Raw genomic sequence first — 72,089 nt, forward strand, 5'->3', positions numbered from 1 at the left:
TCAACGCATGCACTAAATAACAATGATTTAAGTTCATAACTAATCCTGATGGTAACTGAAGTGAGACTGTGCCGACGGCGATTGCATCAACCTTGGAACCATTTCCCACGCGCATCGTCACTTCATCTTTCGCCAGCCTTCGTCTATTCCGGAGTTCCTGTTTCGAGTTGCAAATATGAGCAACAGAACCGGTATCGAATACCCAGGCACTACTACGAGAGCCGGTTAAGTACACATCAAAAACATGTATATCAAATATACCTGATTTTTCTTTGGCCGCCTTCTTATCAGCCAGATACTTGGGGCAATTGCGCTTCCAGTGACCCATACCCTTGCAATAGTAACACTCTGTTTCAGGCTTAGGTCCATCTTTGGGTTTCTTCGTCGGATTGGCAACAGGCTTGCCGCTCTTCTTCGAATTACCCTTCTTGCCTTTGCCATTTCTCTTGAAACTAGTGGTCTTATTCACCATCAACACTTGATGGTCTTTACGGAGTTCAGACTCTGCGACTTTCAGCATCGCAAACAACTCGCCGGGAGACTTGTTCATCCCTTGCATGTTGTAGTTCAACACAAAGCCTTTATAGCTTGGCGGCAGTGATTGAAGGATTCTGTCAGTGATAGCTTCTTGCGGGAGTTCAATCCCCAGCTCAGCTAGACGGTTTGAGTACCCAGACATTTTGAGCACATGTTCACTGACAGACGAGTTCTCCTCCATCTTGCAAGCATAGAATTTATCGGAGGTCTCATACCTCTCGGTCCGGGCATTCTTCTGAAAGATAAACTTCAACTCCTGGAACATCTCAAATGCTCCATGACGCTCAAAGCGACGTTGAAGTCCCGGTTCTAAACCATACAAGACTGCACATTGAACTATTGAGTAGTCCTCCTTACGTGCTAACCAAGCGTTCTTAACATCCTGATCAGCCGTAGCGGGTGGTTCATCTCCTAGCGCAGCATTAAGGACATAATCCTTCTTCCCAGCTTGTAAGATTAGCTTAAGATTATGAGCCCAGTCTACAAAGTTGCTTCCATCATCTTTCAACTTAGCTTTCTCTAGGAACGTATTAAAATTCAGGATGACTGTCGCGTGAGCCATGATCTACAACACAAATATATTCAAAGTGGACTTAGACTATGTTCAAGATAATTAGAGTTTAACTTAATCAAATTATTCGCTAAACTCCCACTCAAAAAGTACATCTCTCTAGTCATTTGAGTGGTTCATGATCCACTTACACTAGCTCAAGTCCGATCATCACGTGAGTTGAGTATAGTTTCAGTGGTAACCATCCCTATGCTAATCATATCATCTATATGATTCATGATCGACCTTTCGGTCTCATGTGTTCCGAGGCCATGTCTGCACATGCTAGGCTCGTCAAGCTTAACCCGAGTGTTCCGCGTGCGCAACTGTTTTGCACCCGTTGTATGTGAACGTTGAGTCTATCACACCCGATCATCACGTGGTGTCTCGAAACGACGAACTGTAGCAACGGTGCACAGTCGGGGAGAACACAATTTCGTCTTGAAAGTTTAGTGAGAGATCACCTCATAATGCTACCGTCGTTCTAAGCAAAATAAGGTGCATAAAAGGATTAACATCACATGCAATTCATAAGTGACATGATATGGCCATCATCACATGCTTGTTGATCTCCATCACCAAAGCACCGGCACGATCTTCTTGTCACCGGCGCCACACCATGATATCGATCAACGTGTCGCCATCGGGGTTGTCGTGCTACTCATGCTATTACTACTAAAGCTACATCCTAGCAAAATAGTAAACGCATCTGCAAGCACAAACATTAGTTATAAAGACAACCCTATGGCTCCTGCCGGTTGCCGTACCATCGACGTGCAAGTCGATATTATCTATTACAACATGATCATCTCATACATCCAATATATCACATCACGTCATTTGGCCATATCACATCACAAGCATACCCTGCAAAAACAAGTTTAGACGTCCTCTAATTTTGTTGTTGCATGTTTAACGTGGTGACCATGGGTATCTAGTAGGATCGCATCTTACTTACGCAAACACCACAACGGAGATATATGAGTTGCTATTTAACCTCATCCAAGGACCTCCTCGGTCAAATCCGATTCAACTAAAGTTGGAGAAACTGACACCCGCCAGTCATCTTTGAGCAACGGAGTTACTCGTAGCGATGAAACCAGTCTCTCGTAAGCGTACGAGTAATGTCGGTCCGAGCCGCTTCGATCCAACAATACCGTGGAATCAAGAAAAGACTAAGGAGGGCAGCAAAATGCACATCACCGCCCACAAAAACTTTTGTGTTCTACTCGAGAAGACATCTACGCATGAACCTAGCTCATGATGCCACTTTAGGGAAAGTCGCATGGGAAACAAAAATTTTCCTACGCGCACGAAGACCTATCATGGTGATGTCCATCTACGAGAGGGGATGTGTGATCTACGTACCCTTGTAGCCGTACAACAGAAGCGTTAGTGAACGCGGTTGATGTAGTGGAACGTCCTCACGTCCCTCGCTCCGCCCCGCGAACTATCCCGCGATCAGTCCCACGATCTAGTGCCGAACGGACGGCACCTCCGCGTTCAGCACACGTACAGCTCGACGATGATCTCGGCCTTCTTGATCCAGCAAGAGAGACGGAGAGGTAGAAGAGTTCTCCGGCAGCGTGATGGCGCTCTGGAGGTTGGTGATGATCTCGTCTCAGCAGGGCTCCGCCCGAGCTCCGCAGAAACGCGATCTAGAGGTAAAACCGTGGAGATATGTGGTCGGGCTGCCGTGGCAAAGTTGTGTCAAATCAGCCCTAAAACCCCACTATATATAGGAGAGAGAGGGGGGAGCCTTGCCTTGGGGTCCAAGAACCCCCAAGGGGTCGGCCGAGCCAAGGGGGGAAGGATTCCCCTCCCAAACCGAGTCCTACTTGGTTTGGAAGGTGGAGTCCTTCTTCCCTTTCCCACCTCCTCCTTTTTTTCCTTTTCTCTTTGATTTTCTTCCCAATGCGCATAGGCCTCTTTTGGGCTGTCCCACCAGCCCACTAAGGGCTGGTGCGGCACCCCCAACACCTATGGGCTTCCCCGGGGTGGGTGCCCCCCCCGGTGAACTCCCGGAACCCATTCGTCATTCCCGGTACATTCCCGGTAACTCCGAAAACCTTCCGGTAATCAAATGAGGTCATCCTATATATCAATCTTCGTTTCCGGACCATTCCGGAAACCCTCGTGACGTCCGTGATCTCATCCGGGACTCCGAACAACATTCGGTAACCAACCATATAACTCAAATATGCATAAAACAACGTCGAACCTTAAGTGTGCAGACCCTGCGGGTTCGAGAACTATGCAGACATGACCCGAGAGACTCATCGGTCAATATCCAATAGCGGGACCTGGATGCCCATATTGGATCCTACATATTCTACGAAGATCTTATCGTTTGAATCTCAGTGCCAAGGATTCATATAATCCCGTATGTCATTCCCTTTGTCCTTCGGTATGTTACTTGCCCGAGATTTGATCGTCAGTATCCGTATACCTATTTCAATCTCGTTTACCGGCAAGTCTCTTTACTCGTTCCGTAATACAAGATCCCGCAACTTACACTAAGTCACATTGCTTGCAAGGCTTGTGTGTGATGTTGTATTACCGAGTGGGCCCCGAGATACCTCTCCGTCACACGGAATGACAAATCCCAGTCTTCATCCATACTAACTTAACGAACACCTTCGGTGATACCTGTAGAGAATCTTTATAGTCACCCAGTTACGTTGCGACGTCTGATACACACAAAGTATTCCTCCGGTGTTAGTAAGTTATATGATCTCATGGTCATAGGAATAAATACTTGACACGCAGAAAACAGTAGCAATAAAATGACACGATTAACATGCTACGTCTATTAGTTTGGGTCTAGTCCATCACGTGATTTTCCTAATGACGTGATCCAGTTATCAAGCAACAACACCTTGTTCATAATCAGAAGACACTGACTATCGTTTGATCAACTGGCTAGCCAACTAGAGGCTTGCTAGGGACAGTGTTTTGTCTATGTATCCACACATGTAAATGAGTCTTCATTCAATACAATTATAGCATGGATAATAAACGATTATCTTGATACAGGAATTATAATAATAACTATATTTATTATTGACTCTAGGGCATAATTCCAACAGGCACTTCCACCATCCATATTTTGCTAGCCTCTTCGGTACCGTGCATTTCCCTTTCTCACATAGAGAGTTGGTGCAAACTCCGCCGGTGCGTCCAAACCCATGACATGATACGATCTGTCATACATAAGCCTCATTATATCTTTCGTCAAAACAGCCACCATACCTACCTATTAAGGCATTTCCATAGCCTTTCCAAGATACATTGCCATGCAACATCCACCATCTCATGAGTTGATCTTCATGTCATACATGCTTTTGCTTGATCATAGAGTCGCATGATAGTTGGGCCTTGCCCAAATTATTTCTACATGACGCGCTAGTATAATTGCATATCCTGCTACACTAGCAGAGGCATACATTTGCATACATCATGATAGTTTTCACTTGTCTTTATGTTGAGTACTTCTTATAAAGTGTGATGATCTTTTTTATTCATGTAAAACATAGGGTGTTGCCCGTAAGTGAGGAAAAGATCCCAAAGAGGACAAACAAAAGATCCCAAAGAGGACAAATGAGAGATAAATACAAAGAGCCAAAGAGGCCACAAAAAATAAAATAAAAATAGGAAAAATAAAAAATAAAAATAGAAAGAGAGAAGGGGGCAACACTACTATTCCATTTGAAAGATCCACACTCTTACTCCATTGCTATATTGGTACTACATAGAGATTATCATTCATGCATAACTATGTGGGGACATTTACACTATAGAATTTGGTTTGCATATTCCAATGATGAGCCTCCTCAAATGAGCTCTAGGTCTTCATGAGCAAACAAGTTTGATGCACCCCCACTAGTTCCATTGGAGAGCTTACCTTAGCTCATATGTGCATCCGTTACATGGCAATCCCTACTCCTCACATCATATCTATCATTTAGCTTTCTCTCGCCTATGGTTGTCCTCGTTGATGTGAGCCTTTCACAAATTTTTGTCTTCCTTCCCCATCATTATTCTATTTGCCATCCTAAGAGCCAACATATCTTGCTTACGCTCATCCATTGCATGAGTGCTCAAAGTCGAAAGGGAGAGGATTATTTTGACTTGTGCCTTACTAGTGGTCTGGGGATGAGTCAAAATAAGATTCCAAAGGAGACCAAGTGTGAAATTTTAGTAGATTGAGTTCTCAATTAAATTTTTTTATGATCTCAACCCATGTCCCACTTCTTGCACACAAACACCATTTGGAGACAGTCGAGTCACGGACAGCGAGAGCTCTTGTACCTTTATGTTCTTACTTTGCTAATTTCAATACTAGATATAAACTCTTGCTTGTTATTGTCTTGACTTGAATTGCATATCTTACTTGCTTTACTTTGAAGTTCTTATATGTGTGTTAGCATGTCTCCACAAAAATTATAGTGTTATCATTTCTCTACTCGAGGATGAGCAGAAATTAAGCTTGGGGATGTTGATACGTCCCAAACGTATCTATAATTATTGCTTGTTACATGATCTTTTGGGTGACATTGTCATATGTTTTGCTACACTTTTATATCATTTTACACATATTTGGACTAACCAACTAACTCAGTGCACCTAGTGCCAGTTTCTAACTGCTAATGTCTATTTTGCAGGGGCTTTTACCCAATTTTCTGAAGCCCGAAAAATTCCACGAACAATATATACAAAATGAGCATAATGGAAGCTTCCAGATCACCGAAGATTGGCTGAATAGTAGATTGTAACTCACAAAGGGAGCGTTATGCATGATTGTGGGTTCATGCCCCTCGATGTCTAGCTTGAGTGACAAAAACATGAGACTAGGGGATGTGATGTTGCCACCAGGGATAAAACAACGGTGCTTGTGACCACGATTGCAAAGATTGTTTACCTTACGCATAGTTCGTTAATGCAGTTGTCTGTTGCTTTGAGTTTACACTTTGGGTGGGGCTCGCAACTTAATCCCAGAGAGATGTTCTGGATAGATATCTCAAGGTGGATGATTAGTAAGTAGATGCTGATGAATAAACGTTCTACTTGTCTTGGCGTACTGCCCATTACTATTGAACCTCTAACTATCAAGTAGCATAATTAGCCTTGCGATGCGTTCATAATTCTATCAATTGCCCAACTATGATTTGTTTACCCAAGCATAGTTGTTTATCATCTTTTGGGAGATCACTAGTGAACATCATGTGACTCCGGTCCATATCACCATCATTATTTACACCTCCATCATTTAACGCTTTCATTTACTTTTCCGTTGCAATCACTATCACGTTCCCGCTTGTGTTTTGATCCTTTGCAAACTACAAGGCCGGAGAGATTGACAACCTATCTGTACTCGTTGGGAGCAAAGTTATTTGTTGTTGTGTGCAGGTCCACGTCTTCTGCTGACCAGGACATGAGACACCTACTTGTTGATCCTAGGAGTCCTATTGATTCGATAAACCTTACAGTCTTCGTGTGAGGGAAAACTTGCTGCTGACTAGATCTCAACCTTCCACTTGGGGTAACCAATGGGGAGAAATAAGTATATACATCATCTCGTCTTCACGGCATTATCCATAAGTTCAACTCCCAGCTGAGTCAAGCGGTTGCGCAACCCAGACATTCTGAGTATGTGCTCACTGACAGAACCATTCTCCTCCGTCTTACAGGTAAAGAACTTGTCGGAGACTTCATATCTCTCAACCCAGGCATAAGCTTGAAAAACAAGTTTCAGCTCCTCCAACATCTCATATGCTCCGTGATGCTCAAAACGCCTTTGGAGCCCCGGTTCTAAACTGTAAAGCATGCCACACTGAACCATAGAGTAGTCATCACTCAGCGAGTGCCAGCCGTTCCTAACGTCCTGGGTTGCTACGGGAACGGGAGGATCACCTAGCGGTGCATTAAGGACATATGCTTCTTGGAAGCAGTGAGGATGGGCTTTAAGTTATGAGCCCAATCCACATAGTTGCTCCCATCGTCTTTCAGCTTGGTTTTCTCTAGGAACGCGTTGAAGTTGAATGAGACATTTGCGTTGGCTATTGGATCTACAATATTTGTGAAGACAATTTTAGACTAAGTTCATGATAATTAAGTTTATCTAATCAAATTACTAATGAACTCCCACCTAGATCATCATCCCTCTAGTCATCCAAGTGTTAAATGATCCACGTCGACTAGCCCGTGTCCGATCATCACGTGAGACGGACTAGTCATCAATGGTGAGCATCTTCATGCTGATCGTATCAACTATACGACTCATGTTCGACCTTTTGGTCTCCCGTATTCGAGGCCATGTCTTTACATGCTAGGCTCGTCGAGTAAACCTAAGTTTTTTGCGTGTGTAAATGGCTTACACCCGTTGTATGCGAACGTTAGAATCTATCACACCTGATCATCACATGGTGCTTCGAGACAACGATCCTTCGCAACGGTGCACACTTAGGGGAATACATATCTCGAAATTTTAATGAGGGATCATCTTATCTTTGCTACGGTCGTTCTAAGCAATAAGATGAAAAACATGATAAACATCATATGCAATCATATAGTGACATGATATGGCCAATATCATCTTGCTCCTTTGATCTCCATCTTCGAGGCACCATGATCATGATTGTCACCCGCATGACACCATGATCTCCATCATTGTGTCTCCCTGAAGTCGTCACGCCAACTTATTACTTCTACTACTATAGCTAACGTTTAGCAATAAAGTAAAGTGATCACATGGCATTGCATCTCATACAATAAATTAAGACAACTCCTATGTCTCCTTCCGGTTGTCATACTCATCGACATGCAAGTCGTGAATCCTATTACAAGAACATGATCAATCTCATACATCACATATGTAACATCACATCCTTTTGGCCATATCACATCACATAGCATACCCTGCAAAAACAAGTTAGACGTCCTCTAATTGTTGTTACAAGTTTTACGTGGCTGATTAGGGCTTCTAGCAAGAACGCTTCTTACCTATGTGACATCCACAACGTTGATATGCCAATGCTATTTACCCTTCATAAGGACCCTCTTCATTGAATCCGATCCGACTAAAGTGGGAGAGACAGACACCCGCTGGCCACCTTATGCAACAAGTGCATGTCGGTCGATGGAACACGTCTCACGTAATAGTACGTGTAAAGTCGGTCCGGGCCGCTTCATCCCATGATGCCGCCGAATCAAGATAATACTAGTAACAACAAGCAATTGACAAAATCAGCGACCACCACTTTTGTGTTCTACTCGTGCATAGAATCTACACATAGAACCTTGGCTCGGATGCCAGTGTTGGGGAACGTAGTAATTTCAAAAAAAATCCTACGCCACACAAGGATCTATATATGGAGAAACCAGCAACGAGCAAAGGAGTAGAGCATCTTCATACCTTTGAAGATCGCTAAGCGGAAGTGTTGCTAGAACGCGGTTGATGGAGTCGTACTCACAGCGATTCAGATCGTGGTGCATTCCGATATATGCACTGAACGACGGTGCCTCCGCGTTCAACACACGTGCAGCCCGGTGACGTCTCCAACGCCTTTATCCAGCAAGGAGGGAGGAGAGGTTGAGGGAGAGCTCCGGCAGCACAACAGCATGGTGACGGTGGAGCTAGGTGGCACTCCGACAGGGCTTCGCCAAGCACTACGGAGGATGAGGAGGAGAAGGAGTAGGGCTGCGCTGAGAGAGAGAGAATTGTTGTCTTAAATCAGCCCCAAAACCCTCACTATATATAGGAGGAGAGGGAGGAGGGTGCCCACCCTAAGGGTGCGGCAACCATAGATGGCCCTTGGGGCGGCGGCCAAGGTGGAGGCGCCCTAGGGTGGGCCTTGAGGCCCAAGGTGGACTCCCCATGCCTAGGGTTTGGCCCCTCCAACCCTTGCTCCGCCTTGCGCTGCTTGTGGTGGACATCCCTATTTGACGCCCTCTGCATCATCGTGTCGAGGCTTCACACAGGGGCACCCAAATAGCGTTTGGGAATGGGCCGACCCATTTAAATGCCAACACCTCCGGTTTTGGGAACCTTCTAGAGGTTTCCAACCGGTTTTATCCGGTTTTGGGAACTTTCTAGAAGATTCCCTGAACCGTTTTTTCTTTTTTTTTGTTTCCTTTTTTTTATTCTTTTCAATTTCCGTTTTAAAAATATTCTGGATTTTCAAAAGAAATCCGAAATTTGAAAAAATGTTTCAGAATTTGAAAAATGTTCTGAAGTTTGAAAAATGTTCAGGAATTTTAAAAAATGTTCCATAATTCGAAAAAATGTTTCAGAATTTTTAAAAATGTTCTGAAATTTGAAAAAAAGTTTTGGAATTTTAAAAAATGTTTTGATATTTTAATTAAAATGTTTAGAATTTTTCAAAAGAAATGTTCCGAAATTTGAAAAAAGGTTCCAAATTTTGAAAAATGTTCCGAAATTTGAAAAAAATGTTCCAGAATTTGAAAAAATGTTTCGGAATTTGAAAAATGTTTAGAAATTTGAAAAATGTTCCATAGTTTGAAAAATGTTCGAGAATTTTAAAAATGTTCAGGAATTTTAAAAAATGTTCTAGAATTCGAAAAAATGTTCCGGAATTTAAAAAATGTTCCGGAATTTAAAAAAATGTTCTGATATTTTTATTGAAATGTTTCGGATTTTTCAACTGCTGGTCGCTAACTTTTTTTGTGGTCTCCAGATTCGCTACTCGTCGCTAACTTGGGCCGGCTTAGTCGGAGCGACCCCGTGTGCGTTCGATCGGCAGTTGCCGCAACGGGCGATGCATAGGAGGTCCCGCTTGTGGTGGTGCAACAACCCACATATGGGTTGGTTCCCATCCACCTTTAGGCCCATGTAGCAGTTTGGGTTGGCGACCCTTCGCGGTGAACCCCGGAACCCTTCCGGTGGTCCCGGTACATTACAGGTGTCGCCCGAAACACTTCCGGTGACCAATTCCTCATTTCCTATATATGAATCTTTACCTCCGGACCATTCCGAAACTCCTCGTGACGTCCGGGATCTCATCCGGGACTCCAAACAACCTTCGATAACCACGTACACTATTCCCATATAACACTACTGTCATCGAACCTTATGTGTGTAGATCCTACGGGTTCGGGAAGCATGCAGACACGACCGATACACCTCTATGGTCAATAACCAACAATGGGGGTCTGGATATCCATGTTGGTTTCCACATGTTCCACGATGATCTCATCGGATGAACCACGATGTCGGGGATTCGATCAATCCCGTATGCAATTCCCTTTGTCTACCGGTATGATACTTGCCCAAGATTCGATCGTCGGTATCCCTATACCTTGTTCAATCTCGTTACCGGCAAGTCTCTTTACTCGTTCCATAACACATCATACCGTGGCTAACTCCTTAGTCTAACTGAGCTCAATATGATGATGAATTATCAAGTGGGCCCAGAGATACCTCTCCGTCACACAGAGTGACAAATCCCAGTCTCGATTCGTACAACCCAACAGACACTTTCAGAGATACCTGTAGTGCACCTTTATAATCACCCAGTTACGTTGTGACATTTGATAGACCCAAAGCACTCATACGGTATCCGGGAGTTGCAGAATCTCATGGTCTAAGGAAATGATACTTGATATTAGAAAAGCTTTAGCAGACAAACAATACGATCTAGTGTTATGCTTAGGATTGGGTCTTGTCCATCACATCATTCCCCAATGATGTGGTCCCTTTATCAATTACATCCAATGTCCATGATCAGGAAACCATGATCGTCTATTGATCAACGAGTTAGCCAACTAGAGGCTCACTAGGGACACATTGTGATCTATATATTCACACATGTATTACGGTTTCTGGTTAATACAATTATAACATGAATAATATAAAATTATCATGAACTTGGAAATATTATAATAACCACTTTATTATTGCCTATAGGGCATATTTCCAACATGATTCAGGTTCCATCTCGGACATAGGCTGCGAGTCCTGGACAAACGATGGAGGAAACTGGTTGTCTGACAGAACAAGGGCTTGACTAAGATCTTGCATCTGTATGGTCATGTCGTACAATCGTAGCATGCATTGAAAGCAAGCATAACACAAAATATACCGGACAATCCATGAAATCACCAAACACGCCCCATCATACCAAGCACATGCTTCATCACTATCATAGTAAGCACATGGTTCATCGCTCTCATACTAAGTGATGTCTGCTAGAACTACGTCGGTATTTCCCCAAAGAGGAAGGGATGATGCAGTATAGCGACGGTAGGTATTTCCCTCAGTGATGAGACCAAGGTTATCGAACCAATAGGATAACCTCCTCACACCATGTAAACAACACCTGCACACAAATAACAAATACTCGCAACTTGACGTGTTAAAGGGGTTGTCAATCCCTTTCGGGTACGGCGTCTCAAGATAGGCAAATAACGTGAGGTAAAAGTGGTAGATAGGATAAATAGACCATGGAACAAATAAATTGCAGAAAGGTATTTTTGTATTTTTGGTTTAATAGATATGAGAATAAAAGCAAAGGAAAATAGATCGGAAAGGCAAATATGATGAAAAGAGACCCCGGGGTCGTAGGTTTCACTAGTGGATTCTCTGGAGAAAAATAGCAAACGGTGGGAAGACAATTACTGTTGGGCAATTGATAGAACTTCAAATAATCATGACGATATCCAGGCAATGATCATTATATAATCATCACATCCAAGATTAGTAGACCAACTCCTGCCTGCATCTACTACTATTACTACACATATCGACCGCTATCCAGCATGCATCTAGTGTATTAAGTTCATGGAAAAACGGAGTAATGCAATAAGAACGATAAGATGATGTAGACAAGATCTATTTATATAGAAATAGACCCCATCTTGTTATCCTTAATAGCAACGATACATACGTGTCGTTTCCCGTTCTGTCACTCGGATTAAGCACCGTAAGATCAAACCCATCACAAAGCACCTTATCCCATTGCAAGATAAATAGATCAAGTTGGCCAAACAAAACCCAAATATCGGAGAACAAATACAAGGCTATAATCAATCACACATATAAGAGATTAAAGAAGACTCAAATAACTTTCATGGATAAAAACATAGATCTGCTCATAAACTCAAAGTTCATCGGATCCCAACAAACACACCGCAAAAAGACTTACATCATATGGATCTCCAAGAGACCATTGTATTGATAATCAAGAGAGAGAGAGAGAGAGGAAGCCATCTAGCTACTAACTACGGACCCGTAGATCTACAAAGAACTACTCACGCATCATCGGAGAGGCACCAATGGACATGATGAACCCCTCCATTATGGTGTCTAAGACAGCAAGGTAAACCCATTGTTTCTCTCCCTGAAATCTAGTGTAGGTAGATGACAATAGCCATGTTATGATGCAGTGCTCGAGGCACTCTCCACTATCAGTGATACAAACTATCAAAATTCACTTCTAAATTTGTTCGGTTTCCTTAGTCTCCACTCCAATTGGAAATATGTTTATGTGTGATCATAATAGTGGCTGAAACAATGAGGGGAGGCGTGGAGGTTTCAGGTGCGCACATTCTCATGTAACAAGAAGTGATCGATGAATTCAGTGTTAGTATAGCAAAGAAACATGCGCAGATGCTTATGGGTATCATTTGTGTTAAGATTACATATTTTTAAGTTATGTTGATTTATTTGCACTCGCATTTACCTTTGATTGCCCCTTAGATGTAGTTTATGCAAAGTCCTATGTTTATGGTTATTTCTCATGCTATATTGCTTCACGCTATTAGTGACCCACCTTTTTGGGCTGAAAGCACCACAAGCTGCAAACGGCCAAAATATGCTATGAAATTAACAAGGCAAAAATCAGCTAGGGCCCTTTATGGACCGGATCAACCACTGTCCTTAAATGGGCCTATAGCGTTGTTGGGCCATTAGCAGGCCCAAGCGTAAGGTAGGCCATATTAAAAATGGTATGTTACAAGGCCAAAATAAACCACGGGCCATATAAGGCTCAAATAAACAATGATCCATTAACAAGATGAAACTCAACCTAGTCCTTAACTGGGCCTGAAGATATAAAGGACCTTTAAGAGACCAAAAGGCGGATTGGGTCGGAACAGTGTCAAGCAGTCCACGGGCTATTGGCACCCCGAAATATATCTTAGTTCATGTTTAGCCCAATTACATGTTGGGCCATTAACATGCCTAAAATCAATCAGGCCAAAGTGGGTCGATGTTCTACACGAGCCTTTAAGGCCGAAAGTCAGCTCGGGCTAAAATTGTGCCATAGAGAACACTGGTTGTTAATAGGCCGAAAGTCACATTAGACCTAAATGGCCCATGTGTGGTCCCGACAGTTAATAGGCAAAAAGTCACATCGGGATGGAAATGGGCTCAATTCTACATTGGGGTGCTAAGAGGAAGAAAGACACACCTTGCCGAAAACGGCTCAATTCTACAACTAGCTGCTATTATACCAAATCATTGAGACCCAAATAGACTGAAGCGTACCATGGGCCATAGTAGAAAAAGTGTACCATTGGCATTTAATGGTCTAGAAAATAAAATCGGTCGTAATTAGGCCCAAAGACACAATGGGTTGTTAACGACGTGGAACTTGCAATGGCCACAATGATGTTGAATGCCAACGGGCCAATGACGGGACAAATTGGCAACACTCTTATCGGTCGTGGTTGTAACTGGGCCACCTGCAAGAAGTCCATTAGTGGACCGACCCACATACTTTTGCATAAATCTTGTGGGCCTCTGACTAGGCCAGCCTTAAACTAAACGGATCCTTGTTGGGACGTGCCACGCGTCATCGTTTCATAGGTGCTTATCATCCATTGGGTGGGCGACGCCTGTCTCAAGGTAGAACTAACGTGTGGCTCCATTGGCGAATGAGTGTGCGATATGTGGAAAATCATCATTGGTTTGGGTTGTTAATGAGTATCGGATCCGGAATCCGCACCCAATAACCTAATGATGACTCGTACAATTGCTGTCACATCTAGTTTATCCTTGATGGAAACGCTTCCATGACACACAATTTATAATCATGGAAATGGACACTTCCATGATTATAAATGGATCATTGTCATGCAACACATCCCTAGTAGCACAGGTACAACTATCTTCATAAAATGTCACAAATGTATATGGGTGACAAAATATATGGCCTACCGCGACAAAGACGTATCATCACGGATGTGTCCTTTTATGACAATGTAGGCCGTGTACACATTTTTTGTACGGACTTGACAACAATAAAATGTTGATAGAGTGAACAAACGAAGATAATGGTTCCCTTGACTAATGTTTTAACGAGGTTGTGTCAGCTTTTTCTGCCGAGATGGGTATGCTAATGAACAAGAACATCCAACCAAAAATGAAACATAATAAAATAAGCAAGAACAACCATTTTATTTAGTTTTGATTAGTAATGAACAATTCATTTGTTAATTATCAACCACTGCAGCCTTCACGCCTCCCATAATAAAACAAATAACTATCCTTTAATCCAAGAGGAATGTCACCAACCCTCTAGCAGTCAGGCCTGTTCATGAAAGGTTGCATGGTACTTGGAATGGGATCATGAGCACTAGCATTTGAGTCGAATATCTTCATGTTCTTAAAGTATGCTGCTTTTCTTTCACCTTCCTCGGGAAAATGCCCGCTGCCTATTGCTGGCCCTCTTCCGTTCTTCGGGTAACTCACAAATCCAGCAAATAATACTTGGGGTGCAACACCATTCAACTCCGGGCATAGATCTTTTGGAAAATGTCCTAGGAATGAAGGTCTCCTTAGGTCGTCCCGATATAATACCCAATTTCCTGTATTAGGATCCTAAAAAAAGATTAGAAAATCAGTTAGCATTAAATGACTTAAAGTATATACATGCATGTGTCAATCTGTGTTCAAATTAAATGTAACGACGGGAAATTACTCATGGCATCAAAGTTATGTACACATTCTGAAATAATTTTGATACAAAGATATGAGTCAATAAAGTAATGACGAAGACGATAGAGACCGCCCTCGAATAAATACATACATACTAAAATTGCCCCTTACTAAGGAGAGCGGTGTTTTGGCTCTTGGGAGCATATGCTCCCGGGTGAACAGTAACGTAAAAAATATATACTAAATAATTTTAAAAATTCTGATTTTTTATGGATAATTGTATTAGTGTCGTAAACATGCATGACAATTTTTGTATGATAAGGAGCAATAGTGTTTCGTCGGTACAAAAAAGCAAATTTGAGGTAACTTTTGGTGTTCATATTTTTTTGCACAAGCCAAAATGTTTAACTTTTCGCCTCAAAATTTTCAGGTAGCATTTGGATGTGACTAAATACATAATAAATTTTGTCTTGATTTGTTTTTCATTTTTTTCATTTTTTTTGCCCCGAGAGCATATGCTCTTGGGAGCCGAATTGACTTTTATCTTACTAAGCCCAAATACCATTTGTCATGTACTTTCTTGCATGGCTGCTTCAGTGAAAATTAAAAGCAAGGAGCACCCTTTCCACCTGTTGCAAATTAACCACCTGTTGCATATTAACCGAAGATCCAAAATATGGACCATAAAGAATTTTTTTGTGGGGGGTAAAGATATATTCTTTTAAGAGAAGATGGGTCTTGAAGGACGCGAAAATAATTAAACATATGGTTGGATGGTTAGGAGGACAGAGGTATCCCCTATCCATAAGAGTTCATGTCCTAGACTTGATATTGGTGCTCGGTGATGTGCGTACAATGGGAGGAGGCATTCCCGTTTACAATAAAAACGTTTGTGATGACTTTGCCAATCTCAAGATGACGTGCCTTTTCAGCCTCTCGAATGTGCTCATGAGGATATAGAGTGCGTGTGTGTGTTCATAGGAGGGCTTCGATTATACTGTTCTAAAGAAATAGTTTATTAAAAAATATTGCAAGGACCCTTAAAGAATGATATGACTCAATATAAGGACTTCACAAAAAGCACGCCAATCACGAGCAATAAACCATAATTTGGTCCTCTTTCTTGGCTTTGATCTCGAACAAAGAACCTCACCACTAAGAAGATACCACTTGGGTGAAGACATCGTCGTTGCTTCACCAGCAACAAAAGTTGAAGAAAGAAAACACGATTGCCCTACCCCCTTTTTTTTTGAGGGAACACGATTGCCCTACCTAAGCCTGACTACCTTCCATACAACATGACGGGATGTATTTTTTTCTTTTATTCATCGCTCGCTTCTGTTGCCACTTGCCACACATCCAGGTTCTACTTAAGCTGGACCCCATAAAAAACACCGTGCACTAGAAATATATCTCCCAACCGTTCATTTGCCTTAGGCATGCTGAGATATCTAAAAAAAACCTATATATCCAGACCATTTTTACGCATTTTTGCCATCTAATAGAGACCCTTATATATCCATTGATCAGTTTGCATGTCCATTTTTCGGTATCCTAATGAAAATATGTGAGCTATGAGGGAGTCCGGATATTCATTGGCCAATGAAAAACAGCCACATGTCCTTCCTTTTCCCTCTCCTCTCTCTTTTCCCAACCACAGTACACACATATTCAACTGACATTTGCAGTGTCTCTTTTGGGCGTTTGCATTGGAGATGCCATTATCCTCTACGGCTCTACCACAACCACGTGTTTCCCGTGTTGTCATCTCCATCAAGCATCATCCGCCAGGAATGGTCCTCTCAAGTTTCTTCCCCCGCGTCCGCTCGTGCCGCTGACCGTCTCCTGGTTGGGTGTTGCGACCACCTTGTCGGATGCTGAAACCAATGGCCCTGTTTGGATACTCTAACTTGGCTAGAGGTTAGAGTTACTTTCTAACTTTAGTCTAATCATGAACTAACTCTAACCTTTGGTGGTGTTTGGATGTAAAGGTTAGTTTGACAATAAATGCACTTTTTTCAATCATGTGTATCTTTAAACCAGAATTTGTTGTGGCCAGCTTTTGTGTAGGCCTGGTGCGGCCGGCGGGGCGAGCAGGGCGAGCGCGGCCGGCGGGGGCGAGCAGGCCGAGCGGGGGCGAGCGCGGCCGGCGAGGCGAGCAGGCCGCGCGGGGCTAGCGCGGCCGGCGGGACGAGCACGGCCGGCGGGGCGAGCGGGGCGAGCAAGGCCGACGGGGCGAGCGCGGCCGGGCGAGGCGAGCAAGGCCGGCGGGGCGAGCGCGGCCGGGCAGGGCGAGGGAGGCCGAGCGGGGCGCGCGCGGCGGGCGGGGCTAGCGCGGCCGGGCGGGGCGAGGGCGAGCGCGGCCGAGCGGGGCTAGCGCGGCCGGGCGGGGCGAGGGCGAGCGCGGCAGGGCGGGGCGAGCGCGGCGGGCAGGGCAAGCGCGGCGGGCGGGGCGAGCGCGGCCGAGCGACGTGGGACGATGGAGAGGAAAGGATCTAATGCGGTCAAAATATTATTATTTTTACCCGTCCATCCCCAACTAGCTTCAATTAGCACCTCTTCTCAGGGCTAGTTTTTTTTATGGGTTAGTTTGCATCTAATCCAAACTAGCCCATGTGTTTGGATACTTTGGGAGCTAGTTCAGCTCAAACTAGCTCAAACTAGCTCTAGCAGTGGGATCCAAACAGGGCCAATGTTGTCGGTCGGCTGGCTAGTCGAGATAGATGTGACAACGGGGACACTGACCGTCGTTGTAGAGGCCGCAAATGTCATGGGTCGGGGTAGGAGTGCTACAACCGGCGGAAAAAGATGGGACTAGCCACATAAAAGGCTTCAAAGTGAGGGTATGAGTCTCCACACCCATCGTTCCCTCAAATTGTGTTTATTCTTCTTAATGCGTTCATTCCCTTTCAAGAAATCAAATCATCATATTTAGCTATCTTGGACTAGATTTTTTGTAGTAGTCTTTGGATTCAAATTATATATAATTTTGGAGTTCCGCTTCGGTACACCCCCTCACAAATAGTATAAAGGTCAGTATAGACCTTTGACTAGCTGTATTCAGGGAAATAAATGTCAGGAAAAACAAAGTGTTTTTAAGGGGAGTCAAACTCCTGACCTCTCGATAGTTTGCGGAGTTTCTCACCAGTTGAGCTAACAATCATTGGTGGCCAAATCCAATTTACATTCTCAAAATACTAAGTAAATCGAAAGATACATTTTTGACTAAAAGCTTTGACATTTGCTGAAAAATATATTCACACATTTTAAGAAAGACTGCGAATAATCTTTAAAAATCATGAACAAGGTATGAAATTGAAAAAGCCTTTTAGAACATGAACATTTTTTGTAAAGTGAAAAAAAATGAAAAAAATGTACACAGTTTTGAAATTCTTAAATTTTCATATACGATGAATATTTCTTAATGTACAATAAGATTTCCGTAATATACATTAAACAGTATTTAAATGTACATTGAACATTTCTGTAATATATGCGGAGCAATATTTAAATATACATTGAACATTGTTTCCATATACGTTGAACAATACTTAAATACACATTGAACTCTTTTGTGACAAACGCTACGCTGAACATTTTTAACTATGCATGAACACTTAAAATATATTATACTTAATATGCGGTGATTTTTTTAGATTGTATGATAAATATTTTATTAAAACACGCGTAAACTCTTTGTATAAATAAACAATAAGATAATAAAAAACACAAAAAATAAAGAAAATGGAATGAGAAGCCATAGGAAGAACCTTTTGAAAGGGGTTGTACCAGCCAGCCGAGCTAGCAGGTAAGATTAACTTATACGCAGCGCTAAATTTTAATTACTATCTAAACAAGTAACTTACATCCATTCTTTCACTTGTTCAATATTTTTTGAAATAAATATGAAAAATATATTTTTAAATCAGAATTTAAAAAAAATTGTGAACCAATTTCAAAATTTAAACAATTTTATCAAAAAACGAATTAAAATACATACTGAAAATTTTCATAGTATACGGTGACCTGAATTTAAATACACACTAAAAAATTTCTAAAATATATGGTGACCTTTTTTCAAATACATGCTGAAAAACAATTCTACACACGATGAACATTTTCCATAAACAGTGATTTTTTTCAGTAATGCGGAACAAAATGTCAAATAAATGTACACCGAACGAATTTCTTCAACGCGGTGATTTTATTAACACATGAATAACTTTTCGAAAACGAACAAAAATGGAATTTATAACTTCTATTTGAAAACGAACAAAAATTTAAACATTATTTAAAGGCAAGATTATTTTATGGTATTCAAAAGAATATTTCAAAATTTTGAGCATGTGCCTATTAGATCTACCCAAGCGTTCACGGATTTTGAAAATGTTCATCTTTTAGTTCGTAAAATTTTGTACAAATTAATCTACCTAGTAGTCAACTTTTTCTCAAATTTGCGAATCATTTTGGAACAAAATTTCTACATGTTTAAAAAATCGCAAATGTTGTAAACAAATTGGAAAAAATAGCGAATTTTAAAAAATTCTAAAACAATTGCAAAAAAATTCAATTACCTGAAAAAATTCAAAAAATTTAGAGAAAGATCATAGCACAAAATACGACAAAAATCTAATTTTATTACTCTTTGCGACAAAGTGTGGCTCATTAGCACAGAGGCGAGCAACCTAACAAACAAGATGCGCCTGCCCAATTATGAGATAAATGCATATGCTGCAGTATCCGGTTTGTCATGGATCTGTTTTCACTGGTTTTTGTTTCTTATTTCAAAAATGTTTGTGTTTTAATTATTTTTCGAGAATTTAAAAATATTCATATTTTCCAAAACTGATAAATAAAATAAAAATGTTCATTTTAATAAAAGTTAGATACAGTATCCGTTAGTTTTAAACATTTGTTCATCTTTTTGAAAAATGTTTGCGTTTTTTTAAATTTTCAAAAAATATTTCATGTTCTATATAATTTTTAGCTACATTACCTCATATTCTTGATTTTTTTTTGTTTTTCAAAGAATGTTCTTGTTCAATAAATGTTCAAAATTCTAAAAGAAGTTTGAAATTTCTAAAATTCACAACTATTGCAAAATATTCACTTCTTCAGAAATAATGATTCACTTTTGTTTTCAGGATCTGGCACTGCTAGGAGCCTCTCTAATATGTTATGCTGCGTAATTAGTAAATAATCACAAGTGGTTGTTAGGCCTAGTGGCTATCAACTCTCTCCTCTAGTAGAAGGTCTTGTGTTCAAATCCTTTCCTAGCAATATTTTAATCTTTTGATACTAGCCAATCATGTCATACATGCATCCTTCAGTGGGCCGGCCCATTGTGTCGTACATTGACTGCGTGTAGGCTAATTCTTAATAATGTCGAAAACTATTTGAAAGTAAATTAAAGACACCTTGTGTAGGCTAATTGTGATGTAGTGGCCTTCTTCACCATATGTTGAGGGAGGACCAACTGCTTGGCCTGTCACGAGTGAGGCTCCTTCTGCAGGCCCGAATCCGCTGCATTGTAGGTTGTAGCAGCCTGTTGATCTGGATCCACCCCTCTAAGTGATGATACAAATATAAACAGATTATTATGAGTTCGAGTGTCATTATTTTTCCTATGACTTGCAATGATGAAAATAAAGTTAATGTTATGAGTTCCAATGTCATTATTTTTTGTATGACTTGCAGTACGAAAGTAGAGTTGTGCACTTACAGTTCAAAACATATAGAAGCCAACATCACCGTTATTATACAGATAAGGAAAAACCTGTGTAGAAAAACAGAATTAGATAACTCATTATTTGTTAGTAGCAAGTACATTTATCTGGTTAATTGGTTTTAGCTTTACATGAAACCCAGCTTCCAGTTGGCTGAACATGGATCCCAATTTTGCGTTGCAGACAGATATGGATGCTCCGGACTCCTGATAATGTTCTTGATTCGGGTGAGCCCACAGACCTATTTTAGCTCCAAGACCATAGTATTTTCATGGTTGCGTCCTCCAAATAGCAAACTGATGACAAAGCAAAGTTTAAATATTGCAGTAGAGTAGTTGTTAACTCAAAACGTTGAAAGTCTATCCCCTCTACGTAACTGAATGTATGTTTTATTGCCCCCTAGCTGACTGGAATTGCATAAATAGAAAAACAAGCTACTCCTTCCATAAATTTTGGGGACTTACTCGGCCAACAAGGTTATCCTTGAATTCTCCAGGTTGAAATTTATCCCTCCTAACCAAATGAAAATTGGGTGGTCTCACAAGAGTTGCATTGAACGGCCACGAAGCCGGCAGACGGGCGCGCGCGATCAGCTGGTTGAATGTAATATTTTCCCTAACATTATATATATACATATATGTAATTTACGCTACCCCTTCCCCTGTGCAAATTGTGCATGCGTCGTTCAGTCGCAGCCACTTCTGAATACACTCACGGTGATAGTAATGCTCGCACCCAAGGAGCGTTAGCGTCTCGCCCTCGATTAATGGTCTTCCCATCCTCCAGGTCCAGTGCTGAGTATTTCATGGTCTTGAGTGCGCTGATCTTATCTTCATCGGCACCCCTCTTCGCTGGTGGGTGATCGATCTGCTCCTGCGCGCGGCTTGCTGCCTCACGTCGCCATACGTAGAAGAAGAAGATGAGGGCGAGGACGATTGCTAAAACTATCCGCCTCACTACCCAAAGAATGTCACCCGTTGACGCTCCTCCCGTCGACGGGGCAGAGGGACCAAGGACGACGTTGATATCATTCGCCATGATGCCTATAAAAAAGAATTTTCCAACAAATAAATGTCTATTGCTGCCACTGAAATTCCCGGCCTCCATTCCTTGCCGCCAGCGCCTCCATGACCTGCCTCCGCACACCGGGACCACTGGCGGAGCTATGTCTATTGCTGTAGGGGCCATGCCCCCCCCCCAGCCCATCATTTTTTTTGAAGTGGTTGTTAGGCCTAGTGGCTATCAACTCTCTCCTATAGTAGAAGGTCTTGTGTTCAAATCCTTTCCTAGCAATATTTTAATCTTTTGATACTAGCCAATCATGTCATACATGCATCCTTCAGTGGGCCGGCCCATTGTGTCGTACATTGACTGCGTGTAGGCTAATTCTTAATAATGTCAAAAACTATTTGAAAGTAAATTAAAGACACCTTGTGTAGGCTAATTGTGATGTAGTGACCTTCTTCACCATATGTTGAGGGAGGACCAACTGCCTGGCCTGCCACGAGTGAGGCTCCTTCTGCAGGCACGAATCCGTTGCATTGTAGGTTGTAGCAGCCTGTTGATGTAGATCCACCCCTCTATGTGATGATACAAATATAAACAGATTATTATGAGTTTCAGTGTCATTATTTTTGCTATGACTTGCAATGATGAAAATAAAGTTAATGTTATGAGTTCCAATGTCATTATTTTTTGTATGACTTGCAGTACGAAAGTAGAGTTGTGCACTTACAGTTCAAAACATATAGAAGCCAACATCACCGTTATTATACAGATAAGGAAAAACCTGTGTAGAAAAACAGAATTAGATAACTCATTATTTGTTAGTAGCAAGTACATTTATCTGGTTAATTGGTTTTAGCTTTACATGAAACCCAGCTTCCAGTTGGCTGAACATGGATCCCAATTTTGCGTTGCAGACAGATATGGATGCTCCGGACTCCTGATAATGTTCTTGATTCGGGTGAGCCCACAGACCTATTTTAGCTCCAAGACCATAGTATTTTCGTGGTTGCGTCCTCCAAATAGCAAACTGGTGACAAAGCAAAGTTTAAATATTGCAGTAGAGTAGTTGTTAACTCAAAACGTTGAAAGTCTATCCCCTCTACGTAACTGAATGTATGTTTTATTGCCCCCTATCTGACTGGAATTGCATAAACAGAAAAACAAGCTACTCCTTCCATAAATTCTGGGGACTTACTCGGCCAACAAGGTTATCCTTGAATTCTCCAGGTTGAAATTTATCCCTCCTAACCAAATGAAAATTGGGTGGTCTCACGAGAGTTGCATCGAACGGCCACGAAGCCGGCAGACGGGCGCGCGCGATCAGCTGGTTGAATGTAATATTTTCCCTAACATTATATATATACATATATGTAATTTACGCTACCCCTTCCCCTATGCAAATTGTGCATGCGTCGTTCAGTCGCAGCCACTTCTGAATACACTCACGGTGATAGTAATGCTCGCACCCAAGGAGCGTTAGCGTCTCGCCCTCGATTAATGGTCTTCCCATCCTCCAGGTCCAGTGCTGAGTATTTCATGGTCTTGAGTGCGCTGATCTTATCTTCATCGGCACCCCTCTTCGCTGGTGGGTGATCGATCTGCTCCTGCGCGCGGCTTGCTGCCTCACGTCGCCATACGTAGAAGAAGAAGATGAGGGCGAGGACGATTGCTAAAACTATCCCCCCCACTACCCAAAGAATGTCACCCGTTGACGCTCCTCCCGTCGACAGGGCAGAGGGACCAAGGACGACGTTGATATCATTCGCCATGATGCCTATAAAAAAGAATTTTCCAACAAATAAATGTCTATTGCTGCCACTGAAATTCCCGGCCTCCATTCCTTGCCGCCAGCGCCTCCATGACCTGCCTCCGCACACCGGGACCACTGGCGGAGCTATGTCTATTGCTGTAGGGGCCATGCCCCCCCCCCCCCCCAGCCCATCATTTTTTTTGAAGTGGTTGTTAGGCCTAGTGGCTATCAACTCTCTCCTATAGTAGAAGGTCTTGTGTTCAAATCCTTTCCTAGCAATATTTTAATCTTTTGATACTAGCCAATCATGTCATACATGCATCCTTTAGTGGGCCGGCCCATTGTGTCGTACATTGACTGCGTGTAGGCTAATTCTTAATAATGTCAAAAACTATTTGAAAGTAAATTAAAGACACCTTGTGTAGGCTAATTGTGATGTAGTGACCTTCTTCACCATATGTTGAGGGAGGACCAACTGCCTGGCCTGCCACGAGTGAGGCTCCTTCTGCAGGCACGAATCCGTTGCATTGTAGGTTGTAGCAGCCTGTTGATCTAGATCCACCCCTCTATGTGATGATACAAATATAAACAGATTATTATGAGTTCCAGTGTCATTATTTTTCCTATGACTTGCAATGATGAAAATAAAGTTAATGTTATGAGTTCCAATGTCATTATTTTTTGTATGACTTGCAGTACGAAAGTAGAGTTGTGCACTTACAGTTCAAAACATATAAAAGCCAACATCACCGTTATTATACAGATAAGGAAAAACCTGTGTAGAAAAACATAATTAGATAACTCATTATTTGTTAGTAGCAAGTACATTTATCTGGTTAATTGGTTTTAGCTTTACATGAAACCCAGCTTCGAGTTGGCTGAACATGGATCCCAATTTTGCGTTGCAGACAGATATGGATGCTCCGGACTCCTGATAATGTTCTTGATTCGGGTGAGCCCACAGACCTATTTTAGCTCCAAGACCATAGTATTTTCGTGGTTGCGTCCTCCAAATAGCAAACTGGTGACAAAGCAAAGTTTAAATATTGCAGTAGAGTAGTTGTTAACTCAAAACGTTGAAAGTCTATCCCCTCTACGTAACTGAATGTATGTTTTATTGCCCCCTATCTGACTGGAATTGCATAAATAGAAAAACAAGCTACTCCTTCCATAAATTCTGGGGACTTACTCAGCCAACAAGGTTATCCTTGAATTCTCCAGGTTGAAATTTATCCCTCCTAACCAAATGAAAATTGGGTGGTCTCACAAGAGTTGCATCGAACGGCCACGAAGCCGGCAGACGGGCGCGCGCGATCAGCTGGTTGAATGTAATATTTTCCCTAACATTATATATATACATATATGTAATTTACGCTACCCCTTCCCCTGTGCAAATTGTGCATGCGTCGTTCCGTCGCAGCCACTTCTGAATACACTCACGGTGATAGTAATGCTCGCACCCAAGGAGCGTTAGCGTCTCGCCCTCGATTAATGGTCTTCCCATCCTCCAGGTCCAGTGCTGAGTATTTCATGGTCTTGAGTGCGCTGATCTTATCTTCATCGGCACCCCTCTTCGCTGGTGGGTGATCGATCTGCTCCTGCGCGCGGCTTGCTGCCTCACGTCGCCATACGTAGAAGAAGAAGATGAGGGCGAGGACGATTGCTAAAACTATCCCCCCCACTACCCAAAGAATGTCACCCGTTGACGCTCCTCCCGTCGACGGGGCAGAGGGACCAAGGACGACGTTGATATCATTCGCCATGATGCCTATAAAAAAGAATTTTCCAACAAATAAATGTCTATTGCTGCCACTGAAATTCCCGGCCTCCATTCCTTGCCGCCAGCGCCTCCATGACCTGCCTCCGCACACCGGGACCACTGGCGGAGCTATGTCTATTGCTGTAGGGGCCATGCCCCCCCCAGCCCATCATTTTTTTTGAAGTGGTTGTTAGGCCTAGTGGCTATCAACTCTCTCCTACAGTAGAAGGTCTTGTGTTCAAATCCTTTCCTAGCAATATTTTAATCTTTTGATACTAGCCAATCATGTCATACATGCATCCTTCAGTGGGCCGGCCCATTGTGTCGTACATTGACTGCGTGTAGGCTAATTCTTAATAATGTCAAAAACTATTTGAAAGTAAATTAAAGACACCTTGTGTAGGCTAATTGTGATGTAGTGACCTTCTTCACCATATGTTGAGGGAGGACCAACTGCCTGGCCTGCCACGAGTGAGGCTTCTTCTGCAGGCACGAATCCGTTGCATTGTAGGTTGTAGCAGCCTGTTGATCTAGATCCACCCCTCTATGTGATGATACAAATATAAACAGATTATTATGAGTTCCAGTGTCATTATTTTTCCTATGACTTGCAATGATGAAAATAAAGTTAATGTTATGAGTTCCAATGTCATTATTTTTTGTATGACTTGCAGTACGAAAGTAGAGTTGTGCACTTACAGTTCAAAACATATAGAAGCCAACATCACCGTTATTATACAGATAAGGAAAAACCTGTGTAGAAAAACAGAATTAGATAACTCATTATTTGTTAGTAGCAAGTACATTTATCTGGTTAATTGGTTTTAGCTTTACATGAAACCCAGCTTCGAGTTGGCTGAACATGGATCCCAATTTTGCGTTGCAGACAGATATGGATGCTCCGGACTCCTGATAATGTTCTTGATTCGGGTGAGCCCACAGACCTATTTTAGCTCCAAGACCATAGTATTTTCGTGGTTGCGTCCTCCAAATAGCAAACTGGTGACAAAGCAAAGTTTAAATATTGCAGTAGAGTAGTTGTTAACTCAAGACGTTGAAAGTCTATCCCCTCTACGTGACTGAATGTATGTTTTATTGCCCCCTATCTGACTGAAATTGCATAAATAGAAAAACAAGCTACTCCTTCCATAAATTTTGGGGACTTACTCGGCCAACAAGGTTATCCTTGAATTCTCCAGGTTGAAATTTATCCCTCCTAACCAAATGAAAATTGGGTGGTCTCACAAGAGTTGCATCCTGCAAAGGTAATGTTATTTCTATTGTAATGCACTATATAATTTACACGAGTTAACATTAACTTTCAACTATTTAATAAAAAATATTATTTATCAATGGCCAGTTAAATCATTAAAATTATGTGATAACGTGCTCAGAGCATCATACTGATTAAGTTAGTGTCCATTAGGAAACATTTAGAATAAGTGTGTCTCTACCCATCTAACTTCTAAGAGAACCCGGGTGCCTAGGCACTGTCTATGAACAGTAAAATAAAAAAAGTTTAAAAAAATCTGAAACTTTGCAACATATAAGATGGTCAAACTTTGTAGGTCATTACAAATTTTTATGTCAAAATATCATGTAGAGAAAGGTGTACAAACAAGTTTCAGATTCCAGTACTAAAAGTGCGCAAAAATATCTGGTTTTGAATTTGGCGCATTGTTGCCCAAAACAAACTGAACACACCAACAACGCACAATTCAAAAAATTTGGCGCTTCGCATGGGTGAGCGACCGAACAACCACTCAACAGGTCATCCCGTTTAACACCAATGCCCACGGTTTTGGAAACATTATAAAAGGTTTGAACCTGTTTTTTCTGGTTTGAACAACTTCTAGAAGGTTTCCTAAACCTTTTTTTCTTTGTTTTGTTTATCCTCTTTTCTTTTTTATTTTCTTTTCTCCCATTTTTTTCCTTTTGTTTCTATTTCTTTTTTATTAATTTAAAATTTGTGCACAATTCAAAAAAATACCGGTTTCAAAATTTCTGCAAAATTCAAAAAATGTTCGTGGTCTCAAAATTTGTTCACAATTCAAAAACTATTCATTTTTTCCAAATTTGTTCACAATTTTAAAAATATTCAAAATTTTATAATTTTGTTCGTTAATTTTGAAATTTATTCATGTTTCAAATTTTATTCACAATTCATAAAATGTTAGCGGTTTTAAAAAAAGTTCACAATTTTATAATTTTGTTCATGAATTTGAAATTTGTTTATTTTTCAAAAATTGTTCAAATTTGAAAAATGTTCGCGGTTTTCAAATTTTGTTCGCAGTTCCAAAAAAGTCCACAATTTTATAATTTTGTTCATGAATTTGAAAAAAAATTCTGTTACAAAATTTGTTCACAATTCAACAAAAAATTTAAAGTTTCAAAATTTATTCGCAATTCAAAAAATTCACAAATTCATAATTTATTCATGAATTTGAAATATTTTGATTTTAAAATTTTGAAAAATGTTTGTAGTTTCAAAATTTGTTCGCAGATTGGAAAATATTCGCGATTTTATAATTTTGTTCAAGAATTTGAAATTTACTCATGTCACAAAATTTGTTTACAAATAGAAAAATGCTTACGGTTTCAAAATTTGTCCACACTTTGAAAAATATTCACAATTTTATGATTTTTTTCACAAGTTTGAAATTTGTTCACAATTCAAAAAATGTTCGCGGTTTCATAATTTTGTTCAAAACAAAAATGTAATTGAGTTGCATTTTCACGAATCTGTATATAATTTCAAAAAATGTTCACCTATTCAAATTTTTCCTTTTTTCCATAAGAATAATGATTTTAGCAAATAATATTTCTGTTTTAAAATTTGCGTTCAAAATTTTAGAAAAAGATCAAATGTGCAGCGGCTTATGGTTCGTGTTTTCAAATTTTACAGTTGTTTTTAGGTTCTTTAATTTTCGCGTTGGTAAGTTTACACGTAAGGTAGCCAGTCGAGTTGGATAGGCCATTAGCGTTCTAAATTGTTTTTGACCAATTTTGACCTATTGAGTTGTTTCATATATATATATATATATATATATATATATATATATATATATATATATATATATATATATATATATATATATATAAAGGTAAATAGACAGGACCGCGCCGATCCACGTGTTCAACCTTTAGGTCCAAACTATATCCAAGGCGTGCTGCGTGTGTGGCACAACGCAATTCGAATGTGTCAGACCTGGCCTGTCACATGCTAGGCCGGCATTGCCGGGCCCGACCGGTTTTGCCGGCTCCTGAATTTGAGTCAAATTGGTATTGAAACAATGGGAAGAAGGCTTGGATCTTGAAATCCCAGCCGGCCATTTCACCTAACAATGGAAAAATGAACGTGGATTCACAATGCAAGAAAGCAGCAGGTTGAGATGATGCACAGTTGCAAGCAAATAGTGAAGGGGCAAGTATCATAAGCTGGAAGTGCGGGGGAATTGGGTACCATGTAGTACGCAAGCATCATTTGCGGATCGTGGTCTTATCAGAGACAGGTCATTGCAAGAGAGACTGAAGAACCTAAGAGCATCTACACCCGTAACTTTTAAATTCGACCCTTCAAAGGCTGTGCGTCCACAGACAAATATTACACTCCACATCTGAACATCTTGTATTAGGATTCTTAAATCCATATAAAAAATACAACAAATAAAACCTACATACTACATACAACCTATCTACTCCTCGTCGAAGAAGTCGACCATCTATGTGCCCTTCGATAGATAAATGGTCGTCTGTCGCAGCTTCGCCCCCTCCGGCTGCTCCACTGCGGCCTCCTGCGCCTCAATCTCCGTGTCTAGCTCGTCGAAGAGGGCGTCGGCCTCTGCCTGCCTCTGCCAGATGAGCCGGCAGTTGGCCTCCACCTCGGCCTTATCCCGGATGGAATTAATAATGGCTTGCTGCTCCAACATCTACTTCGATTGGGTGACGGCGAACTCCGCCTCCGCCTCCGCCTCCCATGCTCAAGCCGGGAGCCTCCTCCTCCATGACCTCTGGCTGCTCCTCCTTGTGTTGTTGTTGTTGCTCGTCCTCCTCCTCCTCCTCCTCCATCTCCGGCGAGTCCGGAGGGAGACCGCAGCGATGTGGGCGACGCGGCGAGACTGGGTCTCCGCCTCGATTTGAAGGCGTCGCTCTGAAGTGAACTGCGCGTAGGTGGTGATGAGCTGCCGGATCATCCTGACGGAGAGGGAACTTCGAGATGAGTCGAACGGGCTCGGGTGGCGGCGAAGAAAAGGAGGAGGCGGATGTGCAAGGACTGGGCGGCGCTCGACAGCTTAAATAGTCGGCCCGGACCTCGGGCGGGGAGCCGGAGCAGCGACATGCAGCGTTTACACTGCACCGACGGTCGAGGCGCCCGTCAAACCGTCGGGTTTCCCGACGAGTCCGCATGGGGTCAAGTCGTCAGTCCGACGTGGCGGGCGCGCGGGCTCCTCCGTATCTGTTCCATATTTAGGCTAGAAATGAGGGGTGTCGGTCAGCCTGGACGTTTGAGACCGGTTTGAGAGGCATGTCTGAGTCGGTTTTTTGTGATCGGACAGTGATCAAGCGGCCTACCCAAGCGTTTGAGAAGGATTTGAGAGGTGCGATTGTAGATGTTTTAAGATGGCAGATCGATCTTAAGCAATCTTTCAAATATGATGGCTGAGTGATGGGGAAGGTAAACTTGACGCAGAGGATTGTGTAGCTGGGATGGCATATATGAGCGCATGCAGTGCAGGTGCGGCAGAAACAAAAAAATATTAGTCCGCGTTAGATGGTTCGAACAAAGAGCCGCACATCCTAAAGTGCTTAACGGTGTTAGAGAGAGAGAGAGAGGTGTCAATTTTCTATCTCGTAGAAGGCTAAAAAATCCCGTGTGATCCAATACTTTTCACAAATTGCAGCTTGACCAAGATATGAGGTGCCAAATAGTCAAATCATTTGCTCAAGAATAATTTCGCACAAAAATTTCAAAGAATAATATCTTAGAGTGTTGTTGTGTACCTTTATCTCGGTGGATAGATTTCCATGTGCATTTGTTGATTTTACTGAACTGACATAGTACGGTGAATGCAAGAGGCACAGAAACACAACTATCTCCACAAAACCCATCGGGTGTATGAAGCAGTCTATCCTTTTTGTAAGAGTTCATATGTTGTGGTTGCATAGATATATATGATCCTCAGTTGTAATATATATAGAGGTGAGAAGGCTACATACCTGTTACAGCATTTATTGTCGATACTCATATCTTTAGCAATAACTTCATTTTCGTTAGTTCCTATTTATAATGTATATTCTTCATAAATAGGCAGATTCCTATATTGATGCATTGATCGTCCTATTTTTTCCCAATTAAGGCACACAATCTATATATCGTGATATACCCTTAACACATTTATTATTAGAATAAACTGGATACAATTTATATTTTCCATTTAAATATCATATATTCTCGGCAAAATGATAAATCTGGTCTGTGGACAAAATTATTTCACAAAATGAACTGTTGAAGAAAAAAAATTACATAACTGACCTTTTTGTGTAGCGTCCGATGGAAAGGCGCCACATTACACTCTGCAGCGCATGACAAACATACGCTACACATCTAGGCCAGCGTGGCGCAGCCAGGCCCACGCCCAACCGTGCAGCGCCTTGAAAAGAGGCGCCTCAGATGCAACGTGCAACGGGCATTAGACGCTGCACATTTTGTTACCAATGCTTAGACACTCCCATCTTAAAATTTCTAAGTGTGGTGCAACGCCTTTCCACTAGGCGCTGCTCATGTGCAATGCCTAGCTCGCAGGCGATGAACGATACAGTACAACTTCTCTTATTTAGGCCACATACCTATGTATACTACAGATTCAATAAATTTTCATCAACATTTTCAACAACAATAAAAAATATGCATCTCACGTAAAGCAGCCAGGATCAACATTATGACAATTTCAATATCACTTCAACAAGAAGTAGAACATTACTAAGAGTTTACATCACTTCAAGTTCAAGAGAGACAAGTTCATCAACATAAGAAAACGACGACTAGTTCAATTTCATAAGAAAACGACGACGACTACTTCATTCCCCTCATGCTGGCTATCTCCTCTTCGTGGAAGTGGCTGGCCTGATCCACTTGTCAGACAACTACTCACCCACCTCAGCTTGCTTATTTAATTCGCTCGCCCACCCCCACCCACCTCTGAAATTGCGTTATATCGACTAGAGGGGGGTGAATATTCGATTTTTACGAATTCATCACTGAGGAAATTCCTAGTGAGGAAAGTCCTCAGTCATGAACTGAGTGCAGCGGAATAAATACTCAAACAGTGGTGGAAACGCGACAATAACTTAGTCCCTAGAGTAAGTTGTAGTGTTCAGTTTGCATAGGTCATGTGATCAGGATAAGCAGGTGATGAATAACTCAAGTGAAGAATTTGAGGTGAGGATTTCAGAGAAAAGCTTCAGTGAAATTCTTTAGACAGTGTAGATCAAAGTCATCAACATGCAATTGAGAAAATGAAAGAGTTGAAGAATTAGAAACCGTAGCTCGATGAAGATAGTGGTTTGATGACCTAGTTCCAATTGTTGTGACAGTTGTACATATGGTTTGGAGCAGCTTGGTATTCAAACCATCATAGCTCGATGAAGACAATGGTTTGATGACCCTGTTCCAACTGTTGTGACAGTTGTACATCTGGTTTGGAGCAGCTTGGTATTCAAACCAAAGGACACACAGTCCCGGGACACACAGTCCCTACTATATTTTCCTTGAGCAAAGGATACACAGTCCTCGCCCAACACTCGTGGTAAGTCTTCAGGGCAGACTTCCAAACCCTTACAAACTCGGTCACCCGGCGATCCACAATTGACTGCTGGATGCTCTAGACCATTGACGCCTAACCGTCTGGAGGATGCACAGTTCTCAAAGGTAACAAGCATCGGTTCCATATAGGAACCATCTCTTCAGTGATGCTCAGTCACTGTGGGTTTTGGTTTTGATTTGGGTGTTTGGGTTTTTTCCTCACTTGATGATTTTTGCTCAGTCACTTGATGATTTTTGCTCAGTCACTTGATGAGTTTCAGTGACTTATATGGCGTGTGTACACTCACAAACATAATATTATCTTAATCTATAAGTCTTTAATCCATCAAAATCACTAAGGGGCACTAAATGCACTTACAACCTCTCTGCTATTATTTTATTGCCACCATGTTGTCGCTCACTTGCTTTTCGTTGGGTGCATGTGTTGACCCATTAAAAAATGAACACAGACAGGCTGACGAACGACCCAAGCGGAGGAAAAGCGGACAAAATCGCTGTTCGTTTGGGTCGGCCCATTGGAGTCGCTCTAAAAAGACCACTTTATCCGTAATGGATAGAGCGACTATTCTGAATGTATTAAAAAAAGCAATCCGTTCATCCATGTTTTAGAGATGTTCATCGCATATATGTATGCTTCAATATGTTGTTTCACAATGATATCGTGAGTTGCGCTCGTCGGTACTTTCCGGCATGGTAGCTGATTCCGCCAGATTTGAGGGTGTCGTGGTATTTCCGGGACACATGCCATAGGGTGGCTTAACTCATGGAATGGGGCCGATGGGCGCCGGCGGCGTCGGGGAACAGGTTTAAGCGCAAGACACATGACGCCGGTGTACCCACGTTCGGGGCCCTCCGGTGAGGTAATACCCCTAGTCCTGCCTGTGTGACTATATGAGATCACAGTACAATGGTGCTCGTGGAGCTGTATATGAGGGAAGAGATGGGCTCTGGCCTGCTATCTCGCTACCGCTCTAGTGTGTTACGTGGATGGGAAGGGTGTGTGTGTGTGTTAATGCAAAGGGAGCCAACCCCTCTCTCGGGGGCTGGAGGGGGGCTTTATAGTGCAGCCCCAACTAGTACAATATTAAGGATAAGATCGCTGGTGGGACCCAGCTGCCAGCCTCTAGCCGGCCTGGGGGGCCCACCGGCTGCCGAGTCTTGTCGTGGGGCCCGCCGTCCCGTGCAAGCAGCGGCTGATATGCTGTGTTCTCAGGGCGTGTGATGATGGCTAAAGGGTCGGGCCGTCTAGCCGGCGTCGGTGTCGTCTAGGCCCCGTGTAGCCATGCTGACGGCGCCATCATCCCGCTACAGCCCTAGCTGGCGTTAGGGAGCATTGTTGCCACGCCGGGGATCGGGAGTTCTCTTGTCGGAGTACCACTATACGACCTGATGGGATGGGGCAGTTTGTCCGGCTGGCGACCGGCCAGCCGGCCGGCCGTACCGCGTCCGACCGTTGGAGAGGCGCTGGTGGAAGGGGTCGGCTACCGCCAGGTGGCCGTGCATATGACTTGATGGGGCTAGCTGTCGCCAAGTCGGCCGTACCAGGAGGGCTGGCTATCGCCAGCCGGCGTGGGGGGCCAGGCGGCCCCCCAATCGTCTTGGAGAAGGGTGATCTCCGCCTTTGGTACATGATACGTCTCCAACGTATCTATAATTTTTGATGGTTTCATGCTATTATCTTGTCAAACTTTGGATCTTTTGTATGCCTTTTATATCTTTTTTGGGACTAAATTATTAACTCAGTGCCAAGTGCCAGTTCCTGTTTTTCCATGTTTTTGATCCTTTTTAGAAGAAGATTTTAAACGGAGTCCAAACGGAACAAAACTTCCAAAAAGATTTTTCCGAAACAGAAGATCGGGGAACCTGAGAACCAGGGAAGGGGGCCACCAGGGACCCCCACAAGCCCCCTAGCCGCGGCCAGGGGGGCCCGCGCCTCCCAGGCTTGTGGGCTCCCTGGGCCACCTCTGCCCTAGGTCTCTCGCCTATACCCTAGGTCTTTCGCCTATATATTCCCAAAAATTTCAGAAACAATCAAGAGATCATCAAAAGTACTTTTCTGCCGCCGCAACCTTCTGTCTCCGCAAGTTCCCATCTGGGGCACGTTCTGGTGCCCTGCCGGAGGGGGGATTCGGATATGAAGGGCTTCTTCATCAACACCATGACCACTCCGATGATGCGTGAGTAGTTCACCATAGACCTACGGGTCCATAGCTAGTAGCTAGAAGACTTCTTCTCTCTCTTGGATCTTCAATACAAAGTTCTCCATGATCTTCATGGAGATCTATCCGATGTAATCTTCTTTTGCGGTGTGTTTGTCGAGATCCGATGAATTGTGGATTTATGATTAGATTATCTATGAATCTTATTTGAGTTTCTTCTGATCTCTTATATGCATGATTTCATATCCTTATAATTATCTTCGAGTTGTGGGTTTTGTTTGGCCAGCTTGATCTATGATTCTTGCAATGGGAGAAGGGCTTGGTTTTGGGTTCATACCGTGCGGTGACCTCACCCAGTGACTGAATGGGTAGCGAGGCACGCATCGTGTTGTTGCCATCAAGGTTAAAAAGATGGGGTTTTCATCATTGGTTTGAGATTATCCCTCTACATCATGTCATCTTGCTTAAGGCGTTACTCTGTTCGTCATGAACTCAATACACTAGATGCATGCTGGATAGCGGTCGATGTGTGGAGTAATAGTAGTAGATGCAGAAAGTATCGGTCTACTTGTCTCGGACGTGATGCCTATATGTATGATCATTGCCTTAGATATCGTCATGACTTTGCGCGGTTCTATCAATTGCTCGACACTAATTTGTTCACCCACCGTAATATTTGCTATTTTGAGAGAAGCCTCTAGTGAACACTATGGCCCCCGGGTCTACTCCACACCATATTTTCGGCCTTAATCTTTTACTTCGTTGCACTTTCCGCCTTCATATCTCACTTTGCAATCAATCTTAAAGGGATTGACAACCCCTTTATAGCGTTGGGTGCAAGCTCTTTGTGTTTGGCAGGTACTCTGGACTTGATGAGATTCTCCTACTGGATTGATACCTTGGTTCTCAAACTGAGGGAAATACTTACTGCTGTTGTGCTGCATCACCCTTTCCTCTTCAAGGGAAAAAACAACGCAAGCAATTCTCCGTCAACGTGTCAGTTTCTGGCATTGTTGTTTGAGAAGTAGCACTACACCCCGGGGTAGTATCCCCGTCAGTAGCCCCCGAAACCGTTGGGATCCAGAAGTTTCAAGCAAGGGGCCAGAGGTTTCACCCCCTGATACGTCTCGGACGTATATACTTTTCCAAACTCTTTTGCCCTCGTTCTGGACTCTAATTTGGATGATTTGAATGGAACTTACCCGGACTAACGCTGTTTTCAGCTGAATTGTCATGGTGTTGTTTTTGTGAAGAAATAAAAGTTCTCGGAATGACCTAGAAATTTACGAGGATTTTTTGTGGAATATATAACAAAAACTGGCGCAAGAATCAACCGGAGGAGTGGAGCATGGAGCCCACAAGCCCACCAGGAGCGACCCCCCTGTCCGCGCCTGGCAGGCTTGTGGGGCCCACGGAGCTCCACCGCCTCCAACTCCATCTCTATTTAGCCTCTTTCGTCCGGAAAAATTTCAAGGAGAAGAATTCATCGCGTTTTACGATATGGAAGCGCCTCCACCTCCTCTTCTTCCTCTCGAGGGCAGATCCGGAGTCCGTTCTTGGCTCCGGAGAGAGGAGATCGTCACCATCGTCATCACCAACCTTCCTTCATCGCCAATTCCATGATGCTCTTCACCGTTCGTGAGTAATCTCATCGTAGGCTTGTTGGACGATGATGGGTTGGATGAGATCTATCATGTAATTAAGTTAGTTTTGACGGGGATTGATCCCTAGTATCCACGATGTTCTGAGATTGATGTTGCTACTACTTTGCCATGCTTAATGCTTGTCACTAGGGCCTGAGTGCCATGATTTCAGATCTGAACCTATTATGTTTTCGCCAATATATGTGTGTTCTTGATCCTATTTTGCAAGTTGTAGTCACCTACTATGTGTTATGTGTTGGGGAACGCCGCATGGGAAACAAAAAATTTCCTACGCGCACGAAGACCTATCATGGTGATGTCCATCTACGAGAGGGGATGAGTGATCTACGTACCCTTGTAGACCGTACAGCAAAAGCGTTAGTGAATGCGGTTGATGTAGTGGAACGTCCTCACGTCCCTTGATCCGCCCCGCGAACAATCCCGCGACCAGTCCCACGATCTAGTGCCGAACGGACGTCACCTCCGCGTTCAGCACACGTACAGCTCGACGATGATCTCGGCCTTCTTGATCCAGCAAGAGAGATAGAGAGGTAGAAGAGTTCTCCGGGCAGCGTGACGGCGCTCCGGAGGTTGGTGATGACCTTGTCTCAGCAGGGCTCCGCCCGAGCTCCGCAGAAACGCGATCTAGAGGAAAAACCGTGGAGGTATGTGGTCGGGCTGCCGTGGAAAAGTCATCTCAAATCAGCCCTAAAACCTTCGTATATATAGGTGGGAAAGAGGGGACCTTGCCTTGGGGTCGGCCGAGCCAAGGGGGGAAGGTCTCCCCCCCAAACCGAGTTGGACTTGGTTTGGTGGGTGGGAGTCCTTCCTTCCCTTCCCACCTCCTCTTTTTTTTTCTCTTTCAATGCGCATAGGGCCCTTTTGGGCTGTCCCACCAGCCCACTAAGGGCTGGTGTGCCACCCTCAAGGCCTATGGGCTTCCCCGGGGTGGGTTGCCCCCCCGGTGAACTCCCGGAACCCATTCGTCATTCCCGGTACATTCCCGGCAACTCCGAAAACCTTCCGGTAATCAAATGAGGTCATCCTATATATCAATCTTCGTTTCCGGACCATTCCGGAAACCCTCGTGACGTCTGTGATCTCATCCAGGACTCCGAACAACATTCGGTAACCAACCATATAACTCAAATACGCATAAAACAATGTCGAACCTTAAGTGTGCAGACCCTGCGGGTTGGAGAACTATGTAGACATGACCCGAGAGACTCCTCGGTCAATATCCAATAGAGGGACCTGGATGCCCATATTGGATCCTACTTATTCTACGAAGATCTTATCGTTTGAACCTCAGTGTCAAGGATTCATATAATCCCGTATGTCATTCCCTTTGTCCCTCGGTATGTTACTTGCCCGAGATTCGATCGTCAGCATCCGCATACCTATTTCAATCTCGTTTACCGGCAAGTCTCTTTACTCGTTCCGTAATACAAGATCCCGTAACTTACACTAAGTCACATTGCTTGCAAGGCTTGTGTGTGATGTTGTATTACCGAGTGGGCCCCGAGATACCTCTCCGTCACACGGAGTGACAAATCCCAGTCTTGATCCATACTAACTCAACTAACACCTTCGGAGATACCTGTAGAGCATCTTTATAGTCACCCAGTTATGTTGCGACGTTTGATACACACAAAGTATTCCTCCGGTGTCAGTGAGTTATATGATCTCATGGTCATAGGAACAAATACTTGACACGCAGAAAACAGCAGCAACAAAATGACACGATCAACATGCTACGTCTATTAGTTTGGGTCTAGTCCATCACGTGATTCTCCTAATGACGTGATCCAGTTATCAAGCAACAACACCTTGTTCATAATCAGAAGACACTGACTATCTTTGATCAACTGGCTAGCCAACTAGAGCCTTGCTAGGGACAGTGTTTTGTCTATGTATCCACACATGTAAATGAGTCTTCATTCAATACAATTATAGCATGGATAATAAACGATTATCTTAATACAGGAATTATAATAATAACTATATTTATTATTGCCTCTAGGGCATAATTCCAACATTATGACCCGGCAACCCCGGAGTGACAATAGCCGGGACCACTCCCGGAGATGACCATAGTATGAGGAGTTCATGTATTCACTATGTGCTAATGCGTTGTTCTGGTTCTCTATTAAAAGGAGAACCTTAATATCCCGTAGTTTCCATTAGGACCCCGCTGCCACGGGAGGGATGGACAATAGATGTCATACAAGTTCTTTTCCCTAAGCACGTATGAGTATATACGGAATGCATGCCTACATTACATTGACGAACTGGAGCTAGTTACATATCTCTCTGTGTTATAACTGTTGCATGATGAATATCATCCGGCATAATCATCCATCGCCGATCCAATGCCTACGAGTTTTTCCTACTGGTCCTTGCTACGTTACTTTGCTGCTGCCGCTACTGTTACCCTGTCGCTACTGCTGTCACTGATGCTACTGTTGTCACTATTGCTACTGGTTACTGTTGCTACTGTCGCTACCACACTACTCTGCTATTGATACTATGCTGCAGATACTAAATCTTTCAGGTGTGGTTGAATTGACAAATCAACTGCTAATACTTGAGAATATTCTTTGGCTTCCCCTTGTGTCGAATCAACAAATTTGGGTTGAATACTCTACCCTCGAAAACTATTGCGATCCCCTATACTTGTGGGTTATCAAGACCTTTTTCGGGCGCCGTTGCTGGGGAGGCATAGCTATATTCTCTGAGTCACTTGGGATTTACGTCTGCTGATCACTATGAGGAATCTGTGATATCCAAAAACTAAAGTCTTTCCCTCAACTACGAGGACAAGTAAGGAACTGTCATCTAGCATTGCACTTGATTCACCTTCAGTTATGAGTAAGTTTGCAACACCACCTCCTGCTAGAAATTTTAATGTGTCGCATGTGCTTGATGATGCTACTTCTGTTGTCCATGATGCTTGTGATGATGCTTTGCTTGATACTGCTTTGCCACTAGGTGCATTCCTTGATGCACAAATTGCTAGAGTTGTTGCTAGATGTGATGATACTTCTGAAACTGCTGAGATTATTGAAGTAGAACCTGCTATTTTGCCTGTTAGAACTAGCTCTCCTAGATAAGAGTTGCTTGATATGCCTGAGGGTTATGTTATGGAGGGAGAGATAGCTGAGGACTTTCTTGCGTGTAAGGATAGCTATAATGTTGATAAATTACTGCGCAAGTGGAAAGAAAAATCTTTGAACGCTAGGATGAAATACGACCCGAAGTTTGCTACTTCGCCTATATTTGTGACCGATAAGGGTTATGAATTCTCTGTCGACCCTGAGTTAATCACTTTGGTCGAATCTAATCCTTTTCATGGTTATGAGTCTGAAATGGTTGTAGCACATCTTACCAAAATGCACGATATAGCCACCCTATTCACGAGTGAGGAAAAGATCCGCCACTACTACCGATGTGTGATCCATCCTCTCCGAGTGGGCCACGAGATACCTCTCCGTCACACGGAGTGACAAATCCTAGTCTTGATCCATACTAACTCAACTAACACCTTCAGAGATACCTGTAGAGCATCTTTATAGTCACCGAGTTACGTTGCGACGTTTGATACACACAAAGTATTCCTCCGGTGTCAGTGAGTTATATGATCTCATGGTCATAGGAACAAATACTTGACACGCAGAAAACAGTAGCAAGAAAATGACACAATCAACATGCTACGTCTATTAGTTTGGGTCTTGTCCATCACATGATTCTCCTAATGACGTGATCCAGTTATCAAGCAACAACACCTTGTTCATAATCAGAAGACACTGACTATCTTTGATCAACTGGCTAGCCAACTAGAGGCTTGCTAGGGACAGTGTTTTGTCTATGTATCCACACATGTAAATGAGTCTTCACTCAATACAATTATAGCATGGATAATAAACGATTATCTTGATACAGGAATTATAATAATAACTATATTTATTATTGCCTCTAGGGCATAATTCCAACAGTCTCCCACTTGCACTAGAGTCAATAATCTAGCCCTCACATCATCATGTGAATTACATTGTAATAAATCTAACACCCATACAATTCTGGTGTTGATCATGCTTTGGCCGTGGAAGAGGTTTAGTCAGCGGGTCTGCCACATTCAGATCTTGTGCAGTTTGCATATATTTATGTCCTCTCCTTCGACGTAGTCGCGGATGAGGTTGAAGCGTCGTTTGATGTGTCTGGACTTCTTGTGAAACCGTGGTTCCTTTGCTAAGGCAATGGCACCCGTATTGTCACAGAACAAGGTTATTGGATTCAGTGCGCTTGGCACCACTCCAAGATCCGTCATGAATTGCTTCATCCAGACACCCTCCTTAGCCGCCTCTGAGGCAGCCGTGTACTCCGCTTCACATGTAGAATCTGCTACGACGCTTTGCTTGGAACTGCACCAGCTTACCGCACCCCCATTAAGAATAAATACGTATCCGGTTTGCGACTTAGAGTCGTCTGGATCTGTGTCAAAGCTTGCATCGACGTAACCTTTTACGGCGAGCTCTTCGTCACCTCCATACACGAGAAACATCTGCTTAGTCCTTTTCAGGTACTTCAGGATATTCTTGACCGCTGTCCAGTGATCCACTCCTGGATTACTCTGGAACCTACCTGCCATACTTATGGCCAGGCTAACATCCGGTCTAGTGCACAGTATTGCATACATGATAGAACCTATGGCTGAAGCATAGGGGACGAAGCGCATATGCTCTCTATCTTCATCAGTTGCTGGGCACTGAGTCTTACTCAATCTCGTACCTTGTAAAACTGGCAAGAACCCTTTCTTGGACTGTTCCATTTTGAACCTCTTCAAAACTTTATCAAGGTATGTGCTTTGTGAAAGTCCTATCAGGCGTTTTGATCTATCCCTATAGATCTTAATGCCTAGAATGTAAGAAGCTTCTCCTAGGTCCTTCATAGAGAAATTTTTATTCAAGTAATCCTTTACGCTCTCCAAAAACTACACGTTGTTTCCAATCAGCAATATGTCATCCACATATAATATTAGAAACGCCACAGAGCTCCCACTCACTTTCTTGTAAATACAAGATTCTCCAACCAGTTGTATAAACCCAAATGCTTTGATCACCTCGTCAAAACGTTTGTTCCAACTCCGAGATGCTTGCACCAGTCCATAAATGGATCGCTGGAGCTTGCACACCTTGTTAGCATTCTTAGGATCGACAAAACCTTCGGGTTGTATCATATACAATTCTTCCTTAAGGAAACCATTAAGGAACGCCGTTTTGACATCCATCTGCCAGATTTTATAATCGAAAAATGCAGCTATTGCTAACATGATTCTGACGGACTTAAGCATCGCTACGGGTGAGAATGTCTCATCGTAGTCAACTCCTTGAACTTGTGAAAAACCCTTTGCCACAAGTCGAGCTTTATAAACGGTTACATTGCCGTCAGCGTCCGTCTTCCTCTTAAAGATCCATTTGTTCTGAATAGCCTTGCGGCCCTCAGGCAGTACCTCCAAAGTCCACACTTTGTTCTCATACATGGATCCTATCTCGGACTTCATGGCTTCTAGCCATTTGTTGGAATCCGGGCCTACCATTGCTTCTTCATAATTTGCAGGCTCATTATTGTCCAACAACATTATTGATAAGACGGGATTACCGCACCACTCTGGAGCAGCACGTGGTCACGTCGACCTGCGTGGTTCAATAGAAACTTGAACCGGAGTTTCATGATCATCATCATTCACTTCCTCCTCAACCGGCGTCGCAACTATAGAGGTTTCCCCTTGCCCTGCGCCACCATCCAGAGGGATAAGAGGTTCGACAACCTCGTCAAGTTCTATCTTCCTCCCACTCAATTCTCTCGAGAGAAACTCCTTCTCGAGAAAAGCTCCGTTTTTAGCAACAAACACTTTGCCCTCGGATTTGAGATAGAAGGTGTACCCAAGTCTCCTTTGGGTAACCTATGAAGACGCACTTTTCCGCTTTGGGTTCCAGCTTTTCAGGCTGAAGCTTTTTGACATAAGCATCACATCCCCAAACTTTAAGAAACGACAACTTTGGCCTTTTGCCATACCATAGTTCATATGGCGTCGTCTCAACGGATTTTGATGGTGCCCTAGTGAATGCAGCTGTTTCTAATGCATAACCCCAAAATGATAACGGCAAATCGGTAAGAGACATCATAGATCGCACCATCTCTAATAAAGTACGATTACGACGTTCGGACACACCATTATGCTGTGGTGTTCCAGGCGGTGTTAACTGTGAAACAATTCCACATTGTCTTAAGTGAGCACCAAACTCGAAACTCAGATATTCACCCCCACGATCAGACCGTAGGAACTTGATCTTCTTGTCACGATGATTTTCAACTTCACTCTGAAATTGCTTGAACTTTTCAAATGTTTCAGACTTGTGCTTCATCAAGTAGACATAACCATATCTACTCAAATCGTCAGTGAAGGTGAGAAAATAACGATATCCACCGCGTGCCTCCACGCTCATCGGACCACACACATCGGTATGTATGATTTCCAACAAGTCACTTGCACGCCCCATTGTTCCGGAGAACGGAGTCTTAGTCATCTTGCCCATGAGGCATGGTTCGCACGTGTCAAGTGAATCAAAGTCAAGTGACTCCAAAAGTCCATCAGCATGGAGTTTCTTCATGCGCTTTACACCAATATGACCTAAGCGGCAGTGCCACAAAAATATGGCGCTATCATTGTTAACTCTAACTCTTTTGGTCTCAATGTTATGTATGTGTGTATTGCTATCAAGATTCAATATGAACAATCCTCTCACATTGGGTGCATGACCATAAAAGATGTTACTCATAGAAATAGAACAACCATTATTCTCCGACTTAAAAGAGTAACCGTCTCGCAATAAACAAGATCCAGATATAATGTTCATGCTCAACGCAGGCACTAAATAACAATGATTTAAGTTCATAACTAATCCTGATGGTAACTGAAGTGAAACTGTGCCGATGGCGATTGCATCAACCTTGGAACCATTTCCTACGCGCATCGTCACTTCATCTTTCGCCATCCTTCGTCTATTACGCAGTTCCTGTTTCGAGTTGCAAATATGAGCAACAGAACCGGTATCGAATACCCAGGCACTACTACGAGAGCCGGTTAAGTACACATCAATAACTTGTATATCAAATATACCTGATTTTTCTTTGACCGCCTTCTTATCTACCAGATACTTGGGGCAATTGCACTTCCAGTGACCCATACCCTTGCAATAGTAACACTCCGTTTCAGGCTTAGGTCCAGCTTTGGGTTTCTTCGTCGAATTGGCAACCGGCTTGCCGCTCTTCTTTGAATTACCCTTCTTGCCTTTGCTGTTTCTCTTGAAACTAGTGGTCTTATTCACCATCAACACTTGATGCTCTTTACGGAGTTCAGACTCTGCGACTTTCAGCATCGCAAACAACTCGCCGGGAGACTTGTTCATCCCTTGCATGTTGTAGTTCAACACAAAGCCTTTATAGCTTGCCGACAGTGATTGAAGGATTCTGTCAGTGATAGCCTCTTGCGGGAGTTCAATCCCCAGCTCAACTAGACGATTTGAGTACCCGGACATTTTGAGCACATGTTCACTGACAGACGAGTTTTCCTCCATCTTGCAAGCATAGAATTTATCGGAGGTCTCATACCTCTCGATCCGGGCGTTCTTATGAAAGATAAACTTCAACTCCTGGAACATCTCAAATGCTCCATGACGCTCAAAGCGACGCTGAAGTCCCGGTTCTAAGCCATACAAGACTGCACATTGAACTACTGAGTAGTCCTCCTTACGTGCTAACCAAGCGTTCTTAACATCCTGATCAGCCGTAGCGGGTGGTTCATCTCCTAGCGCAGCATTAAGGACATAATCCTTCTTCCCAGCTTGTAAGATTAGTTTAAGATTACGAGCCCAGTCTACAAAGTTGCTTCCATCATCTTTCAACTTAGCTTTCTCTAGGAACGTATTAAAATTCAGGGTGACAGTCGCGTGAGCCATGATCTACAACACAAATATATTCAAAGTGGACTTAGACTATGTTCAAGATAATTAGAGTTTAACTTAATCAAAATTATACGCTAAACTCCCACTCAAAAAGTACATCTCTCTAGTCATTTGAGTGGTTCATGATCCACTTACACTAGCTCAAGTCCGATCATCACGTGAGTTGAGTATAGTTTCAGTGGTAAGCATCCCTATGCTAATCATATCATCTATATGATTCATGATCGACCTTTGGGTCTCATGTGTTCCGAGGCCATGTCTGCACATGCTAGGCTCGTCAAGCTTAACCCGAGTGTTCCGCGTGCGCAACTGTTTTGCACCCGTTGTATGTGAACGTTGAGTCTATCACACCCGATCATCACGTGGTGTCTCGAAACGACGAACTGTAGCAACGGTGCACAGTCGGGGAGAACACAATTTCGTCTTGAAATTTTAGTGAGAGATCACCTCATAATGCTACCGTCGTTCTAAGCAAAATAAGGTGCATAAAAGGATTAACATCACATGCAATTCATAAGTGACATGATATGGCCATCATCACGTGCTTCTTGATCTCCATCACCAAAGCACCGACACGATCTTCTTGTCACCAGCGCCACACCATGATCTCCATCAACGTGTCGCCATCGGGGTTGTCCTGCTACTGATGCTATTACTACTAAAGCTACATCCTAGCAAAATAGTAAACGCATCTGCAAGCACAAACGTTAGTATAAAGACAACCCTATGGCTCCTGTCGGTTGCTGTACCATCGACGTGCAAGTCGATATTATCTATTACAACATGATCATCTCATACATCCAATATATCACATCACATCGTTGGCCATATCGTATCACAAGCATACCCTGCAAAAACAAGTTAGACGTCCTCTAATTTTGTTGTTGCATGTTTTACGTGGTGACCACGGGTATCTAGTAGGATCGCATCTTACTTACGCAAACACCACAACGGAGATATATGAGTTGCTATTTAACCTTATCCAAGGACCTCCTTGGTCAAATCCGATTCAACTAAAGTTGGAGAAACCGACACTTGCCAGTCATCTTTGAGCAACGGGGTTACTCGTAGCGATGGAACCAGTCTCTCGTAAGCGTACGAGTAATGTCGGTCCAAGCCGCTTCAATCCTACAATACCGCGGAATCAAGAAAAGACTAAGGAGGGCAGCAAAACGCACATCACCGCCCACAAAAACTTTTGTTTTCTACTCGAGAAGACATCTACGCATGAACCTAGCTCTGATACCACTGTTGGGGAACGCCGCATGGGAAACAAAAAATTTCCTACGTGCACGAAGACCTATCATGGTGATGTCCATCTACGAGAGGGGATGAGTGATCTACATACCCTTGTAGACCGTACAGCAGAAGCGTTAGTGAACGCGATTGATGTAGTGGAACGTCCTCACGTCCCTCGATCCGCCCCGCGAACAATCCCGCGATCAGTCCCACGATCTAGTGCCGAACGGACGTCACCTCCGCGTTCAGCACACGTACAGCTCGACGATGATCTCGGCCTTCTTGATCCAGCAAGAGAGACAGAGAGGTAGAAGAGTTCTCCGGGCAGCGTGACGGCGCTCTGGAGGTTGGTGATGACCTTGTCTCAGCAGGGCTCCGCCCGAGCTCCGCAGAAACGCGATCTAGAGGAAAAACCGTGGAGGTATGTGGTCGGGCTGCCGTGGAAAAGTCATCTCAAATCAGCCCTAAAACCTTCGTATATCTAGGTGGGAAAGAGGGGACCTTGCCTTGGGGTCGGCCGAGCCAAGGGGGGAAGGTCTCCCCCGCCCCAAACCGAGTTGGACTTGGTTTCGTGGGTGGGAGTCCTTCCTTCCCTTCCCACCTCCTCTTTTTTTTCTCTTTGATTTTTTCTTCCAATGCGCATAGGGCCCTTTTGGGCTGTCCCACCGGCCCACTAAGGGCTGGTGTGCCACCCTTAAGGCCTATGGGCTTCCCCGGGGTGGGTTGCCCCCCCGGTGAACTCCCGGAACCCATTCGTCATTCTCGGTACATTCCCGGCAACTCCGAAAACCTTCCGTTAATCAAATGAGGTCATCCTATATATCAATCTTCGTTTCCGGACCATTTCGGAAACCCTCGTGACATCTGTGATCTCATCCGGGACTCCGAACAACATTCGGTAACCAACCATATAACTCAAATACGCATAAAACAACGTTGAACCTTAAGTGTGCAGACCGTGCGGGTTCGAGAACTATGTAGACATGACCCGAGAGACTCCTCGGTCAATATCCAATAGCGGGACCTGGATGCCCATATTGGATCCTACATATTCTACGAAGATCTTATCGTTTGAACCTCAGTGTCAAGGATTCATATAATCCCGTATGTCATTCCCTTTGTCCTTCGGTATGTTACTTGCCCGAGATTCGATCGTCAGCATCCGCATACCTATTTCAATCTCGTTTACCGGCAAGTCTCTTTACTCGTTCCGTAATACAAGATCCCGTAACTTACACTAAGTCACATTGCTTGCAAGGCTTGTGTGTGATGTTGTATTACCGAGTGGGCCCCGAGATACCTCTCCGTCACACGGAGTGACAAATCCCAGTCTTGATCCATACTAACTCAACTAACACCTTCGGAGATACCTGTAGAGCATCTTTATAGTCACTGAGTTACGTTGCGACGTTTGATACACACAAAGTATTCCTCCGGTGTCAGTGAGTTATATGATCTCATGGTCATAGGAACAAATACTTGACACGCAGAAAACAGTAGCAACAAAATGACACGATCAACATGCTACGTCTATTAGTTTGGGTCTAGTCCATCACGTGATTCTCCTAATGACGTGATCCAGTTATCAAGCAACAACACCTTGTTCATAATCAGAAGACACTGACTATCTTTGATCAACTGGCTAGCCAACTAGAGCCTTGCTAGGGACAGTGTTTTGTCTATGTATCCACACATGTAAATGAGTCTTCATTCAATACAATTATAGCATGGATAATAAACGATTATCTTGATACAGGAATTATAATAATAACTATATTTATTATTGCCTCTAGGGCATAATTCCAACATTATGACCCGGCAACCCCGGAGTGACAATAGCCGGGACCACTCCCGGAGATGACCATAGTATGAGGAGTTCATGTATTCACTATGTGCTAATGCGTTGTTCCGGTTCTCTATTAAAAGGAGAACCTTAATATCCCGTAGTTTCCATTAGGACCCCGCTGCCACGGGAGGGATGGACAATAGATGTCATACAAGTTCTTTTCCCTAAGCACGTATGAGTATATACGGAATGCATGCCTACATTACATTGACGAACTGGAGCTAGTTACATATCTCTCTGTGTTATAACTGTTGCATGATGAATATCATCCGGCATAATCATCCATCGCCGATCCAATGCCTACGAGTTTTTCCTACTGGTCCTTGCTACGTTACTTTGCTGCTGCCGCTACTGTTACTCTGTCGCTACTGCTGTCACTGATGCTACTGTTGTCACTATTGCTACTGGTTACTGTTGCTACTGTCGCTACCACACTACTCTGCTATTGATACTATGCTGCAGATACTAAATCTTTCAGGTGTGGTTGAATTGACAACTCAACTGCTAATACTTGAGAATATTCTTTGGCTTCCCCTTGTGTCGAATCAACAAATTTGGGTTGAATACTCTACCCTCGAAAACTATTGCGATCCCCTATACTTGTGGGTTATCAAGACCTTTTTCGGGCGCCGTTGCTGGGGAGGCATAGTTATATTCTCTGAGTCACTTGGGATTTACGTCTGCTGATCACTATGAGGAATCTGAGATATCCAAAAACTAAAGTCTTTCCCTCAACTACGAGGACAAGTAAGGAACTGTCATCTAGCATTGCACTTGATTCACCTTCAGTTATGAGTAAGTTTGCAACACCACCTCCTGCTAGAAATTTTAATGTGTCGCATGTGCTTGATGATGCTACTTCTGTTGTCCATGATGCTTGTGATGATGCTTTGCTTGATACTGCTTTGCCACTAGGTGCATTCCTTGATGCACAAATTGCTAGAGTTGTTGCTAGATGTGATGATACTTCTGAAACTGCTGAGATTATTGAAGTAGAACCTGCTATTTTGCCTGTTAGAACTAGCTCTCCTAGATAAGAGTTGCTTGATATGCCTGAGGGTTATGTTATGGAGGGAGAGATAGCTGAGGACTTTCTTGCGTGTAAGGATAGCTATAATGTTGATAAATTACTGCGCAAGTGGAAAGAAAAATCTTTGAACGCTAGGATGAAATACGACCCGAAGTTTGCTACTTCGCCTATATTTGTGACCGATAAGGGTTATGAATTCTCTGTCGACCCTGAGTTAATCACTTTGGTCGAATCTAATCCTTTTCATGGTTATGAGTCTGAAATGGTTGTAGCACATCTTACCAAAATGCACGATATAGCCACCCTATTCACGAGTGAGGAAAAGATCCGCCACTACTACATCCTTAAGCTATTTCATTTCTCGCTAAAGGATGATGCTAAGACTTGGTTCACTTCTCTTGCTCCTGGTTGTGTGCGTAGCCCCCAGGATATGATCTACTACTTCTCTGAAAAATATTTCCCTGCCAATAAGAAGCAAGCTGCCTTGCAGGAAATATACAACTTTGCGCAAGTTGAAGAAGAGAGTCTCCCACAAGCTTGGGGGAGGCTTGTCCAGCTGTTGAATGCTTTGCCTGATCACCCTATTGAGAAGAATTAAATACTTGATATCTTCTATAATGGACTAACCGATGCTTCTAGAGACCACCTAGATAGTTGTGCCGGTTGTGTTTTTAGGAACGAACTTTAGGACAAGCTGAGATCCTATTGAATAACATCTTGTGCAATGAGAATGCTTGGACTATTCCCGAACCACCTCCGAAGCCAACTCCGAACAAAAGAGGTATCCTATTCCTCAGTCCCAAAGATATGCAAGAAGCTAAGAAATCTATGAAAGAGAAAGGCATTAAGTCTGAAGATGTCAAAAATCTACCACCTATCAAAGAGATCCATGGTCTTGATAACCCGATACAGGTAGTAGAGGTAAATTCTCTTCGTAGATTCGATGAGAGTGATATTCCTTTTGATAAACTTGCTAGCTTATGCTTGGATGAATTTGATAACTTTGTTGCCAAACAACAAAGTTTCAATGATTACGTGAGCAGACAATTGGAACAAAATGCTCGTATGCTTAGTCATTTAACTGCTTGTGTGGAGAGAAACGTCAATGATCTTAAGCTGCCGAGTAAACATGCCTCTATGGTTACTACTCAAGTAGAACAAGTACTTAAGGCTCAAAATGACTTGCTCAATGAGTTGAATGACAATTCTATTAGAGTCGTCACTAGAGGCGGTAGAATTACCTAGGAACCTTTGTATCCTGAGGGTCATCCTAAGAGAATTGAACAAGATTCTCAAGGAGTTAGCACTGATGCACCTAGTCATCCTAGGAATAAAAAGAAAGATGATCGGAACTTGCATGCTAGCAACCGTGATGTTGTTACACCCGAGAGTCCAAACGATGTCTCTGTTTCTGATGTTGAAGCACAATCTAGTGATGAACATGAGCCTAATGATAATATCGATAGTGCTTCTCATGAAGACGCTCAACCTAGCAATGATAAGGATGTGGAGATTGAACCAGTTGATCTTGATAACCCACAACCTAAGAATAGGAGGTACGATAAGAATGAATTTATTGCTAGGAAGCATGGTAAAGGAAGGGAACCATGGGTTCACAAACCCATGCCCTTTCCTCCCAAACCATCCAAGAAAAAGGATGATGAGGATTTTGAGCGCTTTGTTGAAATGATTAGACCTGGCTTTCTGCAAATGCATTTGACAGATATGCTCAAAATGTCTCCTTATGCTAAGTACATGAAGGATATTGTTACTAATAAGAGGAGGATACCTGAAGTTGAGATTTCCACCATGCTTGCCAATTACACCTTCAAGGGTGGAACTCCTAAGAAACTAGGTGATCCCGGAGTGCCCACTATACCTTGCTCCATTAAAGGAAACTATGTTAGAACTACTTTATGCCACCTTGGAGCTGTGTTAGTGTTATGCCTCTCTCTCTTTATCGTAGGCTTGAACTGGATAAGTTGACACCCACTGAAATCTCTCTGCAAATGGCCGACAAATCAACTGCTTTCCCTATCGGCATTTGCGAGGATGTGCTAGTTGTGGTTGCCAACATTACTATCTTAACATACTTTGTTATTCTAGATATTCCCGAGGATGATGCCATGGCGGTCATTCTTGGAAGACCCTTTTTAAACACTGCAGGGGCTGTTATTGATTGCAACAAAGGTAATGTCACTTTCCATGTCAATGGTAATGAGCATACGATTCGCTTTCCGAAGAAACAATATCGAGTACATTGCATCAATGCTATTGAAAAAACTTCATCGATTCTTATTGGGAGCTTCAAATGCCCTACACCTACTGTCAAGATGAAGTATGATTTGCTTGTTGAGGATATGCACATCCCCATTGAGGTAACCTAGTGACTATTCGAAAATTCTCCGCTCTTTTTATGCGATTCGAAAAAGTTTGTCAAGGATACTTGATCAACCTCATTGACGGATTTCTTTCGATGACCATGGGATGGATGAATCAAGGAGTCACAACCCTCTGTTCCAAGCTTTTACCTTCGGTTGCTTAGAAGAAAAATGATAGATTTAACTTTAGTTTTCCCTGTTTTCTGCTTTTTGGGTCCCGTAGAAAAGTGTCTCGAAAATAAAAGTTCTCTGAATGTCCTGAAAATCAAGGTTGATTTTTTCTGGAATTTTTGAAAAATGCTGAGACGGTGAGCTAGTCACGAGGATGCACCAGTGGGCCACAAGCCCTGGAGGCGCGAGCACCCCCTCTGGTCGCGCCTACCAGGCTTGTGGGGCCTACGTGTCCCCCTCCACTAATTCTAGATCCCATCTCCTTCTCCTACCTCCAATAAAAAATCATTTCGCAGCTCAAACCCGTGTTCTTGCTCTTCTTGCTGCGATTTTCGGTCTCCTTGTGCAAAGCCCCATTCACCAAACTGTTTTGGGGGAAATTGCTCCTTGGTATGTGACTCCTCCATTGCCCCAATTAGTTTTTGCTCTAGTGCCTTATATGTCGCGTATTTTTGTTGCCTTGGTGACCCTGTTCTTGAGCTTTGCATACTAATTTTAGCTGGTCCCAAGTAGTTTTGATGCGTGATATGGCCTCTAGGCACTTGTTGGAGTAGTTGCTATGAGTTTTGTTGGACCTCGTTCACTTTTTCTTAGAATCACTAAAAAATTCAGAAATTTTCATAGAAAGAAAAGGGAAAGATGAGGAGGTTCTTAAGAGGCTCTTCAAGCCGTGACCCCAAGGATGATGAAAACGAGAAGAAGAAACCCAAGTATCCGGTCCCTCGAGTTGCAGAAGTTCAAGCATGCGAGTGGCCAAGCGATGTGTTCTTACACGCCGCCAGACTTTATGAGGACTTTTACTACTTGGTGGAGAACGCAGGCCTTACCACCTTCGTTGAACATAAGTGTCCACAATACCTTCTCCTCACTAATATTTTCGTGCAAAGCTTTAACTTCTATCCAAGGAAGAACCCTCCTATGGTTGAGTTCAAGTTATATGATATCCCCCAGTGCATGTCACTTTAGGATTTTTGCAATGTTTGCAAATTACCTTATGTTCGGGATATTCATGAACCTCGTCCACGGGACTTGGAAGCTTTCATCGATACTATTGCCGTAGGAGAGGAGAGAGGAGTGGCTTGCGCTAGAGCTTCTAGCATACATTTTCCCGTGCTTCGATACTTCTCATTATTCGTGGGAAAATGTTTGATTTGTTGGGGAACGTCGCATGGGAAACAAAAAATTTCCTACGCGCACGAAGACCTATCATGGTGATGTCCATCTACGAGAGGGGATGAGTGATCTACGTACCCTTGTAGACCGTACAGCAGAAGCGTTATAGAACGCGGTTGATGTAGTGGAACGTCCTCACGTCCCTCGATCCGCCCCGCGAACAATCCCGCGATCAGTCCCACGATCTAGTACCGAACGGACGGCACCTCCGCGTTCAGCACACGTACAGCTCGACGATGATCTCGGCCTTCTTAATCCAGCAAGAGAGACGGAGAGGTAGAAGAGTTCTCCGGCAACGTGACGGCGCTCCGGAGGTTGGTGATGACCTTGTCTCAGCAGGGCTCCGCCCGAGCTCCGCAGAAACGCGATCTAGAGGAAAAACCGTGGAGGTATGTGGTCGGGCAGCCGTGAGAAAGTCGTCTCAAATCAGCCCTAATTGCTCCATATATATAGGAGGAGGGAGGGGGGGCCTTGCCTTGGGGTCCAAGGACCCCCAAGGAGTCGGCCGAGCCAAGGGGGGGAGGACTCCCCCCCCCAAACCGAGTTGGACTTGGTTTGGTGGGAGGAGTCCCCCTCCCTTCCCACCTCCTTCCTTTTTTTTTTCTTTCCTCTTGATTTTTCTTCTCTTGGTGCATTGGGCACTTATGGGCTGTCCCACCAGCCCACTAAGGGCTGGTGTGGCTCCCCCCAATGCCTATGGGCTTCCCCGGGGTGGGTTGCCCCCCCCGGTGAACTCCCGGAACCCATTCGTCATTCCCGGTACATTCCCGGTAACTCCGAAAACCTTCCGGTAATCAAATGAGGTCATCCTATATATCAATCTTCGTTTCCGGACCATTCCGGAAACCCTCGTGACGTCCGTGATCTCATCCGGGACTCCGAACAACATTCGGTAACCAACCATATAACTCAAATACGCATAAAACAACGTCGAACCTTAAGTGTGCAGACCCTGCAGGTTCGAGAACTATGTAGACATGACCGGAGAGACTCCTCGGTCAATATCCAATAGCGGGACCTGGATGCCCACATTGGATCCTACATATTCTACGAAGATCTTATCGTTTGAACCTCAGTGTCAAGGATTCATATAATCCCGTATGTCATTCCCTTTGTCCTTCGGTATGTTACTTGCCCGAGATTCGATCGTCAGTATCCGCATACCTATTTCAATCTCGTTTACCGGCAAGTCTCTTTACTCGTTCCGTAATACAAGACCCCGCAACTTAAACTAAGTTACATTGCTTGCAAGGCTTGTGTGTGATGTTGTATTACCGAGTGGGCCCCGAGATACCTCTCCATCATACGGAGTGACAAATCCCAGTCTTGATCCATACTAACTCAACTAACACCTTCGGAAATACCTGTAGAGCATCTTTATAGTCACCCAGTTACGTTGTGACGTTTGATACACACAAAGCATTCCTCCGGTGTCAGTGAGTTATATGATCTCATGGTCATAGGAATAAATACTTGACACGCAGAAAAAAGTAGCAACAAAATGACACGATCAACATGCTACGTCTATTAATTTGGGTCTAGTCCATCACGTGATTCTCCCAATGACGTGATCCAGTTATCAAGCAACAACACCTTGTTCATAATCAGAAGACACTGACTATCATTGATCAACTGGCTAGCCAACTAGAGGCATGCTAGGGACGGTGTTTTGTCTATGTATCCACACATGTAAATGAGTCTTCATTCAATACAATTATAGCATGGATAATAAACTATTATCTTGATACAGGAATTATAATAATAACTACACTTTTATTATTGCCTCTAGGGCATAATTCCAACAGTCTCCCACTTGCACTAGAGTCAATAATCTAGCCCTCACATCACCATGTGAATTACATTGTAATAGATCTAACACCCATACAGTTCTGGTGTCGATCATGTTTTGGCCGTGGAAGAGGTTTAGTCAGCGGGTCTGCTACATTCAGATCCGTGTGCACCTTGCATATATTTATGTCCTCCTCCTCGACGTAGTCGCGGATGAGGTTGAAGCGTCGTTTGATGTGTCTGGTCTTCTTGTGAAACCTTGGTTCCTTTGCTAAGGCAATGGCACCAGTGTTGTCACAGAACAAGGTTATTGGATCCAGTGCACTTGGCACCACTCCAAGATCCGTCATGAACTGCTTCATCCAGACACCCTCCTTAGCCGCCTCCGAGGCAACCATGTACTCTGCTTCACATGTAGAATCTGCTACGACGCTTTGCTTGGAACTGCACCAGCTTACCGCACCCCCATTAAGAATAAATACGTATCCGGTCTGCGACTTAGAGTCGTCCGGATCTGTGTCAAAGCTTGCATCGACGTAACCTTTTACGGCGAGCTCTTCGTCACCTCCATACACGAGAAACATCTCCTTAGTCCTTTTCAGGTACTTCAGGATATTCTTGACCGCTGTCCAGTGATCCACTCCTGGATTACTCTGGAACCTACCTGCCATACTTATGGCCAGGCTAACATCCGGTCTAGTGCACAGCATTGCATACATGATAGAACCTATGGCTGAAGCATAGGGGACAGATCGCATATGCTCTCTATCTTCATCAGTTGCTGGGCACTGAGTCTTACTCAATCTCGTACCTTGTAAAACTGGCAAGAACCCTTTCTTGGACTGTTCCATTTTGAACCTCTTCAAAACTTTATCAAGGTATGTGCTTTGTGAAAGTCCTATCAGGCGTTTTGATCTATCCCTATAGATCTTAATGCCTAGAATGTAAGCAGCTTCTCCTAGGTCCTTCATAGAGAAACTTTTATTCAAGTAACCTTTTATGCTCTCCAAAAGCTCTACGTTGTTTCCAATCAGTAATATGTCATCCACATATAATATTAGAAACGCCACAGAGCTCCCACTCACTTTCTTGTAAATACAAGATTCTCCAACCACTTGTATAAACCCAAATGCTTTGATCACCTCATCAAAGCGTTTGTTCCAACTCCGAGATGCTTGCACCAGTCCATAAATGGATCGCTGGAGCTTGCACACCTTGTCAGCATTTTTAGGATCGACAAAACCTTCGGGTTGCATCATATACAACTCTTCCTTAAGGAAACCGTTAAGGAACGCCGTTTTGACATCCATCTGCCAGATTTCATAATCGAAAAATGCAGCTATTGCTAACATGATTCTGACGGACTTAAGCATTGCTACGGGTGAGAAAGTCTCATCGTAGTCAACTCCTGGAACTTGTGAAAAACCCTTTGCCACAAGTCGAGCTTTATAAACGGTCACATTACCGTCAGCGTCCGTCTTCTTCTTAAAGATCCATTTGTTCTGAATAGCCTTGCGGCCCTCAGGCAGTATCTCCAAAGTCCACACTTTGTTCTCATACATGGATCCTATCTCGTATTTCATGGCTTCTAGCCATCTGTTGGAATCTGGGCCCACCATTGCTTCTTCATAATTCGTAGGTTCATTGTTGTCTAACAACATGATTGATGAGACGGGATTACCGTACCACTCTGGAGCAGCGCGTGATCTCGTCGACCTACGTAGTTCAACAGAAACTTGAACTGGAGTTTCATGATCATCATCATTAACTTCCTCCTCAACCGGCGTCGCAACGCCAGAGGTTTCCCCTTGCCCTGCGCCACCATCCAAAGGGATGAGAGGTTCGACAACCTCGTCAAGTTCTATCTTCCTCCCACTCAATTTTCTCGAGAGAGACTCCTTCTCGAGAAAAGCTCCGTTTTTAGCAACAAACACTTTGCCTTTGGATTTGAGATAGAAGGTGTACCCAACTGTCTCTTTTGGGTAACCTATGAAGACGCACTTTTCCGCTTTGGGTTCCAGCTTTTCAGGCTGAAGCTTTTTGACATAAGCATCACATCCCCAAACTTTAAGAAACGACAACTTTGGCCTTTTGCCATACCACAGTTCGTATGGTGTCGTCTCAACGGATTTTGATGGTGCCCTATTTAAAGTGAATGCAGCTGTTTCTAATGCATAACCCCAAAAAGATAACGGCAAATCAGTAAGAGACATCATAGATCGCACCATCTCTAACAAAGTACGATTACGACGTTCGGACACACCATTACGCTGTGGTGTTCCAGGCGGTGTTAACTGCGAAACAATTCCACATTGTCTTAAGTGAGCACCAAACTCGAAACTCAGATATTCACCCCCACGATCAGACCGCAGGAACTTGATCTTCTTGTTATGATGATTTTCCACTTCACTCTGAAATTGCTTGAACTTTTCAAATGTTTCAGACTTGTGCTTCATCAAGTAGACATAACCATATCTACTCAAATCGTGAGTGAAGGTGAGAAAATAACGATATCCGCCGCGTGCCTCTACGCTCATTGGACCACACACATCGGTATGTATGATTTCCAACAAGTCACTTGCACGCTCCATTGTTCCGGAGAACGGAGTTTTAGTCATCTTGCCCATGAGGCATGGTTCGCACGTGTCAAGTGAATCAAAGTCAAGTGACTCCAAAAGTCCATCAGCATGGAGTTTCTTCATGCGCTTTACACCAATATGACCCAAGCGGCAGTGCCACAAAAATATGGCGCTATCATTGTTTACTCTAACTCTTTTGGTCTCAATGTTATGTATATGCGTATCGCTATCAAGATTCAATATGAACAATCCTCTCACATTCGGTGCATGACCATAAAAGATGTTACTCATAGAAATAGAACAACCATTATTCTCAGACTTAAAAGAGTAACCGTCTCGCAATAAACAAGATCCAGATATAATGTTCATGCTCAACGCAGGCACTAAATAACAATGATTTAAGTTCATCACTAATCTCGATGGTAGCTGAAGTGACGCTGTGCCGACGGCGATTGCATCAACCTTGGAACCATTTCCTACGCGCATCGTCACTTCGTATTTCGCCAGCCTTCGTCTATTCCGCAGTTCCTGTTTCGAGTTGCAAATGTGAGCAACAGAACCGGTATCGAATACCCAGGCACTACTACGAGAGCCGGTTAAGTACACATCAATAACATGTATATCAAATATACCTGATTTTTCTTTGCCCGCCTTCTTATCTGCCAGATACTTGGGGCAATTGCGCTTCCAGTGACCCATACCCTTGCAATAGAAGCACTCTGTTTCAGGCTTAGGTCCAGCCTTGGGTTTGTTCGGCGGTTTGGCAACAGGCTTGCCGCTCTTCTTCGAATTTCCCTTCTTGCCTTTGCCGTTTCTCTTGAAACTAGTAGTCTTGCTCACCATCAATACTTGATGCTCTTTTCGGAGTTCAGACTCTGCGACTTTCAGCATCGCAAACAAGCCGGGAGACTTGTTCATCCCTTGCATGTTGTAGTTCAACACAAAGCCTTTATAGCTTGGCGGCAGTGATTGAAGGATTCTGTCAGTGATAGCCTCTTGCGGGAGTTCAATCCCCAGCTCAGCTAGACGGTTTGAGTACCCAGACATTTTGAGCACATGTTCACTGACAGACGAGTTTTCCTCCATCTTGCAAGCATAGAATTTATCGGAGGTCTCATACCTCTCGATCCGGGCATTCTTCTGAAAGATAAACTTCAACTCCTGGAACATCTCAAATGCTCCATGACGCTCAAAGCGACGTTGAAGTCCAGGTTCTAAGCCATACAAGACTGCACATTGAACTATTGAGTAGTCCTCCTTACGCGCTAACCAAGCGTTCTTAACATCCTGATCAGCCGTAGCGGGTGGTTCATCTCCTAGCGCAGCATTAAGGACATAATCCTTCTTCCCAGCTTGTAAGATTAGCTTAAGATTACGAGCCCTGTCTACAAAGTTGCTTCCATCATCTTTCAACTTAGCTTTCTCTAGGAACGTATTAAAATTCAGGATGACACTCGCGTGAGCCATGATCTACAACACAAATATATTCAAAGTGGACTTAGACTATGTTCAAGATAATTAGAGTTCAACTTAATCAAATTATATGCTAAACTCCCACTCAAAAAGTACATCTCTCTAGTCATTTGAGTGGTTCATGATCCACTTACACTATCCCAAGTCCGATCATCACGTGAGTTGAGTATAGTTTCAGTGGTAAGCATCCCTATGCTAATCATATCAACTATATGATTCACGATCGACCTTTCGGTCTCATGTGTTCCGAGGCCATGTCTGCACATGCTAGGCTCGTCAAGCTTAACCCGAGTGTTCTGCGTGCGCAACTGTTTTGCACCCGTTGTATGTGAACGTTGAGTCTATCACACCCGATCATCACGTGGTGTCTCGAAACGACGAACTGTAGCAACGGTGCACAGTCGGGGAGAACACAATTTCGTCTTGAAATTTTAGTGAGAGATCACCTCATAATGCTACCGTCGTTCTAAGCAAAATAAGGTGCATAAAAGGATTAACATCACATGCAATTCATAAGTGACATGATATGGCCATCATCACATGCTTCTTGATCTCCATCACCAAAGCACCGGCACGATCTTCTTGTCACCGGCGCCACACGATGATCATCCATCAACGTGTTGCCATCGGGGTTGTCGTGCTACTTATGCTATTACTACTAAAGCTACATCCTAGCAAAATAGTAAACGCATGTGCAAGCACAAACGTTAGTATAAAGACAACCCTATGGCTCCTGCCGGTTGCCGTACCATCGACATGCAGGTCGATATTTCTATTACAACATGATCATCTCATACATCCAATATATCATATCACATCATTGGCCATATCACATCACAATCATACCCTGCAAAAACAAGTTAGACGTCCTCTAATTTTGTTGTTGCATGTTTTACGTGGTGACCAAGGGTATCTAGTAGGATCGCATCTTACTTAAGCAAACACCACAACGGAGATATATGAGTTGCTATTTAACCTCATCCAAGGACCTCCTCGGTCAAATCCGATTCAACTAAAGTTGGAGAAACCGTCACTTGCCAGTCATCTTTGAGCAAAGGGGGTTACTCGTAACGATGAAACCAGTCTCTCGTAAGCGTACGAGTAATGTCGGTCCAAGCCGCTTCAATCCAACAATACCGTGGAATCCAGAAAAGACTAAGGAGGGCAGCAAAGCGCACATCACCGCCCACAAAACCTTTTGTGTTCTACTCGAGAAGACATCTACGCATGAACCTAGCTCTGATACCACTATTGGGGAACGTCGCATGGGAAACAAAAATTTTCCTACGCGCACGAAGACCTATCATGGTGATGTCCATCTACGAGAGGGGATGAGTGATCTACGTACCCTTGTAGAACGTACAGCAGAAGCGTTAAAGAACGCGGTTGATGTAGTGGAACGTCCACACGTCCCTCGATCCGCCCCGCGAACAATCCCGCGATCAGTCCCACGATCTAGTACCGAACGGACGGCACCTCCGCGTTCAACACACGTACAGCTCGACGATGATCTCGGCCTTCTTGATCCAGCAAGAGAGACGGAGAGGTAGAAGAGTTCTCCGCAGCGTGACGGCGCTCCGGAGGTTGGTGATGACCTTGTCTCAGCAGGGCTCCGCCCGAGCTCCGCAGAAACGCGATCTAGAGGAAAAACCGTGGAGGTATGTGGTCGGGCAGCCGTGAGAAAGTCGTCTCAAATCAGCCCTAATTGCTCCATATATATAGGAGGAGGGAGGGGGGCCTTGCCTTGGGGTCCAAGGACCCCCAAGGAGTCGGCCGAGCCAAGGGGGGGAGGACTCCCCCCCCAAACCGAGTTGGACTTGGTTTGGTGGGAGGAGTCCCCCTCCCTTCCCACCTCCTTCCTTTTTTTTCTTTCCTCTTGATTTTTCTTCTCTTGGCGCATTGGGCACTTGTGGGCTGTCCCACCAGCCCACTAAGGGCTGGTGTGGCTCCCCCAATGCCTATGGGCTTCCCCGGGGTGGGTTGCCCCCCCCCAGTGAACTCCCGGAACCCATTCGTCATTCCCGGTACATTCCCGGTAACTCCGAAAACCTTCCGATAATCAAATGAGGTCATCCTATATATCAATCTTCGTTTCCGGACCATTCCGGAAACCCTCGTGACGTCCGTGATCTCATCTAGGACTCCGAACAACATTCGGTAACCAACCATATAACTCAAATACGCATAAAACAACGTCGAACCTTAAGTGTGCAGACCCTGCGGGTTCGAGAACTATGTAGACATGACCCGAGAGACTCCTCGGTCAATATCCAATAGCGGGACCTGGATGCCCATATTGGATCCGACATATTCTACGAAGATCTTATCGTTTGAACCTCAGTGCCAAGGATTCGTATAATCCCGTATGTCATTCCCTTTGTCCTTCGGTATGTTACTTGCCCGAGATTCGATCGTCAGTATCCGCATACCTATTTCAATCTCGTTTACCGGCAAGTCTCTTTACTCGTTCCGTAATACAAGACCCCGCAACTTACACTAAGTTACATTGCTTGCAAGGCTTGTGTGTGATGTTGTATTACCGAGTGGGCCCCGAGATACCTCTCCGTCATACGGAGTGACAAATCCCAGTCTTGATCCATACTAACTCAACTAACACCTTCGGAAATACCTGTAGAGCATCTTTATAGTCACCCAGTTACGTTGCGATGTTTGATACACACAAAGCATTCCTCCGGTGTCAGTGAGTTATATGATCTCATGGTCATAGGAATAAATACTTGACACGCAGAAAACAGTAGCAACAAAATGACACGATCAACATGCTACGTCTATTAATTTGGGTCTAGTCCATCACGTGATTCTCCCAATGACGTGATCCAGTTATCAAGCAACAACACCTTGTTCATAATCAGAAGACACTGACTATCATTGATCAACTGGCTAGCCAACTAGAGGCATGCTAGGGACGGTGTTTTGTCTATGTATCCACACATGTAAATGAGTCTTCATTCAATACAATTATAGCATGGATAATAAACTATTATCTTGATACAGGAATTATAATAATAACTACACTTCTATTATTGCCTCTAGGGCATAATTCCAACATGATTGGCCGTGGGAAAGCTGGAGCCCTTAGCTCCCGAGATCTTGCGGTTTTGCGCGAAGCCCTTTATAATGATAGAACTTATAGCTTGGGCGCTATAGTAACTCAAAGGTTGAACACGAACCGTTCTAAAGGCGTTGTTTATGGAGGTATCTATGCTACCCGTCTTGCTAGACATTTTGAGATACCTATTAGACTGCACGAGGAAGAAGAGATTCTTCTTCCTGAGAGATATCTAGATTATGATAGCATGGTTTGCCATGACTTTCTTGATAGAGATATAAATAAGAGGATGATTTATAACCTGGTATTTAGTCAGGGTACTCGTGAGACTATTACCTTGCCTGCTCCTTCTTTGTTCAATTTTCATCTAGGCAGGTACATTATTATGCCCTCGGACATCTACGCATATTGGGGCATAGCCCAACCATAGGCGCCCGTGCCCGAGCTACTAGTCGAGTACCAGACGCCAGTTTATCAGTGGGAGCGAGAGGACCTCACACAACAGTGGCATCCTCAGTCCACTCCAGAGTACCCCGGAGACGGTTACCTCCCACCTACATGGCATCCTAAATCGTCATTGGCAATCTAACCCAATCCTATGTGGCAGTACTACGTGGCAAAATTACGACGAAATCAAAACGTCATGGCTGAAATCAGCCCAACCCATTTCAATTGATCACATGGGTTGGTTTTATTTTTTTGGGGCTTTTTCTTATTGGGCTTATTTTGGGGCCTTAGCCTATTTACAACCACTTCTAGTATTTATTTTTATTTTTTTGTATCATTATAATTTGGGCTCTGGCCTTTTAGTGCCAAAATACATTTGGTCCAGTTTCAGTTTTGGCCAATTTTCATTTTTGAATTCAGCAACTTTTTTTTCTTTTATGCTGTTAATGGATCTATAAATAACAGCCCATACAACTTTGAAGCCCATACACATAAATATGAGGCATCTCAACCCACATCACAAAGTTTGAAGCACAACCAAAATATGATAATATATAGCCCACACCATAAATTTGTAGCACAACCAAAATCTGTAGCACAGCCACAAATCTCAGCCCACACCATAAATCTATAGCACAACCAAAATCGAATGCCAAAACCACCTAGTTATCAAGTGCACAAAAACTTCTACCAAAATCTAATTCCAAGATCTGTTATCAAGTACTCTACCAAAATCTAATACCAAAACCACCTAGTTCCCTGTTTTGGCTCCAAGAGCGCCATCAATTGAGCGTACATCGCATCGTTTTCTCCCGCCTTCTTGAGCAGTAGCTCATACGACTTGTCGTGTTCAGCTTGTGTAGCTTCAGCTTCTCCTGCCTACCTCTTCATGGCATCCATCTCTTCATGTATGACTTCACTTTATCGATGCGACATCTTGAGCTGCTCTTGTAGATCCAGCACACGAGCATTGACAGCAGCATTTGACTTGCTGGACTTGTCAGTAGTGTTTGGCTTCAGACCAACATTCTTCAAGAATTTTCTTGATGGGCGATGCTTGGTCAGAACTTCCGCAACAACTGAAACAGAAGACTTTCACTCTTTGCCTTCTTGTACAGGAGCAGTCATTTTCTCTTCCATATCAGTCTGACAGATAATGGATGCATTGAGAAACAATTTAAATCCTTGAGAAAGAAAGCAAAATAAGCAGACAATAATGGGGAAAGCATGTATCAGCAATGCTTATACATAAACTAAGATAGGAACATAAGCAGACAATAATGAAGAATAAGAAGAATAATCCTATACATATGCTTCCAGAAACTAAGATAGGAACATGATTTCCTCAAATCAAGCATGTATCAGCAATACTTGTTTCATGTTAATAGAACCAGGGAGAGGAGCATGTATCAACACATAAAAAGTGTGGTATCCCATATTGTGATAAGCCGAGCAATCAAGATATTTTAGACTCATCCATATATTGGTTGTTATTTTACTGGTTGTTATTTTAGTCCCAGCAAACTACATGTATAAGCATGTATCAGCACATAGCAGGATAATAATACAAAGCCAAACATGCATTTTACTGGTTGTTACAATAAAATGCTGGACACAAAAGGAGCTGATGCATATACTACTTATAGTGGCTCATACAGAAACAAATCCATGTTTTTCACTCCTAGAGCATACAACGGTATAGCACATGAGGCCAGAAACAAATCCAAGGAAGATTACTTACTATAGCAACTTGAACATCCTCTGAGAATCCGTGTTTGGTGGTGGTGTGTGTCGCCTTGAAAATGTCAAATGCACACAACACTTCACCCTTTCTTTGCTCTTGCTGAAATGTTTTTCAACAACAACCCAACCATTAGCTTTTGCAACAATTTGATACTTATGTCTAAAGGAAAACAACTGAAGGAACAACAATGTTGATCTTACAGTTGCATGCACATGAGCAACATAGTATCTTGAACCAGTTTTCTGTGCAAACTTGACTTTTGTTCGATTAACCTTGTTATTGGCACATGTCTCCTACATATGTGCATATCAGATCATCATTTCCATACAATAAAGCAAATCACACAGTTTGCATGGGCAAGGTAAAGCAACAGTCAAGCATTTACATACCTTGTGTCTTGGACTTGACCACAGCTCGACCAAACTTTGCCATTCAGTATCCGTTATGTCAGAAACACGGGACTTGATGCTAACCTTGCTTGCTTCGACTTTGTCAAAGTACTCCTTCTTGACATGATGGCGTCTGTTCCTCAATGAATTCTTCAAGATATCAGTGCATGCATACTGAATAACACTTGATTCCGTGTCCATCTCAAAATTTGCCTACAAAGGCAGCAAACAAGAGAAGTACCAAGATTAACCATCATATGAGATGTGTAACAGGGAATAAGACCACATTCAGCAACAAGATAGTTAGCTTACAGATACTTTTCCTATATAATTCTGCACAAGACTTGGGTTCTTTTTATACTCCTTGAAGTGAAGAAGCAGCGGCATATGAGCTCTTGCAATGAGGCCACCCTCATATGCTAGCTTCGTAGCCTGCACGGGCTTCTCCGGACGCCTCATCCCTTCAGCGATTTCAATTCTTACCTTTGCTCCCATTGCACGTGTCAACTTTTCTAGCCCTTTGCCATTCCTAGAATTCTTGACCACGGCAACAACGCCTGAAAAGGATACATTCAAACATTAGTCGAGACTAATAGTCACCCATACATGCATTGCTTACATTTAGAAAATGAACTAGTAAGAAAAGAAAACTATATAAACATGCCTTCATCACCCATTGGCTGCTCAAGTTCTCTAGAAAGGACTGCCACCTTCAACTCATGGCCATGATTGCTGACCACAGAAGGTGCGACGGGGCTAAGGTCCATGCACATCCTGCTTCCTTCTTCCATGGAGGCCAACTCATCATCAGTTCAAAGTGGTCCTTGACCCTTGTGCAGCAGGCTCTTGTCAACATCCTCCCTTACTTTCTGCCTAGTGAGTCTAGCCATGGGCGGATTTGGGCCCCTGGCAGCCCAGGCCATTGCCTGGGGCGTGGCAAAATTCGTGGGCCTAAAAAAAAAAATCTGGCCTGGGGCGCAGCCCAGCCCCAAGCCCAGGCGCCGCTCGTCACGAACCCTAGCCCGGACGCCACGCCCCCTTCCAGCGCCCGCGCCGTCGCCGCCTCGCGCCTCGCGCCGTCGCCTCGCGCCGTCGCCGCCTCGCCGCCTCGCGCCGTCGCCGCCTCGCGCCTCGCCGCCTCGCGCCGTCGCCCCCTTCGCCTCGCCGCCTCGCGCCGTCGCCGCCTCGCGCCTCGCCGCCTCGCGCCGTCGCCCCCTTCGCCTCGCCGCCTCGCGCCGTCGCCCCCTTCGCCTCGCGCCGTCGCCCCCTTCGCCTCGCCGCCTCGCGCCGTCGCCCCCTTCGCCTCGCGCCTCGCCGCCTCGCCGCCTCGCCCCCTTCCAGCGCCCGCTCGCCGCCTCGCGCCCTCGCCGCCTCGCCGCCTCGCGCCTCAGCGCCCGCCCCTCCTCCCTTGCTGCGCGCCTGCGCCGTTGCGGGACAGCAGCCCGGGGTGATTTCCCCTTTCTTTGTACATTTTGAATTTTTGATGCTTTGTTTTTGTTTGTTTGTTTGTTAGAGTTAGAAACAAATTTTAGTTGATAGATGCCATTGTTTGTCTGTTTGTTAGAGTTAGAAACAAATTTTGACATAGAGAAACAAGACATTAGAGCTGAATTTTAGTTGATAGATGCCATTGTTTGTCTGTTTGATGATTTCTCTACATTTGTATAGGAAACACAAGATGAATAAAAGAAACAAGACATTGAATTCGTTTTTTCAAGTTCGAACCACCGAAACCTCAGAAACAGGTCCTTCAACTCAAACAGCTGATAATACCCCTAATGTTAGAGCTGAGCTCAAGCCCGGTGATGTTAAATCGGACCCCGGTAAGAGAATACCAATTGAGGAGTTAGATCCAGACATTAGAGATCTCGCTAGAAGGGAGTACATTAGTATGGGTCCTTGCCAACCAACTGATCATACATATGAAAAGATAAACGGTAGGAGCTTTCATGACTATTGGTTCAATAATCATCGTGGCTGGTTGGAATATAGCATTGAAAAAAAATCAGCCTTTTGCTTTTATTGTTTTCTGTTTAAGCAACCAAGAGCTGAAAACTATGGTATTGAAGCATTCACGAGAAATGGATTCAAATCTTGGAAGGATGGACCTAAAGTTTTTAATCAGCATGTTGGCAAGCATGATAGTGCTCATAATAAATCTAGGCAACATTATGAGGATTTCAAAAATCAAAGACAAAATCTGCCACATGTCTTTGATAGGGGTTCTCAGAAGCAAGAAGAAGAATACAAAGCCCGTCTCTTGATTATATTGGATATTGTCAAATTTTTGATACTACAAGCTCTTGCTTTTCGTGGTCATGATGAGTCTTCTAGCTCAATGAATAAGGGTAACTTTAAAGAGTTGTTGGACTTGTTCATAAAGAAAGACCCAAAGGTGGCAAAATTATTTGGGGATGCGGGAGAGAACCGTAAGCTGACATCAAATAAGATACAAAAGGATTTATGCAAAGCTTGTGCAAAAGAGACCACAAATGTCATTCTTGAGGAGATTGGAGATAGTAAATTTGCATTACTTGTTGATGAGTCCAGAGATGCATCTATGAAGGAGCAAATGGCTATGTGTTTGAGGTCAGTACATTTGCTTGTGTGTGTGTGTGTTATTGTAGCCTTATAGGTGTATTTTCTTAAAGTTCTTATATATTAATCATGCTCCTTTGTCTTATGTAGGTATCTCGGCAAACGAGGGGAGGTGATTGAGAGATTCATGGCAGTTGAGCATGTTCCTGACACTAAAGCAACTTCACTAAAGGTAGCCTTGGATGGTATGTTTGGTAATCTTGGCTTATCTATGTCTAATTTGAGAGGGCAGGGTTATGATGGGGCTTCAAACATGAGAGGGGAATTTCGTGGGTTGCAAAGATTGATCTTGGAGGAAAATCCTTATGCTCATTATATACATTGTTTTGCCCATCAGTTACAATTAGTGGTTGTTGCTGTTGCCAAGTGTTGTTCATCAGTAAGGGATTTTTTTGAGTACACAAGCATGGTTGTTAACATTGTTAATGCTTCTTGTAAAAGACATGATCAATTAGCCCAAGAGCAACATGATGAAATAGTACGTCAAATAGAGTCCGGGGAACTTCTTGAGGGAAAAGGGAAAAACCAATTAACGAACCTTGCAAGACCTGGTGATACACGGTGGGGATCACATCATAAAACATTGTGTCGTCTTGAGATGTGGAAACCAGTTCTAAAGGTATTAGAAAATTTACACAATGATGCAGATAATGTTGCCCAAAGAACCACAGCCGCGGGGTTGATAAAGCACATGGAGTCTTTTGAATTTGTTCTCATATTGCATCTTATGATTAGATTATTGGGCAAGACTAACAATCTGTCACAATGCTTGCAATTGAAAAATCAAAATATTGTACGTGCTGTGGGATTGATTAAAACCACATTGGAGGATATTCAAGAGATAAGGCAGAATGGTTGGGATGGGCTCTTCAAAGAGGTAACAGACTTTTGTGTCAAATATAACATTCTAGTGCCAAATATGGAAGATACAAGGACTGCTAATGGCCGTTCAAGGTCTTGGGGTGGGCAATTGGTAACTTACAACCATCATTTCAAAATTGAAATATTCAATGTGTTGCATGATCAACGTATTGTGGAGTTGAACAACCGCTTTGCTGAAAGGTCTACTCAATTGTTGAGATGCATTGCTTGTCTTGATCCCAAGAATTCATTTGCCAATTATAATGAAGACAAGCTAGTAGATCTTGCTAATATGTATGCTGCTGACTTCTCTACATATGAAGTTACTTTTGTCCTTAGAAACCAACTAGACTCATTCATTCGGGAAGCAAGAGGTGATCCACATTTGATGAATTGCAATGATCTTGGTCATCTTGCCATGAATATGGTTAAAAGTGATATGCACACAACTTTTCCCTTAGTTTACCGTCTGGTTGAGTTAGCATTGATTTTACCTGTTGCAACCGCAACCGTGGAAAGGGCATTCTTAGCAATGAGCATTATCAAGACCGGATTGAGGAACAAAATGGGTGATGATTGGATGAATCATAGAATGGTATGTTACATTGAGAGAGATGTATTTGTTAGTATCGAAGAATCCAAGATCATTGAGCGATTTCAAGGTTATCGCACACGTAAAGGTGTTTTGCCTCGTCCAACACGTAAGTATTCACATTTTGCATCTATTGTTAATCACTTTTGCCTGCTATATTATGTACTGATTTGCATTTCAAAATTTTGATGATTGAAGGTTTAGCGATGTCTGCTATTGAAGATGTAGTCATGGGAGGCTCAGATCAACCAATCATTTGATTTGGTATCAATCTTCTGTATCATTTATCTATGCCACATATTGTCTTTTGATTTGTCTTGCTTTATTACTTGACCCATCATGGAACATAGATTGATTCTTATATGTCTTGAAACTGAAGTTTTTTATGGGTAGTTTTTAGCCATTAGTTGTTCGCCTGGGGCGTCAACAATTCCTGGGTCCGCCACTGAGTCTAGCCACAACTGGTTCATCAGATGTGAGAATCCTCTTTGATCCCGCTGGAGATAGAGCTAACAGCCTTCCTGGAGCCATTGGACTAGATGTTTCTGAAACTTTCCTCGTGTTTCTGTTAGCACACTTATTCCTAGAAACCTGTAGGGTGTCATATTAAAGGCAAGGACGACAGAATTAGATCACAATAAAATTGTGCAATGTACGAAAAAAGAAAACACACAACATACAACTCCCACCCCAAACAAGATAGAGTTTTCACCTTTCCTTTCTTCTTCACTAATTTGTCATCAACTTCCTCTCCATCAATAACTTCATCATCTTTAGGGTTGTAGTCTGAGCTTCCAGCTTGTGTTATGGCAGATGCCGATTCATCACAAGTAGCTGCACTACCATCTTCACGTGCATTTGACTTCCTAATCATTGCTACTATCGCCCCAATGCCTAGCGATTGGAACATGCGGTTGTTCCTCATCATAGTTCTAGCCCTAATCTTCTCGGTCTCAGTCAGGGGTTCTTCTTTACATGAATAAGAAAACATAACCATTTGATGTACGGTTGAAATGCATAGGGAAGCAAGACAACACAAACAACTAAGGTATCCTATAAGATCTTAGTTTTATTTAATCCTAGTACATTAATGGCACAAGCAAAATACAACCCAATTGTTTGGACTAAAACAATACATTTCAATTACCAGATTACAAGCATGAGCTAGGCACATTTCTATAGTTAGTACATAGACACACACAGGGGCAGACCTAAACAAAAAATGAGACAGGGTCCTAGCATATAACCATTCATAATATTCAACTATATATGGGGTGCCACATACTATATTTTGTGTCAAACTTACAAAAAAACAGTATTGCACCCAATGTCCCATGCATACTGGTAGCTTAACATGGGTACACACCTAGATGCATATCCATAGATAAAACAAGTGGTACAATAAGTAGCAAGTTGTATACCAGATGACGGCTGCTTCGTCCTTGTCATGGCTGATCTCGAGGGGTTGTATATGTGTTGATTGTGTTGATGGTATCAAGTTGCCCTAATAGCTTGCAAAACAGAATGAACACGAATGAGATACAATGGTGATAAAGTAGAATGACCCTCCAATGAACTAATATTTTATCAATCAATTTCAGGAACAAAACCACCATAAACAGGGCCAAGAACTCGACAGATTCAATTAATATCTAGGAAGAAGCACTTATATAACAAGCTTATACAACAGGGCCAATCAAGCTTGATGCAATAACAAGCTAGTGATGCCATAGAAAATATAGTTTAAAGTAAAAGATGAGTTACTAACAATAGACTATTTACATTAATAGTTAATAACAAACCAACAACCCTATACACTTTCTTTAGATTAAAAAAGCTACCAGCCTACCAGCCACATGACCACTTGCTTCAGATCCACAATTGTGTTCAGATCGACAAGAATTAGTACATGCACAAATCAAAACCTTCAACAAACAAATTACTCACAGGATTTTATTAGTTACAAGGTGATGAGCACTGGCAATGAGCACTACCGTATACAACATAGACTACCATATAAGTTCACAACTTTACATAAGTGTTCCACACCATAAATTTTACGGAATCATAACTAACAGAAATTAGGGAAGCGAGATAACCACAATATCACACGGTCACAACAGCTTGACTCCAAAACTTGGCACCTGCAATGGAATAAGAAATATTACTAAGTACCCAGTTGCAAAATGTCCACAAACAATTTGTTTAAGCACTATTATTAAGCATTCAGGGAATAAAATGGCTCGCACTTGGAATGAAATACTCAACCCTGCTTTCATATATGTTTATGTTTGATATCTTTTGTTTCTGTTTATGACTATCTTTCACAGTTGGTAACAAATACGTAAATTATATATATAGCATATAAGCATAATATGTAGGGAGCAAGCTAGTTAACACCCAAAACCCAAGCTACATTTTACTAAGCATGCAAGTAATAATTTGCAATTTCAATTATTCGACGACAACAACAAAATCATAAGTTCACAAGATAGCTGCTTAGTACACCTTAAATTCATCAATCAATCAATCCATTTTGCGCAGTTGATCCATCCATCAATAGAAGCATGCAAGGGAAACAACAACATATAGAGCAAAGCCTATATGCTCAAGACTACAATAGACAAGATCCTAGGAAGGCAAAAGATACAAAAACTAATTTAACACAACAAGCAAGAAATTAGGGCAAAACATACATTGCAACCGCATCGGCTGGAAACGAAACACAGCCTGCAAAATTAACTTCTGAAAACAGAGGCAAGTATTAAGTCCATAACGTCCGCACTCTGCAGAGTTCATCATCGTACTGAACACGATCAAGCCAGCTAGAATGACAGGTTTGCTCATGCATGCGTCTATCTGCAATATCATAAAACCTTTTGTTTCTTGTTTTTTCTATGACAGGAAAACTCACTTTTACACAGGATTCAGAAGGTCTGACTGAAAGAAAGAGATTGTAGGGTGCAAGAAGTTGCAACTCACAAGCCAATAGTGTAGTGATCAAACTGTAGGTGTAGACAGATTTTGTATTGAGAGGATAAAATGTCACAGGATGTCAATGTGCATCATAACATTTATCCAAATACATGTGTATTCTTTTAAAATGAATCTAAGAAGCATGTTTGATTGGAAAAGAAATATGTGATTGCTTCTCTGTTTCCTTAAAAAATGAAATATGTGTAATCTTAAATCTTGAAGGTCAAATCTAGAATGTCATGTCTGGAACCTAATAAATAATTGAAGTATGCAATTTGGAATTGAATAAGAGGGAAAAACACACCAAGGATTTCTTCCAAGTTCGTAACTGACAATGTAGATGAAAACTCAGTGCAACACTGTGCGACTGTAGAAAAATAATCCAGTACAACATAGTAATCCACAAAAGTACAATTTCATGCAAACACCAAAATCCATCCAAAAAGCCTACTACTACTCCATATATACTTTCCCCAGTCCAATACTAAAAGGCATGCCAATGGACAATGGAGCACTTCTAATTAAGAAGCATGTTGGCTATAAACTTTGCTACATTCATGACCATCTTTCCACGTTGGATACAAAGAAATTATGTGTTTTATACAATGCTATTATGCATAAACTAAGCCTAATATGACCAAAATTGTATGCGTCATGGTTAGATTTTTCATTGGTTCACATTATACTTCAAGCATATAAGCATAAAATGTACTCTAGGTAGTAAGCTAGTAGTTGACACCCAAAACTCAAGCTACATTCGACTGAGAATGCAAGTAATCATTTGCAGATTTAATTCTTAAGCAACAATAAAAAGATCAGAGGTTCCCAAAATAGCTGCTATATATAGTACACCTTGAATTCATCAACAATCAATCCAATTATGGAGCATGTAATGAAAGCAGGCAACAGAAACAACATGAGATATCAAACATAAATAGAAACAAAAGATATCAAACATAAACAGATATGAAAGCAGGGTACTACTTGGAATGAAACACACCACACCAGTGCACTACTGCGCAGGATCTGGTCTGAGAGGGGATTGGAACCCTGCGATATTAACTACCACCACTGGCTACACGGGAAAACAAATTGCAGGTGGCAGGCACGCTCCTTCAATACCATAAGAGGCCATGGACCAGGTGCTTGGAGTAAGTTTTTCCGTCTGGGCCTTTTCTCTCGTTTGCTGGTGGGTGCGTGCGAGCGCACCCGCTCGGTGTATTCCCCGAGATTCGGGCCGGCTGCGCGGCTTCGTGGCAGCCCGGCCAAATCTATTTTTTCTTCATGTTTTGTTTCAGCTCGAGCGATCACAGCACGACGCCATCTTCCGGGATGCGATCAACGTCGACCGTTTCGCCAAGGTTAGCTTCCGCCAGGCTCGAGAGGAGCTTGCGACCCGGACGATCGAGCTCGTGGCCGCTGATATGTCCCAAACGTATCTACAATTTTTGTTTGTTCCATGCTCTTTTCGGTGACATTGTTATATCTTTTGCTACACTTTTATACCTTTTTACACATATTTGGACTTACCTACTAACTCAATGAAGCCAGTGCCAGTTTTTGTCTGCTGATGTCTTGTAATTGCAGGGACTTTACCCCAATTTACAGAGCCCCAAAAATCCTGAGAAAAATATGTAAAATCAGCGTGACGGAAGCTTCATGAAGCACCAAGGTGGGCCATAGGGGACCATGCCTCACCCAGCTGGCCACCTGGCACGGGGCCCCTCCTGGCCACGCCACCAGGTCGCCTGGGCGGCTGGTCCTATATTTAACCCTCGGACGGAAAACCCTAAAGATATATCCAGACTCGCGAATTTCTACATCGTTCCGCCACCGCAGCGCTTCCGAGACCGGGA

The sequence above is a fragment of the Hordeum vulgare genome, chromosome 5H (genome assembly GCF_904849725.1).
Source record: "Hordeum vulgare subsp. vulgare chromosome 5H, MorexV3_pseudomolecules_assembly, whole genome shotgun sequence".
Classification (NCBI taxonomy): Eukaryota; Viridiplantae; Streptophyta; class Magnoliopsida; order Poales; family Poaceae; genus Hordeum; species Hordeum vulgare.